This window comes from Elephas maximus, chromosome 7 (genome assembly GCF_024166365.1).
Source record: "Elephas maximus indicus isolate mEleMax1 chromosome 7, mEleMax1 primary haplotype, whole genome shotgun sequence".
Taxonomy (NCBI): domain Eukaryota; kingdom Metazoa; phylum Chordata; class Mammalia; order Proboscidea; family Elephantidae; genus Elephas; species Elephas maximus.
Genome location: NC_064825.1, coordinates 56,477,607 through 56,549,695, shown reverse-complemented (window position 1 = coordinate 56,549,695; position 72,089 = coordinate 56,477,607). Strand labels below are relative to the sequence as shown.

The 72,089-nt window shown below is 36.8% G+C and overlaps 5 protein-coding genes and 1 pseudogene across 5 annotated transcripts; all 6 read right to left on the bottom strand.

The window, feature by feature from the left end:
- Window positions 1-5,610: 5,610 nt before the first annotated feature.
- LOC126079985 (olfactory receptor 51G2-like) lies at window positions 5,611-6,570 on the bottom strand. Its single transcript, XM_049891320.1, has one exon. It carries the CDS (start codon window positions 6,568-6,570, stop codon window positions 5,611-5,613), a length of 960 nt encoding a protein of 319 aa, XP_049747277.1.
- An 8,100-nt stretch (window positions 6,571-14,670) lies between these two features.
- LOC126079984 (olfactory receptor 51G2-like) lies at window positions 14,671-15,597 on the bottom strand. The gene has a single exon (XM_049891319.1). The coding sequence runs from the start codon at window positions 15,595-15,597 to the stop codon at window positions 14,671-14,673; it is 927 nt and encodes a 308-aa protein (XP_049747276.1).
- Window positions 15,598-24,296: 8,699 nt separating this feature from the next.
- Window positions 24,297-25,250, bottom strand: LOC126079983 (olfactory receptor 51G2-like; annotated as a pseudogene).
- Window positions 25,251-32,862: 7,612 nt separating this feature from the next.
- Window positions 32,863-41,230, bottom strand: LOC126079982 (olfactory receptor 51G2-like). Its single transcript, XM_049891318.1, has 3 exons — window positions 41,176-41,230; window positions 39,485-39,558; window positions 32,863-33,876 (listed from the first exon to the last, which is right to left on the bottom strand). The coding sequence occupies exons 1-3, from the start codon at window positions 41,228-41,230 to the stop codon at window positions 32,863-32,865; spliced, it is 1,143 nt and encodes a 380-aa protein (XP_049747275.1).
- A 9,072-nt stretch (window positions 41,231-50,302) lies between these two features.
- On the bottom strand, window positions 50,303-51,250 carry LOC126079981 (olfactory receptor 51G2-like). The gene has a single exon (XM_049891317.1). It carries the CDS (start codon window positions 51,248-51,250, stop codon window positions 50,303-50,305), a length of 948 nt encoding a protein of 315 aa, XP_049747274.1.
- Window positions 51,251-59,108: 7,858 nt separating this feature from the next.
- On the bottom strand, window positions 59,109-60,062 carry LOC126079980 (olfactory receptor 51G2-like). The gene has a single exon (XM_049891315.1). The coding sequence runs from the start codon at window positions 60,060-60,062 to the stop codon at window positions 59,109-59,111; it is 954 nt and encodes a 317-aa protein (XP_049747272.1).
- Between the last annotated feature and the right edge of the window lie 12,027 nt (window positions 60,063-72,089).

Genomic DNA, 72,089 nt, shown 5'->3' with positions numbered 1-72,089 from the left:
ACGTGTGGTTTTACATATTTTCAAGAATTTATTGGAAGATAGAGGAAGTATGGAAAATAATTTACATAAGTTGAAAGAAAGGTTGGGGACTTCATCTGATGAGGAAGCTGCTTTCCAAATAAAAATCTGAAACCTCAGTATCTGTGAATTTTCTGTCCCAAAACTTTCACCTCTGCACAATTTCTTACACTTTTAAAAACTCTTTTAGGATTTTTCTAACTATTTAAACAAACCTGTACAAACTTGATATGTGAAGACACAAACACAGGGAATGTCCTTGGGATGAGCAAAATAAAATCAGCAATATTACTTTCATTGTCCTAACTAGGACAAAAAAACAAGCTTTATAAAACAAAGATTTGATATCCACAGATACATGGAACATGTCACATTTATTTTCCTATTTGTGAAATTTATCCAAGCACCCAGCATGGTGCATGTTTAAAGGACTTTTTGTTATAAAAATAAATTCAGCTTTTAGAAGCATATTACTGCAGGCAAAAGCAAGAGATATGTTTTTGATCCTAGCTTCACAAGAAACTCACTGAATAAACATGATCAAACCTCATATTTCCTTTGGAACCTGTATATTGGAATAAAGCAATACACTCCCTGCTTACCTGATAGTGTCATTTGAAGTTTCCTAGAAATTATTCAGTGCAATATATGTTGTGAAGTATATAATCCAATCTTAGGGTAATTGTCATCATTATTTTATCTGCTGAGGACGATGGAACATTTCTTATCTATAACTGAGAAAAGGAGTGAGCAGAAGCTCATTGGCCACAGATTATGAGAATGGACTCTAAACTAATTGCTTAAAAGAGTTCTTCCTGTTCACTGGTAGGTAGATGTTAAAAGAGCTCTAAGCCTGTGGCATGACAGGAAAAACAAAGTGGGAAGCAGGACTGTACTTTCCCTCAAATCAATATCTATTCTTTCTTCAAACACATTAGAATTTACACCAAAAGCTCACTAAGACTCATACTCTGTCATGATAATCAAAAACTAAAGGTTCTTATTTCCCCAAAGAAATCTCTCAACACTATATACATACAGACCATATAAAGGTGGTATGCATAAACTTGAGGAATTTTTAAATTCTTAAAATTTAAAGCTTCAAACTCTATCTTCAAAGATGACAAATCAATTTTTTAGAAAAAAATATTACATCATATCAATAACTGTGAGCTTATGGATTCAGGCTATACTTTTTCACATTTTTCCCCCAAAAGGAGATTTATATTCTAGTCTTCTCCCCACCCCATTCTCTTCCACCAACCTTTCTTAATCTTAGTTTGACTGTATTGAGGGGGAGCGATTAAATCTGCCCGTAGATTCAGATAGATCTACAACAAGATTTATTTAAGAAGAGAAGATTTTCCAGCAGATTTCTAGCCTCTCTCTTAATTATGCCTTCTATTGGTGATCTCTTTTGCAATAGCACATTGCGGGGAGATCTTTAAGGAAATGATAGCTTACAATATCTTCTAGAAGATACCTTAGCGTGTGGGTCTTGTTTTGTCTGCCTATTACTCTAATGTGCTCTTATTCAGTTGTTCCTCATAAAATTTATTGTTACCATCCACAATTACATGGGTCTGTCTTTCCTCTCAAAGCCCGATAATGTTTACTTGCCCTTAAAGACTCCAAAGCTGGGAATATTTTTTTTTTCAGTTAGATTTCAATGGTAAGGAACTCTTAATGGGTGGTAGTTTTACAGCAACCTGGCCAATACCCTGGACATCCTGTCCTTGGGGAACACAACAGGTACTCAAGGGTTGAGGACAGTCATTTACTATGTGCTGTAGAGAGACTCCATGACTGGGAAATCCTTGGGCCCTGTCTAAATCTGAATTTTTCAGTTTCTCGCTGTTCTATTCCAGGTTGATACAAATCTAAAGGATAAGCATGGAGGAAAGAGTAGCTCCTTTAAGGGGTCCTCTCATCCTGGTCTATGGTGCTGGCCCTCTAAGCAGAGCTCACACTGAGGCAAAAGTATGACCTGTGTGTTAGAACAAAGATGTGGGGCTGAGAAGGACATTGCAGAATGAGCATCAAGATAAACTGAAGCACAACTGTAGAGACACTTATGTGTACATGAACTGCTACAAGACTCCAAGTGTCTTCCTGTATCTGGAAAGCAAAGTCTAAGCTGGAAAAAGTAGATATATGAGAGAAGAAATCTTAGTAAACCAGGAAAAGTACATATATGAGAGAATAAAATTTTGTATGCCATGCTAAGAAACTTTAACCTCCAAACTAAACTCAAATGATATTTATGTAATGAAAAGTCTCTTGAAACCATCTAAAAAATTAAGGCTGATATTAGTGGCCCATCCCCATTTTCCCATGTGATCAGCTGGAGATATATAATTTTTATTTTTTTTTTTAATTTTTTTCAGTTCATAAAGTTTGACTTCTTTTTCTATCCACCGTCTGTATAGCTTGCCTTGGAATTTGTGATCTGAATTTGATTAACTTGGGTGAACTTTTTGCACCTAAAAACTACTATTACTCTTCTAATGGAAGAATTGAGTAAGAGAATAATTCTAGGAGATAGTGCTGTCATGTACACGTACATTACTGCTCATAGCAGATTTCTTCTAATTCAAACGGCTGTTCAATCACAATTGTGCACGAGTAAGTATCCAGGTACACATGACTGTATTTAAGTACCCACACTTATGGAAATATTTAACATCAAACTTATGGTAGCAGTATTTGAGTTTTCATTCAAGGCCATGGATTTCCCTTCCTTGATGTTTAGCCTACCTGTATGTATGCTGCAACTCTTGTTCAAATTGACTGGAATGTGAGTAACTCTTGATTCGAACTCTAGTTACCCAATTGTGTTCCATGAGATGATGGGATTAGAGTTGAGAAACTAGGCTCAGCCAAGTCTGGAGTCTTGAACCAAATAAATATTTGTGAAAATTAGAAGATAAGTTCATTCCATTCATCTTAAGAGAGTAAAACACAGACATGCAGCTAGATAACTCCATGGCAGTTAGAGAAAAGAGGAAGGGTGAACATTTTGCAAAGTAAATACTGCATTTATTATACAGACACCCCGTGGTATGCCAGGCTGCAGAGAGGCAAGTGTGACCTCCCCATACAGCTCCTTCCTACTCTGCTTTCTTGCAGAGTTTACTATGTTATGGCTATTCCAGGGACATGTCAGATAATCTCAGTTACCTCTTACACCTTTATTTTGGACTCTCTTTTTTTTGTGTCTCAGGTCTGTTTCTTTCATCCTCTACTGAAAATATATGCTCATCCTAATCCACCTGAGGGAAAATGACTGCCAACTTTTTGCAGAAGAGTATCTGAGATAAAATCTAAATATCTTCCGCCTCCATGCCTTTGCTGTTCTGGAACAAAATAATGTTTTGTTTACTCTCTGACCTAAATAACAGAATTACTATAATTATGCTGTCTCTTCATTAAAAAAAAATAATAATAAATAAATAAAACCTGAAACTCATATAAATCTCATTTCTCTGCCAGACACTTTCCACTCCAATCATGACTAACAGCCAGAAATCAACAGTCTATTACAAGGAGGTTCACTTTGGTATTAGATGATTTGCAGTAATAATAGTACCAATTTGAATAATTGTTATTTTTCCTAAGCTTTCCCCACTCTTCAGGTCTCCAGCTGCATAATACAAGTTTCCGGAAATCTTTTTGTCCACTATTGAGAGGACACTCACCTATTGGACTAGTTATGAAATCCTAAAGACAGCAACAGCCAAATCTATGGACAGGATTCTATGGTTTTCAAGACAGTATAATGGAGGATAAAGTGTCCATGGGAACTTTTACCACCACTACCACTACTTCTACATTTGAAATACTTCAGCCAATCCCACTGGCTCTAAACTATCTGTCACAAGGCTTCTGGAAAAGCAATCTTTCCACTATCTTATAAAAACAACAACAAATCCATTGCCATTGAGTCTATTTTGACTCATAGAAACCTTATATGACAGAGTAGAACTACCCCAAAATGATTAAGAGTGTAAATCAGTTGTACTGTTTTTGTACAAATTTGTTTAATTCCCTGCATGAATCTCATATTAAACATGTACAGAATTGTTGTGGATTGAATCATGTCCCCCCCAAAATGTGTGTATTAATTTGATTAGGCCATGATTCCCAGTATTTTGTGATTGTCTTCCATTTCATGATTGTAATTTTATGTTAAAGAGTATTAGGGTGGAATGTAATACCCTTGCTCAGGCCACATCCCTGATCCAATGTAAAGGGAATTTCCCTGGGGTGTTGCCTGAACCACCTTTAATCTCTCAATAGATAAAAAGGAAAGGGAAGCAAGCAGAGAGTTGGAGACCTCATACACCAAGAAAACAGTGCCAGGAGCAGAGCACATCCTTTGGACCTGAGGTTCCTGTGCTGAGATGCTTCCAGAGCAAGGAAGACTAATGACAAGGAACTTCTTCCAGAACTGACAGAGAGAGAAATCCTTCCCCTGGAGCTGACACCTTGAATTTGGACTTGTAGCCTACTAGACAGTGAGAGAATCAATTTCTCTTTGGTAAAGCCATCCACTTGTGGTATTTCTGTTATAGCAGCACCAGATGACTAAGACAAGAATTGAACTTGTCATCTTATTATTTCTCTTTATTTACACTGCCAGTAAACTGTGCCTTCATCTACCCAATCTTTAATGTCAAGAAAAGGCTAACTGGTCTTTTTTCCAGCATAGGTAATATTGAGGGAAAAGGTATATTCGTCAAGTTTAACTGCTGCATTTATCAAGCACTATTTGTATGCTTATTTCTTTGAGGGGAGCATGTAGACATCTTTAACTAGGAAATCATTTTTATATTAAACATATTTTATGGATAAAATCAGAGAATATGTCGCTTAAAAACATGCCTTCTGTTTGGGCTTTTCATTAAGATATAGTTTCCTGATTATCAACTCAAATTAAAATATATGTTGGAGTATGCCTGCTAATATCCCTGAGATAACACTTGAGTAAATGATACGGAACTATTTAGTCATCACTCTGCTAATTTTTTTTTTAAACATAGGTTAGCTTTTAAAAAATTGTAAAATTGTTTTCCTGTACTGACTATTATAACATCCATCAACTTGCCTCTTCCATCCCATCCATGTCCCTCATCTATATTCACCTTGTAATATGCTATATGCGAAGAAGTCAACAATTTGTTTTATTAAGTGAATCAAAGAAATAGCTGCTGCACTCAGTATGAGAACTGCAGTAATAGAATTCACAAATTTATTTTCATAGCATCCATCACTTACATTTGAGTAACTCACTGTATTCAAGACTAATGATTGAAAAATGTAAGCTGATAACTAAAAGAAAATTGTATTGTTGTGATTTTTTTTCTTTGCAAAATTTTTGATAACTCTGGTCAAAGACATTACAGGTTTTAGGATCTAGATAACCATTTTATCTTTTAGGTGGATTATTTCTTTCTATGAATGAGAGCACTTCATGTGGAAAAGGATAATGTTTTTTACACTGCATTCTTTTCTTGCTAGGTGACTTGTTGTGTGTTCAGAGTCACCATTATGGTTAGAGCCACTCCTGCCTTTTCTCACTTTGCCAGATACTTAATACCCATGGACATCTCTAATACCACTCCTACCAGGTTGGAATAGGCGTAGCATCCTCAGTCGGATCTCCTTGGTCTTGATAGTGTAAACAACAGGATTAAACACTGGAGGGGTGAGATAGTGCAGATAAGAGAGCAGCATAGGAGTAGAAGGTGATATTCTCTTCCCAAATCGGTGGATCATGGACATGGCAATAGGGGGAATGTAGAAAAGCAGCACAGCACAGATGTGGGAGACACATGTGTTGAGGGCTTTGAGGTTCTCACCCTTTGAGGCAATGGACAGCACTGTTTGGAAGATAAGCCCATAGGAGAGGACAATGAGCACTGAGTCCAACCCCAGTGTGGAGAGCACCACAAAGAGCCCATAGGCACTATTGATGTGAGTGTTAGCACAGGCCAGCTTCATGACATCAGGGTGTAAGCAGTAGGAGTGGGAAAGCAGGCGATTCTGGCAGTAAGGCAGCTTCTTCAGCATGATTGGGGCTGGAACGAGGAGACCAATACTGCTCACTACAATGGCTAAGCCCAAGGTGGCAACTCGGGTGTTTGTGAGGATGGTGCCATAGCGAAGAGGGCTTCTGATGGCCACAAAACGATCAAAGGCCATGGTTAGCAGCACAGAGGACTCCATGACGGAGAATGTGTGGATGAAGAAAATCTGTGCCAGACAAACATCCTTTGCCACCTGTCTGAAACCCAGCATGTAAATAGTGAGCACGGTGGGCAGCGTGGAGGCAGAGAGGCCCAGGTCAGTCAGTGCCAGCATGGACAGAAAGTAGTACATGGGCTGGTGCAGGGTGGGCTCTGACCTCACCACCCATAGGATCAGGCTGTTCCCTGCCAGGGATGCCACATACATGGCACACAGAGGAATGGAGACCCATGTGTGCACAGTCTCAAGGCCTGGGAAGCCTGTCAGGAAGAAGAATGTGTCATTGCTGTTGGAGTCTGACATGATGACCTGGAGAGGCAAAACCCCGGGCAGAAGAGCAATCACAGACCCTAGAATCTAATGAGTTGATGTATCAGAACATGTAGCTCAAATAAGAACTTTGCAAAAACTTTCTCTACAATACTCTTCTGAATACTCATACTCCAAGTATTTCCTTTTACATGAAAAGTGAGATAAAGCAAGGTACACAGTGTTTTCACTGACGAATGGTGATTATGTATGAGTAGAGAGTGTCAGAAGACACCAGTTAAACCTCCCAAAGAGATGGAGATTGAATGAAATAGTGGTCAGGAAGGGAACTGAGACTATCTTGACTCTATGCCTTCATTGTGCATATCCTGAAGGTAAAACCAAGCTCTTTTAACTAATTCATGTGTTAGAGTTTGATGTGGAATTCAAGTTATCTTCAATTTCTGTCATGTCCTGCTTTCCAACTTCACTATGTCAATTAAAAAAAAATTTTTTTTTTAGTAGGTATTTATTTCCATAGTAAAATAAATGTGAGAATTATACTAAGAGTTTGTTGTCAAATATTATAAAATGTTTTGCTAGCATAGCAATATGTTCATACTCCTCACACATATGTTTAAGAAATATTTTTAAAGAATGAAACCATGGATAAATAGTGTATTCTTCTAATTTTGTATTTTTTCCTCAAATTTCTGACTCTAAGTATACATATATACTGATAGATGGACCTAAGAGTATGAATTTAAACTGAAACTGAAGAATATTAGAATTAGAAAGAAGTTTATAGGCCTTCTGTTATTCTCCAGCATTGTATTGATGAAGGCTCAGTGGCTGTAAAAAGACAAAAAAATCATCAATAAATAACATCTCGTGTAGACCTCATTCCATACTACAGTTTGAGAGTAGAGCCTCTGTCCTCCATGTCTTTGCCTTGGATCTCAATGACATATGAGCTGCCAACCCAAGTATTTTCCAAAATAGATTCTTTCATTTCAGAAACTAGTAGAAGACAATTCTATTTTAAAGCATCCTCTAATGCCTCCTCAACATAAACCAAGTCAGGGGTTTTCTGGAACCCCATTTCTTTAATGTAGCCAATACAATCGACTGAATTTTGAGAAGTCTTAAAAAAAAATTCTACATTTTATTTTTCCAAGAAGGAAAACTTGAAGAATTAAGAGACATAGCTTGAAATCACTAGCCCTTAGGAGAACTCTGGAGGCTCCCAACAAGTGCTGAAGTTTGTAATGGTGATGGCAATCATGACCAGAAACACACCCAGACTGGTATGACCCAATGCTTTTTTCATAGTCATTAACCATAAACATAAAGAGGGGTGGCGATTATAACCACTAAAGAGATTGAGTTATTGGTGGTAATAATTTCAGAAATATTACCAAGTTGATGATCAGATAATCTATTTCTTAGGATAACCTGTGCTGCTGTGACCCAAACCATGGTATTTTCAATCACCTCATAAGCATGAGAAAGCTGGACAATAAATAAGGAAGACAAAAGAAGAACTGATGCCTTTGCATTAAGCTGTTGGCGAAGAATACTGAATATACCATGGAGTGCTAAAAGAACAAAAAAATCCGACTTGTAGAAAGTACAGCCAGATACTCCTTAGAAGTGAAGGCAGAGAGATGTCGTCTCAGGTACTTTGGACATGTTATTGGGGGACCAGTTCTTGGAGAAAGATATCGTGCTTGGTAAAGTAGAGGGTCAGTGAAAATGATGAAGATTATCAATGAGATGCATTGACATAGTGGCTACAGGAAACAGCAATGATTGTGAGAATGGCTCAGGCCCAGGCAGTGGTTTCTTCTGTTGTATATGGGGTCTCCTTGAGTGAGAACTGACTTCCGGGCACCTAATAATAACATCCCGCTGTGAGGAGCTGAAAATTTCTTTTACCTCTTTTACATGTGGCTTTGCATATTTTCAATAACTTATTGAAAGACAGAGGAAGTATGCAAATAATATAAATAAGTCGAAGGAATGTTTGGGTTTTCATCTGAAGAGGAAGCTGATTTCCAGGCAATGGTTTGAATCCTCAGTATCTAGGAATTTTCCATAACAAAACTTTCACAATTTCTTGCACTTCTAAGACCTGCTTTATGATTTTTCTAACTCATTAAACAATCCCCCTGTATATTTGATATGTGAAGACACAAAAACAGGAAACATCATCCTTGGGATGAGCAAAATCAAATCAGCAATATTACTTTCATTGTCCTAAATAAAACAATGAAATAAACATTATAAAACAAAGATTGGGTATGTACAGATATATAGAACATGTCTCATGTGTTTTTCTATTTCTCATATTTATCCATGCACCTGACATTGGACATGTTTAAGAGAATATTTGTTATAAAAATAAATTCAGTGATTAAAAATGTATTACTGCAGGGAAAAAAAATTTTTTTTTTTTTAAAGTAAGAGACATGCTTTTTGATCCTGGATTCACAAGAAATCACTGAATAAACTTGATCCATCTTCATATTCCCTTTGGTGTCCTGTAAATTTGAATATAGCAATACTCTCCCTGCTTACCTGATTGTGTCATTTGAAGTTTCCTAGAAATTATTCACTGCAATACATGTTGTGAAATACATAATTCAATATTATGGTAATTGTCATCATTATCTTATCTATTACGGACCTTGGAACATTTCTTATCTGTAACAGAAGAAAAGAGGGAGCAGAAGCTCATTGGCCACAGATTATGAGAATGGACTATAAACTAATTGCTCAAAGGAGTTCTTCCTGCTCTCTGGTAGGTAGACTTTAAAAGAGCTCTAAACTTGTGGCATGACAGGAAAAGCAAAATGGGAAGCAGTGCTGCACTTTCCCTCGAATCAATCTGTATTTTTTCTGCATCCACATGAGAATATTCACCAAAAGCTTATTGAGACTCACCTTATGTAATGATAATCAAAAAACGAAGGTTCTTATTTTCCCAGAGAAATCTTTCACTGCTCATACATACAGATCGTATCAAAGTGGTATACATCAAAAGTGAGGAATTTTTAATAACAAAGTTGAGTCAAATATACATATATTTTTTAATTTAGGCTGCCATTTGATTATTCTTAAAATTCTTATAATTTAAAGCTTCAAGATCTGTCTTCGAAGATGACAAATCAATTATTTAGAAAAAAAAATTACTTCATATCCAAAACTATAAGCTTCTTGAGTCAAACTATATTTCTTTCATTTTTTTTTTCCCCAAGAGGGAAAAGACTTACATTCTAGCCTTCTCCCATCCCATTCTTTTCCACCAAGCTTTCTCAGTCTTAGTTTGGCTTTTTGAGGGGTAATAATTAAATCTGTCTATAGATTCAGATACATCTATATCAATATTTATTTAAGAAGAGAAGATTATCCAGTAGGTTTCTAGCACCTCAATCACACGTTCTATTGGTGATGTCTTTTGCAACAGCACTTGTGGGGGAGATCTTTAAGGAAACTATAGTTCACAATATCTTCTAGAAGATACCTTAGCATGTTGATGTTTTGTCTGTATAGTCCTCTAATGTGCTGTCATTCAGTTGTTCACTATAAAGCTTATTGTTACCATCCTCAAACACATCTTTAATTCCTTTCAAAGCCCCACAAGGGTAACTCACCGTTAAAGACACGAAAGCTGGGAATATTTCTTCCCTTGGTTAGATTTCAAAGGCAAGGAACTCTTAATAGTTGGTAATTTTACAGCAACCTGGCCAATGCCCTGGGCATCCTGTCCTTGGGGAACACAACGAGTACTCTAGGGTTGAGGACAATCTTTACCAAACATGTTTAATATATACTATAGAGAGACTGCATGACTGGGAAACCCTTGGGCCCTTTCTAAGTCTGAATTTTTTAGATTCTCGTTAATAAAGCCCAGGTTGAACGAGTATAAATCATAGGCATGGAGGAAAGAGGAGCCCCTTTAAGGGATCCTCTCATTCTGGTCTATGGTGCTGGCCATCTAAGTAGAGCTCACACTGAGACAAAAGTATGACCCATGTGTTAGAATAAAGGCATGGGGCTCTGAAGGGCACTGCAGGACAAGGGTCAAGAAAAACTAAAACACAAATGCTAGAAACAGCTATGTGTACATGAGGCACTACAAGACTCCAGGTGTCTTTTCTGTGTCTGGAATGCAAAGTCTAAATCTGAAAAAGTAGATATATGAGAGATGAGATCTTAATAAACCAGGAAAAGTACATATATGAATGAAGAAATTTTAGTATGTCATACTATTTTAACTTCAAACAACTCAAATGACATTTATATAATGAAAGGTCTCTTGAAATCATCTAAACAATTAGACTGACATTAGTGGCCCATGCCCATTTTCCAAAGTGATGAGCTGGAGATATATAATTTTTATTTTTTTTAATTTTTCTCAGTTCATAAAATTTGATTTCTTTTTCTATCCACTGTCAGTGTGGCCTGCCTTGGAGTTTGTTATCTGAATTCGATTAACTTGGATGAACTTATTCCATCTAAAAACTACTATTACCTTTCTAATGAAAGAATTGAGTAAGAGAATAATTCTAGGAGATAGTGCTGTCATGCAGAAGCACATTTTTGCTCAAAGCAGATTTCTTCTAATTCAAATGGGCTGTTCTATGACAACTGTGCACCACTAAGTATACATATTTATTTGACTATATTTAAGTGTTTCAGGTACCACACTTATAATAGAAATATTTAACATCAAACTTAAGGTAGCAGCATTTGAGTTATCATTCAAGGCCATGGATTTCCCTTCCTTGTTATTTAACCTACATGTACATATGCTGCAACTCTTTGTCAAATTGACTGGAATATTAATAACTCTTGATCCAAGCTCTAGCTACCCAATTCAGTTCCATGAGACCATGAGGTAGAGTTGAGAAACTAGACTCAGGCAGGTCTGGAGTCTTGAACCAAATAAATATTTGTAAAAATTGGAAGATAAATTCATTCTTAAGAGGGAGTAAAACGCAGACATCCAGTTGGATATTTCTCTGTAGCAGTTGGAGAAAAGAGAAAGGGTGAAAATTTTGCAAACCAAATATTGTATTTATTAGAAAGGTACCCAGTGGTACGCCTTCCTGCATAGAGAGATAAGTGTTACCTTCTCATATAGCTCCTTCCTACTATTCTTCCTTGCACAGTTTACCGTCATGGCTTTTCCAGGGATAACTCAGATAATCTTAGCTATCTGCTACACTTTTATGTTGGACGGCTCTTTTATTGTGTCTCACATCCTCTTTGTTTCTTTCATCCTCTACAGAAGATACATGCTCATCCTAATCCACCTGGGGGAAACTAACTGCCAACTTTTTGCAGAAGAACGTCTGAGACAAAATCTAAATATCTCCCACCTCCATACCTCTGCTATTCTTGTTACATAGATTTTGGAACAGAATGTTTTCTTTACTCTCTGACCTAAATTACAGAATCACTATCATTATGTTGTCTCTTCATTTAAAAAAAAAAAAAAACCTGAAACTGTAATATTCCTCACATAAATGTCACTTTTTGGATGGCACTGGGTTTTTTGGGCTTCTGCCTGACACTTTGCACTCCAATCATGACTAACAACCAGAAATCACAGAGTCTGTTACAAGGAGGTCCCCTTTGGTATTAGGTGATTTGCAGTAATAATAGTAGCAATGTGAATAATTGATACTGTTCCTATGGTCTCCCCACTCTCACGGTCTCCAGCTGCATAATAGAAGTCTCTGGGAATCTTTTTATCCACTGTCCAGAAGACACTCACTTACAGGACTAGTTATGAAATCCTAAAGACAACAATAGCCAACTCTATGGACAGGATTCTATGGTTTTCAAAATATTATAATGCAGGATAAAGTACCCATGGAACTTTACCACCACGACCACTACTATCACTGCTACTGCATTTGAAATACTTCAGCCAATCTCGCCTTCTCTGAACTGTTACAAGGCTTTTGGAGAAGCAATCTTTCCGCTATCTTATGTGGAAAAAACAAAAACAAGCAAACAAAAAAATATTGCCATTGAGTATATTCCGAATCATAGCAAACTTAAAGGGCAGAGTAGGACTACTCCAAAATGATTCCAAGTCTGTAAATCTTTATAGAAGCTATCTCACCTCTATACCACTGAGTGGTTGGTGAGTTCAAACTACGGACCTACTGTTTTGCAGCTGAGCTATTAGCCACTGAGGCACCAAGGCAACCTCTGCTCCCTTATACGTCTCTTCAATTCCATTTGAGGCTATATGTTTTTGTATCACCTCTTAATCACAAATTCCTTAGGGTATTATTTTTGAGCCCCTACGTGTTCTTTCCTTGAAATTTTTTGACAATAAATTCTGTGTTATTGTTTTAGCAATCATCTATATACTAATCATTAATAATCTGTGTTTGAAGCTCCAGTCTCTTCTCTGCATTTGAGTCTTATATATTTGGTAAGTCTTTATAGAAATTTGCTTAATGCTGTGTATGAATCTTGTATTAAACATGTACAGAATTGAACTTGTCATCTTATTATCTCTCTTCATTTACACTGCCAGTAAAGTGTGCCTTCATCTACCCAGTCATTAAAGCCAGGAAAAGACTAGCTGGTCTTTTTTTTTAGTGTAGGTAAGATTGTGGGAAAAGGCTTATTCAACAAGTAGCTGGTGCACTGATCTAGCACTGTTTGCATGGTTATTACATTTAGGAGAGCATGCGGGCATCTTTAATTAGCAAATCATTTTTATATTAAGCATATTTTATGGGTGCAATCAGAGAATATTTCACGTAAAAATATACCTTATGTTTTGGGCTTTTCATTAAAATATAATTTCCTGATTACCAGCTCAGAATATATGTTAGATTAGGCCTACTAATATCCATGGGATAACCCTTGAGGAAATAATATGAGACTATTTAGTCATCACTCTGCTAATTTTTTTTAATAGGTTAGCATTTTAAAACTTATATTGTTTTCCTGTACTATTATAACATCCATCAGCTTGCTTCTTCCATCCCACCCCTGTCCCTCATCTATGTTCTCCTTGCAATGTGCTATATGCAAGGAAGTCAACAATTTAAGTTTTTTTTTTAAGTGAATCAAAGAAATAGCTACTGCATTCAGTATGAGAACTGCAGTAATAAAATTCACAAATTTATTTTCATAGCATCTATCGCTTACATTTGAGCAACTCATTGTTCAAGACTAATGAGATTGAAAAATGTTGGCTGATAGCTGAAAGAATCATGACTAAAATTGTTCATATTCTTATGATTTTTTTTCTTTGCAAAATTTTTGATAACTCTGGTCAAAGACATTACAGGTTTCAGGAACTAGGTAACCATTTTACCTTTTAAAATTATATTGAGAAAGAGAAAAACAGAAACAAATATGGAGTGCTGTAAAAGTGGCAATCAAGAAATCCTCATAAGCATGACCCTGGCGTATCTAGAATTACTTTCTTGCTTTCATGCGTATTTTATCCATTTCAAAAGCCTTTCCTCAAAACATAACCAATTCATCCATTTATTCTTTCATCCAGGATATACAAACCGAGTATCTAGTAAGGCAAAGGATCACATTCAAGAGTAAGGATGCAATGCTGTACAGGAAAAAAGAATCGCTGTTCTCATGGGGATTCTATTTTAAAAGTGACTTTCCAAAGTGCATTTAATGTCACTAAATATCAAACCTGCCCACCACTTTATTTGCCAAAATTTCTTTCTTCTCAGCTCAAGGCAAAGCGCCATTTGTATATTTACATATTCATACAGTTCCTAAGTTATATTTTTAGGGTCTCATTTCCATTTGTAACACTAGTTCCCTTTCTGAGCCTCAGATAATATAAAGCTCCTTTAAAAAACAGATACTGTATCTAAGTAACTTTTTTTATTTGCAAAGTCTATAAGCTGTATTGAATATGAAATATGAAATAATTAATATTTCTTTTTATGAAAAAGTAAATAAATAGGTAGATTATTTCCTCTTATGAGAGGAATTAATAAGAGGACTTCATGTGGAAGAGGATAATGGTTTTACAGTACACTCTTTTCTTGCTATTGATTTGTTGTGTATTCAGAGTCGCTGTTATGAGTAAAGCCACTCCTGGCTTTTCTCTCTCCACCAGACACTTACTGACCACTGATGTCTCTAATACCGGAAGAGTTGCAGCATCATCCGGCAGATCTTCTTGGTCTTGACAGTGTAAACAGCTGGATTGAGCACTGGAGGGGTGAGAAAGTGCAAATAAGAGAGCAAAACAAGGATAGAAGGGAAAGTTCTCTTCCCAAATCGGTGGATCATGGACAGTCCAATGAGGGGAATGTAGAAAAGCAGCATAGCACAGAAGTGGGAGACACATGTGTTGAGGGCTTTGAGGCACTCGGCTTTTGAGGTGATGGACAGCACTGTTTGGAGAATCAGCCCATAGGAGAGGACAATGAGTACTGAATCCACCCCCACTGTGGAGAGCACCACAAAGAGCCTATAGGCGCTGTTGATGTGGGTGTCAGCACAGGCCAGCTTCATGACGTCAGGGTACAGACAGTAAGAGTGGGAAAGCAGGGGATTCTGGCAGTAAGGTAGCTTCTTCAGCATGATGGGGGCTGGAATAAGGAGACCAATACTGCGCACAACAATAGCCCATTCCAAACTGGCAACCTGGGTGTTTGTGAGGATGGTATCACAGCAAAGAGGGCTGCTGATGGCGACAAAACGGTCAAAGGCCATGGTCAGCAGCACAGAGGACTCCATGATGGAGAATGTGTGGATGAAGAAGAGCTGTGCCAGGCAAACACCCTTCGCCACCTGTCTGAGACCCAGCATGTAGATGATAATCATGGTGGGCAGCGTGGAGGCAGACAGGCCCAGGTCAGACACTGCCAACATGGACAGAAAGTAGTACATAGGCTGATCTAGGAGGGTCTCTGACCTAACCATCCAGAGGATCAGACTGTTTCCTGCCAGAGATGCCCCATACATGGCACACAGGGGAATGGAGAGCCAAGCGTGCACAACCTCAAGGCCTGGGAGGCCTGTTAGGAAGAAGAATCTGTCATTGCTGTTGGAGTCTGACATGATGACCTGGAGAGGCAAAACTCTAGGTGTAAGTGCAGTCAAAAACTCTAGAATCTAAACAGTTGATGAATCAAAACATATTACTCAAACTAGGACCTTGCAACAACTTTCTCTACAGTGTAGTTCTGAATACTCACATGTCAAATATTTCCTTTTAAATGCGAAGTAATCCAAAGCAAAGGACACAATTGTTTTCCCGACAGAAGGAGATTACACATGAGCTGTCTGAATCAGAAGACATCAAAATAAACCTCCCAAAGAAATGGAGATTGAATGAAAAACTGGTCAGGAAGGGACCTGAGACTATCTTGACTCCATCTGGTCATTGTGCATATTCTCAAAGTAAAACCAAGCTTTTTGAACTAATTCGTGTGTCAGAGTTGAATGTGAAATTCAAGGTATCCTCAATTTCTGATGTCCTGCTTTCATAACTTCAAACCGTCAGGTTAGTAAATATTTATTTCCATAATAAGATAAATGTGAGAATTACACTAAAAGCTTATTGTTGAATACTATAAAATGCTTTTCTGGCATGTCAAGGTGTTCATACTCCCCACACATATTTTTGGAAAATATTTTTAAAGGAATGAAATTGTTGAATAATAAATTATATATTCTTCTAATTTTGTATTTTTTTCTCAAATTTCTGACTCTAGGCATGTATGTGTGCTGATAGACGGATCTAAGAGTCTGAATGTGAACTGAAACTCAGGAATGTTAGAATTAGGAGGAAGTTTATAGGCCTTCTGACATCCCCCAGCATTGTATTGGTCAAGGTCCAGTGACTGAAAAAAGACAAAAAATCCATCAAAATAACATCTCATGCAGGCCTCATTTCACACTACAGTTTGTCCCCCAAGTCTTTGCCTTTGACCTCAGTAGACATCCGAGTTGCCCACACAGGTATCTTCCAAGATAGATTCCTTCGTATCAGAAACTAGTAGAAGAGAATTCTATTTTAAAGCACCCTGTAATGTCTCTTCAACATAAATCAAGCCTGAGGTTTTCTGGGAACCCATTTTATGAAAAATAGCCAATACACTCAACTGAATTTTCAGAAGTCTTATAAAATACCATATTTTTTTCCCCAAGAAGGCATTAGCTTTAGCCTTAATTACACACACTTTCAATTCATTTGTCTCCAGATATGTGCTTTAGTATGCAACTCCTTCTTAAAAAAATCCTGATTATGAACCCTGTAACTTTTCTGCAGGTAGCAATGTTCAGGTGTAATCTTTCTTATTTATATTTCACTTTACAGTACTGTAAAGTCATTTTTTCATCTATAATTTCAGATCTCCTTAACCCTCTACATTGGAAGTTGAAGATTTATTACGCTTTGTTTCCAGATAAGGAAATAGATCCTGCAAGAGAATAACTAAATAATACTCCCAAAGACTTATATTCAAAAATCTTTATTTGACAAAGGACTAGAACAAAATCCTGGCCAATTCCATTATTTTCCTTCTATATGTTATTTTATTTTAAAAGATAGAGGTAGCCGTCTGCTGTGTTTTGAGAATCAGAAGCCTGAATTGACTTTCAGCCATATATCTGGTAAGCTAAAATTTTCATGAAATCCTCATTTAAAAAAAAGTATAATAGCCACTTCAGATTTCACTATCTGCAGCCACATAGTCTATTATAAAGCCCAATTCATTTGACTAAATGTGTTTTTCAGTAAATATTGGCAAGCACTCGTGTTTTTACGTGCTGATATATCAGAGTGGATAAGACAGGTACAATTATTTATGTGATGATCATGAACAAGATGAACACAAATAGAGATAAGTATTGTTGCGGATATAAGACTCAAAAATGTGATCAATGTTACTGAATTGTACATGTAGAAACTGTCGAACTGGCATATGTTGTGTATATCCTCAACAACAACAAAGTAAATAAAATTATTTAAAAATGTTGTATCACTGCTAATTTCTTAGTTTTGCTGAAATCACTATGCTTATATAAGACATTAATACTAGAGGAAGTTGGGTAAGGGATACATGGGGATTCTCTGTACTAACTTTGCAGCTCTTCTGTAAATTCAAAATTATTTAAAAACAAAATATTGAAAGTAAATAAATAAATGTTCTTTACTCTCTAAAAAATAAAAAAGACTATAATGTGCCCTGGTGGAAGGGCTGCCCATGAGCACGTGAATTTTAGGTTAAGTGTTCTAGAATAACTCTCAAGGAGGAAGCTGTTGAAGTAAGCTTAGAACTGAAAGAAGGCAGCCATTTCAAGAAGTATGTGTACAAGTGTGACTGTGAGTGTGTGTGTCCACGTGTGTGTGTGTGTATGTGTGCCAGAGAAAGAGAGATATTTAGAAAAACATCAGGTAAAGGGAAAGAGCATGAATCTTTACTGTCTACTGTAGCTGATGCAATGGGTGGGTACCTGGAAGATAGAAATCTGTTCTAACTAGAGTGGGGATACTAGAAAGAGAGGTAGTAGACTGATATAATTTAGATTGCAATTTATCTCTGAGAAAAGCTATTCATTCATCTTATAAAAATGAACTCTGCAACTGTGCTTACTAGGTATACAATCTGATGGTCAAAGAGAATAACTCATTAAACAGTAAAATATATTATTGCTCTCCAAATGGCTATTAATGCAGACATGGGTGGAAAGGAAAAGGTTAATAATTAAAAGTCATAGCTTGAAACCCCTAGCCCTCAGTTGAACTACTGAAGATCCCAACACATACTAAGTTTGGTGATGGTGTTTGCAGTATCTGAGTGTTTTCCATAACAAAACTTTCACACTTTCTTACACTTTTAAGAACTATTCTAGGATTTTTCTGATTAATTATACAGTCCCCTGTAGATTTGACATGTGAAAACACAAGCACAGGAAACCTCCTTGGCTTGAGCAAAATCAAATCAGCAATATTACTTTCATTGTACCAACCAGGACAATGAAATGAGCATTAGAAAACAAAGATTTGCTATCTATAGATACATGGAACATGTCTCATGTGTTTTTCTAATTCTCATATTTATCCATACACCTGGTATTGGACATGTCTAAGAGACTATTTGTTGTAAGAATAAACTCAGTGATTAGAAAGTACTGCAAGACAAAAGCAAGAAACATGCTTTTTGATCCTAGCTTCACAACAAGCTCACTGAATAAACATGACCAAATCTCATATTCCCTTTGGGGCCCTATAAATTGGAATATAGCATACCCTCCCTGCTTACTGGATTGTGTCATTTGAAGTTCCTAGAAATTATTCAGTGCAACATATGTTGTGAAATATATAATTCAATATTATGGTAATTGCCATTATAATCTGCTGGGGACAATTGGAACATTTCTTATCTATAACCGAGTAGAGGAGTGAGCAGAAGTTCATTGGCCACAGATTATGAGAATGGACTCTAAACTAATTGCTTAAAGGATTTCTCCCTGCTCACTGGTAGGTAGACTTTAAAAGAGCTCCAAGCCTGTGGCATGGCAGGAAAAGCGAAGTGGGAAGCAGTACTGTACTTTCCCTCAAATCAATATGTAGTCTTTGTCCACCCACATGAGAATTTACATCGAAAGCTCACTGAAATTCATACTGTGTCATGATAATAAAAAAATAAAGGTACTTATTTCCCCAAAGAAATCTCTCAACACTATATGCATACAGACTGTATTAAGGATGTGTGCATCAAAAATGGGAAATTTTTAATAACAAAGTTGAGTCAAATGTATATATTTTTAATTTAGGCTGTCTTTTAATCTTAAAATTCTTACAATTTGAATCTTCAAAGTCTGTCTTCACAGTAGATAAATCAAGTATTTAGGAGAAAATACTTAATATCAATAGCTACAATCTTATTGATTCAGGCTATACCTCTGTCATTTTCTTTTTTTTTTTCCCTTCAAGGGGAAAGAGACATATTCTAGCCTTCTCCCGGTCCCATTCTCTTCCACCAACTTCTCTCAATCTTAGCTTAACTTTATTGAGGGACAGAAATAAAATCTTCCCATAAATTCAGATACATCTACATCAAGATTTATTTAAGAAAAGGAAGAGTTTCCAGTAGGCTTCTAGCCTTTCTCTTAATAACACATTCTACTGGTCATCTGTTTTGCAACAGCACATTTAGTGGAGATCTTTAAGGAAATTGTAGCTCACAATTTCTTCTGGAAGATACCTTTGCATGTCAGTTCTGTTTTGTCTGTCTAGTCCTCTGATGTGCTGTCATTCCATCATTTGCCATAAAGCCTATTGTTACCATCATCAAACATATGACTGTTTCTTTCCTTTCAAAGCACCACAATATTAATTCACCCTTAAAGACAGCAAAACTGGGTATATTTCTTCCCTTGGTTAGATTTCAGTGGCAAAGAACTTTTAATGGGTAGTAATGTTACAGCAGCCTGACCAATACTCCAGATATCTTGTCCTTCGGGAACACAACAGGTACCCTAGGGTTGAGGAAAGTCATTACCAAACATGTTTACTATGTGCTATAGAGAGCCTCCAGGACTGGGAAATCCTTGGGCCTTCTCTAAGTCTGAATTTTTCAGTTTCTCACTATCCCAGGTTGATGCAAGTCTAAAGCATAAGCATAGAAGAAAGAGGAGCTCCTTTAAGGGGTCCCATTATTGTGGTCTATGGTGCTGACCATCTAAGCAGAGTCTACACTAAGGCAAAAGTATGGAATGTGTGTTAGAATAAAGGCATGGGGTTGTGAACAGCATTGCAAGAAGAGGGTCAAGATAAACTGAAGAACAAAGGCTAGAAACAGCTATGTGTACATGAGGCACAACAAGACTCCAGGTATCTTTTCTATATCTGGAATGCAAAGTCTAAACCAGAAAAACTAGATATATGAGAGAAGAAATCTTAGTAAACTAGGAAATGTACATATATGAAAGAAGAAAACTTTGTATGCCATACTAAGGTATTTTAACCTCCAAACTCAACTCATATGACAGTTATGTAATGAAACGTCCCTTGAAATCATCTAAACAATTAAGGCTGACATTAGTGGTCAGTCCCCATTTTCCCACGTGATCAGCTGGAATTACACAATTTGTTTTTTTTTTTAATTTTTCTCAGTTCATGAAGTTGGATTTCTTTTTGTATCTACTGTCTGCGTGGTCTGCCTTGGAATTTGTTACCTGAATTCGATTAACTTGGATGAACTTATTCCACCTAAAAACTACTCTTACCTTTCTAATGGAAGAATTGAGTAAGAGAATTGTTCTAAGGGGTAGTGCTCTCATGTACACGTACACTTTTACTCAAAGCAGATTTCCTCTAAATCAAATGGGCTGCTCTATTACAACTGTGCACCAGTAAGTATCCAGGTGTATGTCACTATGTTTAAGTGTTTCTGGTACCACAGTTAGAATAGAAATATTTAGCATCAAACTTAGGGTATCAGTATTTATCATTCAAGGCCATGGATTTCCCTTCCTTGATGTTTAGCTTACATGTATGTATGCTGCAATTCTTGTTCAAATTAACTGGAATTTGGATAACTCTTGATCCAAACTCTAGCTACCCAATTCTGTTCAATGAGACCATGGGGTTAGAGTTGAGAAACTAGACTCAGGCAAGTCTGGAGTCTTAAACCAAAAAATTTTTGTAAAAATTGGACCATAAATTCATTCTGTGCATCTTAAAGATAGTAAAACACTGATATGCATCTGGATAACCTAATGGCAGTTGGAGAAAAGAGGAAGGGTGAACATCTTACAAAGCAAATATTTCATGTATTAGAAAGATATCCAGTGTTATGCCAGGCTACAGAGAGGTAAGTGTGACCTCCCCATATAGCTCCTTCCTACTCTGCTTTTTTGCAAAGTTTACTATGTCATGGCTTTTCCAGGGACAACTCAGAAAATGCTAGCTACCTCCTACACTTTTATTTTGGATGGTTCTTGTTATTTTGTCTCAGGTCCTCTTTGTTTCTTTCATCCTCTACTGAAGATATATGCCCATCCTAATCCACCTGGGGCAAACTGACTGCCAGCTTTTCGCAGAAGAATGTCTGAGACAAAATCTAAATATCTTCCACCTCCATACCTTTGCTATTCTTGTTGCATAGATTTTGGAACAGAAAAATGTTTTCTTACTCTCTGACCCAAATTACAGAAAAAAAAAAAATCACTATTATTACATTGTCTCATTAAAAAAAAAAAAAAAAACTGAAATTATTCTATTCCTCAAATAAATCTCACTTTTCTGCCTAACACTTTACACTCCAATCATGACTAACAGCCAGAAATCAAAGAGTCTGTTACAAGGAGGTCCACTTTGGTGTTAGATGATTTGCAGTAATAAGAGTGCCAATTTGAATAATTGATAATTTTCCTATGGTCTCCCCACTTTCCAGGTCTCCAGCTGCATAATAGAAGTTTCTGGGAATCTTTTGGTCCACTGTTGAGAGGACACTCACTTATAGGACTAGTTATGAAATCCTAAAGACAGCAATAGCCAATTCTGTGGACAGGATTCTATGGTTTTCAAAATATTATAATGCAGGATAAAGTGCCCATGAAACTTTTACCGCCATGACCACTACTATCACTGCTACTGCATTTGAAATACTTCAGCCAATCTCACCTTCTCTAAACTGTTACAAGGCTTTTGGAGAAGCAATCTTCCCACTATCTTATAAAAACAACAATAAACCCATTGCCGTCGAGTCTATTTTGACTCATAGCAACCTTACATGGCAGAGTAGAACTACCTCAAAGTGATTCCAAGGCTGTAAATCTTTACAGAAGCCGTCTCATCTCTATACTGCAGAGCAGTTGGTGGGTTCACACTGCCGACCTGTTGTTTAGTAGCTGATCTATTAACCACTGCTGCAACAGGGCAACCCCTGCTCCCTTATACATCTCTACAATTCTGTTTGAGGCTGTATGTTTGTGCATCACCTCTTAATCATTAATTCCTTAAGTTATAATTTTTGAGCCACTATGTGTTCTTTCCTTGAAATTTTTTGACAATAAAATCCATTTCATTGTTTTTGTGATCATTTATATACTAATCGTTAATAATCAGTGTTTGAAGCTCTAGTCTCTTCCCTGAGGTTGAGGCTTATGTCTTTAGTAACCTGTTGTACAAATATTTTTAATTCTGTGTATGAATTAAACGTGTGCAGAATTTAACTTTCTATCTTATTATCTCTATTTACACTGCCAGTAAAATGTGCCTTCATCTACCCAGTCACTAAAGTCAGGAAAAGGCCAACTGGTCTTTTTCCAGTATAGGTAAGACATATTCATCAAGTAACTGCTGCACTGATCTAGCACTATTTGTACAGTTGTTACATTTAGGGAAGGATGTAGACAACTTTAGCAAATCATTTTTATATTAGGCATATCATATGGATGCAGAAAATATATCACTTAAAAATACACCTTCTGTTTGGGCTTTTCATTAATATATAATTCCCTCCTTATCAAATCAAATTAAAATGGTAGTATATGCCTACTAATATCCCTGGGATAACCATTGAGTAAATAATATGAGACTCTTTAGTCACCACTCTGCTATTCTTTTTTTAATAGGTTAGCTTTTGTTTTTTGTTTTTTTTTTAATTATAATATTGTTTTCCTGTACTGTTATAACATCCATCAGTCTGCCTCTTCCATCCCACCTGTGTCCCTCATGGATGTTCAACTTGCAATATACTATGTGTGAGGAAGCCAACACTTTAAGTTTTATTAAGTGAATCAAAGAAATAGCTGCTGCACTCAGTATGAGAACTGCAGTAACAAAATTCACAACTTTATTTTCGTAGCACCCATCACTTACATTTGTGCAACTCAGTGTTAGAGACTAATGAGATTGAAAAATGCAGGTGATAGCTAAAAGTAAATTGTATTCTTGTGATTTTTTTCTTTGAAAAAATTTTTGATAGCTCTAGTTAAAGACATTACATGATTTAGGAACTAGATAACCATTTTATCTTTTAAAATTACATTAAGAAAGAGAGAAAAACAGAAAAAATTATAGGGTGCCCTGAAAGTTGCAAAGAAGAAGTCATCATAAGCATGACCCTCACATATCAAGAAATATATTCTAGCACTTATATTTTACCCATTTCAAAAGCCTTCTTAATAATGTAACCCATTCATCCATTTATCCTTTCATTCAGTATTTACAAACCAAGTAGCTAATAAATGCAAAGCACCACATTCAAGAGTAGAGATGCAATGGTGAACAGGAAACAGAATCCTGTCCTTATGGGTATTCTATTTTAATAGTGATTTTCCAAAATGCATCTAATGTCAGTGAATCCCAAACCTGCCCATCACTTTATTTTGCCAAAATGTCTTTCTTCTCAGCTCTACAGCAAAGCACTATGTGTATATTTATATAGTTACTAAGTTGCTTTTTTAGAGTCTCATTTCCTTTTATAATACTAGTTCCTTTTCTGAGCCTTAAATGACATGAATATTCCTAAAAAAAAACAGATGCTGTGTCTTAGTTATATATATTTTTTTATTTCCATGGTCTGTAAAATGTAATATTTATGATAGGTGCTTAATTATTATTTCTTTTTATGAAAGAGTAAGTAAATAATAGGTGGATCATTTCCTCCTACGAGTGAGAGGACTTTATGTGGAAAAGGATAATGTTTTTTACAGTGCATTCTTTTTTGCTATTGACTTATGTGTTCCGAGCAGCAGCTCTGACTAAAGTTGTTCCTGCCTTTTATCTCTCCACCAGATACTTAATGACCGTGGATGTCCCTAACACCCCTGCCACCAGCCCAGAAGAGGTGCAGCATCCTCAGCCAAGCCTCCTTGGTCTTGATAGCATAAACAACTGGATTGAGCCCTGGGGGGTGAGATAGTTTAGATAAGAGAGCAACACAGGGCTAGAAGGGGATGCTGTCTTCCCAAATCAGTGAATCATGAGCACAGCAATAAGGGGAATGTAGAAGAGTAGTACAACACAGATGTGGGAGACACATGCGTTGAGGGTTTGAGGTGCCCAGCCTTCGAGGCAATGAGCAGCACTGTTTGGAGGATCAGCCCATATGAGAGGACAATGAGCAATGAGTCTACCCCCAGCGTGGAGAGCACCACAAAGACCCCACAGGCACTGCTGATGTGGGTGTCAGCAAAGGCAAGCTTCATGACGTCCAGATGAAGGCAGTAAGAGTAGCAAAGCAGGTGATTTTGGCAGTAAGGCAGCTTCTTCAGCATGATGCGGGCCGAACTAAGGAGACCAACACTGCACATCACAATGGCCAAGCCCAAGCTTGCGATCCAGGTGTTTGCGAGGATGGTGCCATAGCGAAGAGGGCTTCTGATGGCCACAAAACAATGAAAGGCCATGGTCAGCAGCACAGAGGACTCCATGATGGAGAATGTGTGGATGAAGAAGAGCTGTGCCAGGCAAACATCCACCACCACCTCCCTGACACCCAGCATGTAGATGGTGAGCATGGTGGGCCTTGTGGAGGCAGAGAAGCCCAGGTCAGTCAGTGCCAGCATGGACAGAAAGTAGTACATGGGCTGGCGAAGGGTGGGCTCTGATCTCACCAGCCACAGGAAAAGGCGGTTCCCTTCCAGGGATGCCACATACATGGCACACAGGGGGATAGAGAGCCAGGTGTACACAGCCTCAAGGCCTGGAGGCTGGTTAGGAAGAAGGTGTCATTGTTGTTGGAGTCTGACATGATGATTTAGAGAGGCAACACTCCATGCAGAAGTGCAATCACAGACCCTAGAATCCAATGAGTTGATAGACAAGAACATGTACCTCAAACTAGGACCTTGCAAGAACATTCTCTACAACGTTGTTCTGAATACTCATAGTCCAAGTGTTTCCTTTTACCTAAAAAGTGAGACAAAGCAAATGTCACAGCATTTTCACTGACAGAAGGAGATTATGCATGAGTAGCCTGATTCAGCAGACACCAAAATAAACTTCCCAAAGAAACAAAGATTGATTGAAACACTGGTCAGGAAAGGGACTGAGACAATCTTGACTCCATCTCTTCATTGTGCATATCCTGAAAGTAAAACCAAACTGTTTCAACTAATTCATGTGTCAGAGTTGAATGCGGATTTCAAGGTACTCTCAATTTATGACACGTCCTGCTTTCATAACTTCACTATGTCAATTAGTCTACATCTATTTCCATAATGGAATAAATGTGAGAATCACACTGAGTTTGTTGAGGAACATTACAACGTCTTTTTCTGGAATGCCAATGTGTTCACGCTCTACACATATATTTTTAAGGAATGAAACCATGGAAAAATAAACTATATGTTTCTAATTTTATATTTTTTTCTCAAAGTTCTGAGTCTAGGTATGCATGTGTGGTGATAGGTAGATCTAAGAGTATGAATGTAAAATGAAACTCAAAAAAATTAGAATTAGAAGGAAGTTTAAAGGCTTTCTGACATTCCCCAGCATTGTATTGATGATGGTCCAGTGACTGTAAAAAGACAAAAAAATCATCAATAAATAACATCTCCTATAGACCTCATTGTATATTACAGTTTGGGGATAGAGCCCTTGTCCATAATGTGTATGCCTTAGAACTCAATGATACCTGAGCTGCCAAGCCACATATCTTCCAACATAGATTCTTTCATTTCAGAAACTAGTAGAGGAGAATTCTATTTTAATGCATCCTCAAAACCCTCCTCAACATAAACCTAGTCGGGAGTTTTCTGGCAACCCATTTTATTACCAATAGTCAATACAATCAACTGAGTTTTGAGGAGTCTTATAAAATTCTCTCTCTATATAATATATATTTTTTTCCAAAAAGACATTAAGTTTAGCCTTAATTACGAACATTTCAACTCATTTCTCTTGAAATGAGCACTTTAGTATGCAACTACTTTAAAAAAAATCTAGATTATGGATCCTGTAACTTTCCTGCAGGTGGTGATGTTCAGGTATAATTTTTCCTATTTGTATTTCACTTTACAGTACTTTAAAATCATTTTTGCATCTATAATTTCAGATCACCTTAATACTCTTCATTGTGAGTTGATATTTCATTATGCCTGGTTTTCAGATAAACAAATAGAGTCTACAAGACCATGACTAATAATGCTCACAAAGACTTATATTCTCAAACCCTGATTTGATGAAGGACTGGGACAAAATTGTGGCCAATTCCATTATTTTCCTTTGTACATTTCATTCTATCTTAAAAGACAGAGGTAGTCCTCTGTTTTCTTTAAGAATCAGAAGCCTGGGTTGACTTCCACCTACATGTCTGAGTAAGCTAAAAACTCTCATGAAATCCTGATTAAAAGAAAAAAAAAAGAATATATATATCTATACATATATATAAAATAGTCATGTCAGATTTCACTATTTGCAGTCACACATTAGTCATTTGACTAAATGTTTATTCAGGAAATAATGACTGGTAAGCACTCATGTTTTTAGGTGCTGGCATTATAATGGTGGATAAGAGGTGAAATTATTTCTACTATAAAGCATCATGAACAAGATGAACACAAATAGAGATAAATATTGTTAAGGATATAAAACAAAAAAATGTAATCAATGTCACTGAATTGTACCTGTAGAAACTGTTGAATTGGTATATGTTGAGTATATTCTCAACAACAAAATAAATAAAATTATTTAAAAATGTATCACTGCTAATTTCTTAGTTTTGCTAAAATCACTATGCTTATATAAACCCAGTGAAAACCCAGTGCCTTCGAGTTGATTCCGACTCATAGCGACCCTATAGAACAGAGTAGAACTGGCCCATAGAGTTTCCAGGAAGTGCCTGGTGGATTTGAACCACTGACCCTTTGTTTAGCAGCAGTAGCACTTAACTACTATGCCGCCAGGGTTTCCTAATGCTTATATAGACATTAATATTAGAGGAATTTGGGTAAAGGATACATGGTGATTCTCTGTACTATCTTTGCAATGCTTCTTTAAATTCCAAACTATTTAAAAACAAAACATTGAAATTAAGTAAATAAATGGTCTTTACTCTCTAAAAGAAAAAGACTATAATGTGGTCTGGTAGAAGGGCTGCATATGAACATGTGAATTTTACGTTAAGTGTTCTAGAATAACTCTCATGGAGGAAGCTGTTGGGGTAAGATTAGAATTGAAAGAAGACAGCCATTGAAGAAGTATGAGTATGACTGTGAGTGTGTGTGTATGAGAGACAAAGAAAGAGAGAAACTTACAGAGACATCAGGTAAAGAGAAAGACCATGAATTGTTTTTGTCTACTGTAGCTGTAGAAATGTGTTCTAACTAGAGTGGGGATATCACCAAGAGAGGTAATGGACTGACATAATTTAGAATGCAATTAATCTCCAAGAAAAGCTATTCATTCATATTAAAAAATTGAATTCTACAACTGTGCTTTACTAGGTATACAATCTGACACTCAAAGAGAATAACTCATTATAGAGTAAAATATATCATTGCTCTTCAAGTGGCTATTAATGTGTACAAGGGAGGAAAGGAAAAGGTTAAAAATTAAGAGGCATAGCTTGAAACCACCAGCCCTTAGGCAAACTGTGGAAGCTCCCAACAGGTGCTAAGTTTTGTGATGGTGATGGCAATCCTGACCAGAAATACACTCAGACTGGGATGGCACGATGCGTTTTTCATAGTCATTAAATATAAACGTAAAGAGGGGTGGCGATTATAATCACCAAAGACATTGTCTTATTGGTGGTAATTGTTTTAGGAATATTATCAAGTTGATGATCAGATCATCTATTTTTTAGGATAACTTATACTGCTGTGACCCAAGCCATGGTATTTTCAATCACCTCATATGCATGAGAAAGCTGGACAATGAATAAGGAGACAAAAGAAGAACTGATGCCTTTGAATTATGATGTTGGTGAAGAATATTGAACATACCATGGATTACTAGAAGTATGAACAAATCTGTCTTGGAAAGAAGTAGAGCCAGAATGTTCCTTAAAAACAAGGATGGCAAGACATCATGTCAAGTGCTTTGGACATATTATCAGGAAGGACCAGTCCCTGGAGAAGGATATCATGCTTGGTAAAGTAGAGGGTCAGAGAAAGAGAAAGACCCTCATCGAGATGGATTGACATAGTGGCTACACAAAACATAGCAATGATTGTGAGGATGGTGCAGGACCAGGCAGTGTTTTCCTTTGTTGTACATGGGGCCTCTGTGAGTGAGAACTGACTAGATGACACCTAACAATAGCAATAACATCCTGCTATGAGAAGTTGAAAAATTTCTTTTACCTCTTCTACATATGGTTTTATATATTTTCAATAATTTATTGAAAGATGGAAGAAATATGGAAAATAATATAAATAAGTTGAAAGAATGGTTAAGGACTTCATCTAAAGAGGAAGCTGCTTTCCAAGTAACAGTTTGAATTCTCAGTATCTGTGAATTTTTCATAACAGAACTGTCACAATTTCTTACACATTTATGAACTGTTCTAGGATTTTTCTAACTAATTAAACAATCCCCCTGCAGATTTGATACTTGAACACAAAAGCACAGGAAATGTCCTTGAGGTGAGCAAAATCAAATCAGCAATATTGCTTTCATTGACCTAACCAGGACAATGAAATGAGCATTATAAAAAAAAAAGGTTTGATAACTACAGATACATGGAGCATGACTCACTTATTTTTCTGTTTCTCATATTTATTCATGTACCTGTACTGGATATGTTTAAGGGACTATTTGTTGTAAGAATAAATTCAGTGATTAGAAAAATATGACTGCAGGGCTAAGCAAGAGGCATGCTTTTTGATCCTAGCTTCACAACAAACTCACTGAGTAAACATGATCAAACTCCATATTCCCCTTGAGGTTCTGTAATTAGACTATAGCAATGACCTCCCTGCTTACCTGACTGTGCCTTTTGAAGTTTTCTAGAAATTATTAAGTGCAATATATGTTGTGAAATATATAATTGAATATTAGGGTAATTTTCATCATTATTTCCTCTGCTGGGGAAGATGGAACATTTCGTTCCTTGTCTATAACTAAGGAGAGGAGTGAGCAGAAGCTCATTGACCACATATTATGAGAATGGACTATAAGCCAATTGCTTAAAGGAGTTCTTCCTGCTCACTGGTGGGTAGACTTTAAAAGAGCTCTATGCCTGTGGCTTAACAGGAAAAGAAAAGTGGGAAGCAGTACTGTACCTTCCCTGGAATCAATTTGTGTCATTTCTGCATACACATTAGAATTTACACCAAAATCTCATTGAGACTCATACTCAGTGTCACAATAATCAGAAAATGTAGGTTCTTATTTCCCCAAAGAAATCTCTCAACACTACGTACATATGGACCATATAAAGGTGGTATGCTTCAAAAATGAGGAATTTTTAATAACAAAGTTTTGTTTTGTTTTTTTCGATTTAGGCTATCTTTTACTTATTCTTAAAATTCTTATAATTTAAAGCTTCAAGGTCTGTCTTCAGAAATGATAAATCAATTATTTAGAAAAAAGTTACTTAATATCAGTACTTATGAGCTTATTGATTCAGACTACGCCTCTGTCACTTTTTTTTTTCCCCAAGAAGAAAGAGACTTATATTCTCGCCTTCTCACCATCCCATTCTCTTCCACCAAACTTTCTCAATCTTAGTTTGACTTTTTTGAGGGGCAGCAACTAAATCTGCCCATAGATTCAGATACATCTACATCAAGATTTATTTAAGAAAAGAAGATTTTCCAGTGGGTTTCTAGCCTCTCTTTATTACACATTCTATTGGTGAACTCTTTTGCAACAGCACATATGGAGGAGATCTTTAAGGAAACCGTAGCTCACAATATCTTCTAAAAGATATCTTAGAATGTGGGTCTTGTTTTTTCTGTCTAGTCCTCTAGCTTGCTGTCATTCAGTTGTTCACCATAAAGCTTAGTGTTGCCATCACTAACACATGCCCCTTTCTTTCCTTTCAAAGCTCCACTATATTAACTCACCCTTAAAGACACCAAAGCTGGGAATATTTCTTCCCTCCTTTAGATTTCAGTGCAAGGAACTCTTAGTGAGAGGTAATATTACAGCAACCTGGCCAATGCCCTGGATATCCTGTCCTTGGGGAACACAACAGGTACTGTAGGATTGAGTACAGTCATTACCAAACATGTTTACTATGTGCTATAGAGAGACTCCATGACTGGGAAATCCTTGGGCCCTGTCTAAATCTGAATGATTCAGATTGTCATTACTCAAGCCCAGGTTGATGCAAGTCTAAAGCATAAGCATGGAGAAAAGAGGAGCTCCCTTATATAATCTTCTCATTCTGGCCTAAAGTGCTGACCATCTAATCAGAGCTCACACTGAGGAAAAAGTATGGATTGTGTGTTCGAACAAAAGTGTATGGGTGTAAAGTGCAAGCCAGGAAGAGGGTCAAGAAAAATTAAAGCACAAATGCTCAAAACATCTAGGTGTACATGAAGCACTACAAGACCTCAGGTGTCTTTTCTGTATCTGAAATGCAAAGTCTAAACCAGGAAGAGTAGATATAGATGATAGAGATAGATGATATACATATAGATATAGACATAGACATAGGCATAGACAGAGACAGATATAGATGATGTAGATAAGACATAGGCATAGGCATAGGCATAGACATAGATATAGACAGATAGAGATAGACATATGAGAAAAGAAAATTTTGTATGTCATGCTGAGAAATTTTAACCTCCTAAACTCAGCTAAAATGGCATTGATACAATGAAAGCTTTCTTGTGATCATCTAAACAACTAAGGCTGGCATTCAGTGGCCCATCCCCATTTTCCCAAGTCATGAGTTCAAGATTTATAATTTCTATTTTTTTGTTTTTTAATTTTCTCATTTTAGAAAATTTGATTTCATCTTATACCCACTGTATGGCCAAATTTGGAATTAATTAGAGGATAAGTTATTAGATTTTGATTACCTTGGATGAATTCCACCTGAAAACTACTATAACCTTTCTAATGGAAGAATTGAGTGGGAGAGTTATTCTTTGAGCTACTAACCTTATGCACATGCACAGTTTTGCTCAAAGCAGACTTCTTTCAATCCAAATGTGCTGTTTCTTCACAATTGTGCATCAGTGAGTATGAATGCATTTGAGTGTTTCAGGTACCACACTTAGAAATCTTTAACACCAGACTTATGGTAGCAGTATTTGGGTTATAATTCAAGACCATGAATCTCCTTTCCTTGATATTTAGCCTGTGTATATGTATGCTGTAACTCTTATTCAAACTGAATGGAATATAAGTAACTCAGTCCAAGTCCTAGCTACCCAATTCTCTTCCATGAGACCACACTTTAAAGTTGAGATGCTAGCCTTGGGTAAATCCGGTGTCCTGAACCAAATAAATATTTCTAAAAGTTGGTAGATAAACTCATTCTGTGGATCTGAAGACATAGCAAAACAAAACAGACATGTGTATGACACCTGGAGAAAAGAAGTGTTGAAAATTTTGCAAAGCAAATATTGGATTTATTAGGAAGGTATCCAGTGAAATGTCAGACTGCAGAGACATACATGTTACCCTCTCATAGGTCTCCTTTCTATCCTCAATTTCTGCGTGCTTTCTTACAGAGTTGATTGTAGCCTGGCTTTCCCAGACACATCTCAGAAAATCTCAGCTATCTCTTATGCTTTTATGTTAGACAGCTCTTGTTAACGTGCCAATAAAATATTTAAAAAAATGTAGCTCAATAATCCATTCATTCTTTCATTCAGCAAATAAAATTGAAATGCCTAATATATGCAAAGCAGTACATTCAAGAGACTGGATACTTTGGTGAAAAGGGAAGAAAGAATTCATTCCCCATGAGGATTATATTATAGTAGAAATTTTCTGAAATGCATACAATGTCACTAAATCCCAAATCTGCCCGTCTTGTTTGCCAAAATTTCTTTCTTCTCAGCTGTTAGTCCAAACACTATATGTGTTTTTTTAAAATAAATTTGTTAAATTCCTATTTTTTAGAGTCTCATTTCCGTTTAGAATACCAGTTTCCTTAATGAGTCTTAAGGACTTAATGTGAAACTCTCCTACAAAACAAAAGCTGTATCATATATTTTTGGAGTCTATAATGGAAACTAGTGTATTGAACATAATAGGTTTTTAATTAATATCATACTTTTTTAATGGAAGACTAAGTAAATGAGAAGGTGGATTACTTCTTCCCATAAGTGAGAGGACTTCATGTAGAAGATGATGTCTCCTTTACTTTCTACTCCTTTCTATGTGACTCATTCTATGCTCAGAGCAACAACTATACTAGGACCTCTCCAGTGTTTACTTTCTACAGCAAAGATTTAATGAGCCTGGATGTCTCTGATGCCACCCCGACTAAACCTGAAGAGGTGCAGCATCTTCACTCGAACTTCCTTGGTCTTGATGGCGTAAACAACCGGATTGAGTACCGGCGGTGTGAGAAAATGAAGATAGGAGAGCAGCACACGGCAGGATGGGGAAGCCCGCTTCCCAAATCGGTGGATCATGGACAGGCCAATCATAGGTGTGTAGAAGAGTAGCACAGCACAGATGTGGGAGACGCATGTGTTGAGGGCTTTGAGGCGCTCGGTCTTTGAGGCGATGGACAGCACTGTATGGAAGATCAGCCCGTAGGAGAGGACAATGAGCGATGAGTCCACCCCCAGCGTGGAGAGCACCACAAAGAGCCCATAGGCGCTGTTGATGCGGGTGTCAGCACAGGCCAGCTTCATGACGTCAGGGTGCAGGCAGTAGGAATGGGAAAGCAGGTGATTTGGGCAGTAAGGCAGCTTCTTCAGCATGATGGGGGCCGGAATATGGAGACTGATACCGCGTACCACAACGGCCAAGCCCAAGATGGCAACCCGGGTGTTTGTGAGGATGGTGCCATAGCGAAGAGGGCTTCTGATGGCCACAAAACGGTCAAAGGCCATGGTCAGCAGCACAGAGGATTCCATGATGGAGAATGTGTGGATGAAGAAGAGCTGCACCAGGCACACGTCCACAGCCACCTCCCTGGCACCCAGCATGTAGATGGTGAGCACAGTGGGCAGCGTGGAGGCAGAGAGGCCCAGGTCAGTCAGTGCCAGCATGGACAGAAAGTAGTACATGGGCCGGTGAAGGGTGGGCTCTGACCATACCACCCAGAGGATCAGGCTGTTCCCTACCAGGGAAGCCACATACATGGCACACAGGGGAATGGAGAGCCAGGTGTACACAGCCTCAAGGCCTGGGAGGCCTGTTAAGGAGAAGAAAGTGTCATTGTAGTTGGAGTCTGACAGGATGACTTGGAGAGGCAGAACTCCAGGTAGAAGTGCAATCACAGGCCCTAGAATCTAATGAGTTGATGAGTCAGAATATGTATCGTAAATCAAGGCCTTGCAAAGATTACCCACAATGTTCTTTTGACAACCCGCAACCTTATAATTTGCCCAAGTATTTCCTCCAGTCCATAGATAAGAGGTCATTCAATGTAAGGTGAGCTCAGACTATTAGAATGAATTCTGCCTAAATGGTAAGCCTGACTTAGGAGCTTTACAGCAAAATATACTTCCAAATCAGAGTTTGAAATATGGTTCTGGAAAGTGACTGAGGCAATCTCAGTTGGTCCTCCATATTGGAAAATGAACTCTAGATTCCAATATAGTTAGTGTGTTAGATCTCGACCCAAAATCCAAGTGTTCTTACTTCCTGTTCAGTCTCTTTTCTTCACTTTATACTGCCTTTCAATAGGCATTTCTACAACATAGTGAATATGAGAATTTAGCAGAGAAATCATCTGTCTATAATTAAAAAAAAAAAATCCTCCAGAACATGGCAGCACACCAATGTGAGCACGCAAACACAACCTACAAACACACACCATGTAAAATGACAAACTACTGCAAATATTTTAGACATTTATATAAATACGATTCCTTATCTAAGTGTAGTTATGTATGTGGTATACTAATTAAATAGAATAAATCTTAACTCATTACATACTAGAATGGATGCCTTAAGGTAAATCTGGATCTATTCCGCATTATTCTAATTAGAATACACAAACTAGGAAAAAAGGCATTGACTTGCCAATGAATCAATATTTAGATCTACTTGTAAATTAATTTCCAGAGAAATATCAAATCTGGAAATAGATCTCTGTTTTCTGCCTTGAACTTTGGGCACTGTTTTATATCCTGCGTGTCAGCTACCTCCCTATATTTAATCCAGTATAGGTTTCCTCTTCCAAGAAGACAGTGAAAGGTAACTTAGTTTGGAAGTGTTTTCACTTCCCTCCTAATTACAAAGGAAGGAAACTTTTTGGAGTTCTCCAGAAATGCAAAACATTAAAGAACAATAACTGGCAAAGATGAATTAATTTGAGGGGTCTAATTTATTCTCATATTCAGAATTTTTTTTGTGTGTGTGTGACATCGTTTTTCCCTTTAATTTATCTCCTTCTAATTTGTCTTAGGGTATGCAACCTAACATTCCTTTCATTTTGAAAACTAAGTCTACCAACTGAATTATACCACCTTTTTCTTCTTCGGATAACAGTATACAGATGCAATCTATTACATTTGTATTTCATATAATTTACAAAGCATTTTTATATATACCATTTTGAAGTACCTCAACTCATAGAACTTGGCAGATTAGTTTTTTCATGCCTGGTTTCCAGAATAGGAAACTTAATCTTTAAGAACTCAAGTATGTAACTTTCCCAAGCCACACATGTCCTTAAAGGAGGAATTTTTATATCAGGACTGAAACTAATCCTGGCTGACTTAGTGGTTTGCACTCTGAATATTGTCACCTGTAGCTGAAGACAAATGTCAGTTCTTAATAAACAGACCCAGAATACTCACAGGTATCCGTATATCAAAGTAACCTAAATACTCATAAGTTAATAATCATTTTTTTTAATTTCTTGTATGATGGATTCTTCTGGTTTATCCTGTTGTAATCAACTTTATTATATCAGATTAGATGCTTGCATTTTCATTCAGTAGCTAACAACTGTTCTAGGTATTGATTTAGATGATGTAAATAGAGCTATGAAAAGCAAGTCTCAGTAACGAAAGAAACATTGAAGATTATATGCAAAGAAAATAAAAATGTGGAAAGAGAAACATATATTTTAAATTAAGAGTTTAGGGAATAGCTCTCTAAGGAGATGGTATTTGAACTAAGAAGATAGCAAGAAGTAGCAAGACAATCAGATATTGGTGCGTGCATGTATGAGTGTGATTTTGAGTGGGAGGGGATATGTAGAGGAGTATCATGAAAAACCTCAAATTCTTAGAGCTCCAGTTAACTAAGAGACAGGAATTTACTCTAGCTGGATTTGAGATAGCAATAAGACAGATAAGGAGCCCTGGCGGCAAAATGGTTAAGTGCTCAGCTACTGACCGATAGGTTGGTGGTCCAACCCACCAGCTGCTCCACAGGAGAAAGAGAAAAGACCTGGAAATCTACCCTCATAAAGATTACAGCCTAGGAAAACCTATGGGGCCATATAGGGTGGAGTGAGTTAGAATTAACTCCAGGGCACACGACAAGAATAATAAGATAACAGAGAGTACAAGAACCAATGCTATTCCTCGAGAAAAGTGAATTTCACCTAGAAAGAAAGAAAAGCAAACAATTCTCTGAATATATATATATAGAGTGGCTCTGAAAGTTTGGACCCCAGACTAGTGGTATGAGCAATATGTAGGAACTTCTAAGAAATGTAAATTAATCAGGCCCCACCCAAGACCTATTGCATGAAGATTTCTTGAGTTGAAGCCTGGCATTTGGTGTTTCAACTATCCCCCCAGGTGATGCTGATGCACACCAAAGTTTGAGAACTATTACCATGCATCATCAGGTATAGTATTACTTCTTAAAAATTTGAGTGCAGTGTTCTTGAAGGCTCACTAAAACACAGGTGGGAGGAGAATCAAAGGTTATGAATTAGAAGGAAAAGTACATCTTTAGACAAAGAAAGAAACCTCATTCCTCTTTGCTAAACTCCGAGATGGTGCCCGCAAGCATGCACAGGCACGAACACTAATTCTTTGATTGAGATGCCCCGAAGGATTTTACCACATATCATTAAAATCCAAACAGCATATGGTAATTGTAATAAACAAAACCATTATTTTGTTCCTTATAGTTTATTGAGAAGAGTACCAAATTGTTAATAAGGTAATCTGTATTTTGGCTACCCTCTGCTGCTGTAAAAATTTGAGCAAGCTGTTTTATCCCTTCTACATATATCATTATGAATTTCTAGGCAGTTATTGACAGAGCTAATGTGAAATAAGATGAAAAAAATGGTGAAAGACATTGGCTAGAAAGAAGTGTACATTTGAATTAACTTTTTAAATAGTTTCTATCTGGGAAACCCAACTTACATTCACTCTTCACTGTTTCTTTAAGTTCAGAGAAAATCTTTAACATGCCTTTAACAAACTAAAAGGTCCTTTGTTTCACCCATACATCTCAGTGTAGGCAAAATCAGGACTCTTGATTTCATTGCACTTAGCCTTCAATTAAAAGGACGTTATGAAAAAGTTATTGAGATTCTCATGTATGTGGGGTAGACTATATTTGTATATTTCATGTTCATCTCACTGCCTAGAAGATGACTATTTCTTAAAGTTTCTGTGTATAGTGTGTGTATGTGTGTGATTCATTTTTTGTGTGTGCATTTTAATTTTTAAGAAATACCTGTTGAAAGAAAGGCTTTAGCAAGAGCGTTGTTAAAAAAGCAGCACACTTTTTTCTGGCCTAGGTTTGCAAATAAATAAGTGAAACAAAATTGGGGCAAATATCTTAATAACTTAGAGGTTCTATAAAAGTAGGATATAGCATGCATGCATACACACAATGCATACACACAATCACCCGAGGATTGGATTATTTTCATTTTCTTAAAATTTAATGAATGCTTTCTAAAATTTAAATACATATACATACATAGTTTTTTCAGTGTTAATTTGTATGGTCTATAGGTTTTTTTTTTTTTTTTATAGAGTCTGTTAGGGATGATGAAACATGACTGAAGGGAGGGTTAAGTATGAGCTATTTCTCCAAAAATTTAAGAATGTACTATGAGCTCTTTGTTAACAGGAACTGTTCTTTCTGGCTGGTAAGCAGGTTTACAATCAGCTGTAGGCTGTGGCTTCATGGAGCAGACAAAATAGGAAGTCGTGTTGGTTTCCAAAGTCAACGCCTATTTCTGCAACCATATTAGGATTTAGAGCAACAGTATTAAAAGCTCATGTTCTGCCAAGATAGTAATAAGAAGATGGGTTCGTGTTCACAATAGATTCTTCTTTCACACTCTATACATAGACTCACATATCCCATATTGATTTCAGTTTTTCAATTTTCTAAAAAGGTGAATGAGAGAATTGTACTACTTCTTGTATCATACCAGTGTCATAGGTTTACCTGAAGATAAAATAAGATAGTGGATGGAAGAGTTCCTAGTATTATGTAAAGTGCTTAGAAACTAAATAATAGTTTTTAATGTTTGTTCTCTCATTATTTCTTACCATTATTACTTACCATGCTCAAAATGTGAGGAGGTTTTTCAAGGATGATTCTTCATAGATTTAGAAAGAATTACAGTTTATCTTGATCACCTTAGATTTTTTGATTTACATCATTTCCCTTTCATCTTTCATCTTGCAAGAAGACATAGACAGTCTTTTCAGACTGCATAACCCAGCAGTCCCCCACGACATTCTGTTCCTTAAACTTTCCTTCATCATAGCTTGCCTCTGTTGAGAGTCAAATAATCAATCTGCCTAGAGATTCAGGTACACACAAACAAGGCTATACTTAAGACAAGGGAGACTTTTGCCAGTGAGTTACCAGTCCATCTTTTAATTGCACATTTAATTGATTTCCTCTACAACAGCACATTTGAGGAAGTCTTCAGGCAACTTATACAATAGCTCCTAGGTTGTACCTGAAGTGACCGTACCATTTCTCTCTCTGAATCTTTTATATACTATCCTTCTTCAGAATCTTACCTCAAAACATATTAACATTATTAGTAAAAGAACACTAGCAAGAACCTTAGGAGATGGTCTTTCCCCTTTTTTCTTCAAAACATATTTTTGACTCACCCGTAAGGAGGCAGGAGCTGAAAACACTCCTTCTCCTTGGGAGTCCAATGGCATTGAATCTTCAATGAAGAGTAATTTTACAGCAAGCCAATCAGTGTCTGGGACTCATTCCCTCAGGAACACAGCAAACACCATTGGCTTTGCAGCAGCAGCTGACTTTAACCATGTCATTGCCAGACAAGTTTTTCAATGGGATATAAAGAGACCCCTGTGTGATTGGAAAATCTTTGGACCCCTCTCCAAGTTGAATGTTTCAGTTGGTGATTCCTCTTATATGTGGTTAAAATAAATAAATGAATGAATGAATAAAAAAATAAATAGATAAATAAATAAGAAACACTCTAGATTGTAGTCATTTTTGTTTATGGGAATAAGAAAGATAGCACTGAGTGTGGGTAGAGAATGCACAGCTTGACTAACATAGCTGATGCCACTAAGTTTCACATGAGAAAACGATGTATTGATAAATGTCATGTTCCATATAATTTTGAAAAAACAATGACAACTATATATAAAAAAAAATATATATATATAAAATAAAACAAAAGGGACAACAGATGTTAATACTTTTTTGACATAGTCAATCATCTCATAGGATTAGTTTTCTTGGTTTGAAGTCTTGTGGGAAATTCTGTCAATTGGCATAATACAGTTCATAAAGTTTATGTTCTACATACTGGTTTGGTGAGTAGCATCTAAGGTTTAACAACCTTGAGAGACACCACCTAAGATACAATTATTAGTCCCTATTCGTCTGGAGCAGAAGAGAAAGAAGGAAACCCAAGAATCAAAGGAACTGATCTATGGGACTAATAGTCTCCTCGAAAGTCTTTACCTTGAGACCAGAAGAACTAGATGGAGTCCAGTTATCAGTATCAACCTTCCTGATCAGGATCACACAGATGGATCCTATAGAAAGGGAGAAAAATGTGGAACGAAACTTCAAATTCGCAAAGAACTAAGAATTCTGGACCCTATGAGATTGAAGGAATCCCTGAGGCTATTGGCCTGAGACACTCTTTAAACCTTGAGCCAAAACTATCCCCTGAAGTCAACTTTTAACTAAATAGCATGTAAGCTCAAAAAGTAAAGAATGTCACCCTTGAATACAGTGCTTTTTAAAAAAATTAAATATATGAAACAAAATGGACAACAGTTACTCTAAAGCATAGATGAGAAGGTTGGAAGGAAGTGAGACAAAATTCATGGCAGTAGAACAACTAGAACATTTTCTTGGTACCAAATTCTTAGTCATCTAGTGCTGCTATAGCAGAAATACCTCAAGTGGATGGCTTTAATAAAAAGAAATCTATGCACTCACAGCCCAGTAGGCTATGCATTCAAATTCAAGGCATCAGCTCCAGGGGTAAGTTTTCTCTCTGTGTGGGCTCTAGAGGAAGGCCTTGGTTATCAATCTTCCCCTGGTCTAGTAGCTTATCAGGTGCAGGGACCCCAGGTCCAAAGGATACGCTCTGTCTCGGTGCTGCTTTATTAGTGGTATCAGGTCCCTACTCTCTGCTTGTTTCCCTTTCCTTTTTTCTCTGGTACGATAAGAGGTAGTCCAGGCCACACTCCAGGGAAACTCCCTTTACATTGGATCAGGGATGTGAACTTAGTTAAGGGTGTTACGATCTCACCCTAATCCTCTTTAACACAAAACTATTACAAACACAAAATGAAAACCACACAATACTGGCAATCATGACCTAATCAAGTTGACATATATTTTTGGGAGACACAATTCAATCCATGACAACCCTCTACAAGATGGGTTGACACAGTGGCTGCAACAATGGGCTCAAACATAACAATGAATGTGAGGATGGCACAGAATGGGCAGTGTTTTTGTCCTGTTGTACATAGCGTTGTTATGGTCAGAACTGACTCGAGGGCACCTAACAACAACCACCACCAACCCTGGTAACCACTAATGAACTTTGGTCTCTACACATTTGTCTGTTCTTGTCTTTTTGTATAAGTCATACAATGTTTGTCTTTTTGTGATTAACTTGTTTCACTCAGTATAATATCTTCAAGCTTCATTCATGCTGTCTCACGTAACAAGAGTTCATTTCTCCTTCTGGCTGAATAATATTCCATTGTATGTATGTACCATATTTTGTTTATTCATTCTTCTGTTGATGAACATTTAGGTTGTTTCCACCTTTTTGCTATTGTGAATAATGCTGCAATGAACACTGGTGTACCTATGTCTGTTTGTGTCACTGGTTTCAAAACCCTTGAGTATATTCCTAGCAAAATAGTTGCTGGGGCATATGGTAGTTCTATTTTTAGTTTTTTGTTCTATTTTTATTCTTAGTTTTCCACAATGGTTGTACCATTTTGCATTCCCATTAGCAATGGATAAGGATTACAATTTTCCCACATCTTCACCAGTATTTATTATTTATTTATTTGTTTTATCTTAGCTATCCTACTGGGAGCGAAATAGTATCTCATTGCGGATTTAATTTTCATCTTTACAACAACAACAAAAAAAAGGGACCAGCTCCAGAGACTACTTACGTACAACCAAACAATTCACTGGTTTTGGCTTCTTGGTTTGGAGGTTTAGGGTCATGGTTTCATGGGACTTCCAAGTTAAATAGCCAAATACCATGTTTAGTACTTCTTTCCTATCTCTAAGTTTATTGAGTAGTGTCTAGGGTCTTAAAAGCTTGCAAACCATCATCTAAGGTACAACAATTGGTCTCTATTCACCTGGAACAACAGAGAAAGGAGCATCAGCAATATGAGAAAGAAATGGAATGTGTGGCTATCGCCTCCATGAATAACTGTTTCCTTTGCTGGGAGATCAGAACTGAATGGTGCCTCACTATCATTACTGAACATTTTGATCAAAGATTCTATGGAAGAATCTTCATTCAAAGGGGGAAAATATAGAACATAATTTAAAATTCCCATGGAATCCAGACATTCTGGAGCCACGGAAGCTGGATTAACCCCCAAAACTATTGCCTTGAGTTAATCTTTTTTTTTTTTTAATGATTTCTCCTCTTTTTTTAAAAAATTGTGCTTTAAGTGAAAGTTTACAATCCAAGTCAGTTTCTCATACAAAAACTAATACACACATTGTGATGTGACCCATACTCCTCCTCTCCACCCTGTATTTCCTGTGTCCATTCAACCAGCTCCTGTGCCCCTCTTCCTTCTCATCTCGCCAACAGAGAGGAGCTACCCACATAGTCTCACGTGTCTACTTGAGCTAAGAATCACACTCCTCACCAGTATCATTTTATGTCTTACAGTACAGTCTAACATTTTTCTGAATAGTTGGCTTTGGGTTTAGTTTTGGGGTAAGAGAGAGTCCAGGAGCCATGTTCTCTGGGGTGCTCCAGTCTCAGTCAGACCATTAAGTCTGGTCTTTTTACTAGAATTTGAGTTCCACATCCCGCTTTTCTTCTGCTTCTTAAGAGATTCTCTATTGTGTTCCCTGTCGGAGCAGTCACTGGTGGTAGTTGGACACCATCAAGTTCTTCTGTCTCAGGCTGATGGAGTCATCCTGAGATAAACTTGAAACCATGAACCAAAAGGATCCTCAAAGACTGTTTTTTTTTTTTTTAGTAATATTTTACTGTGTTTTGGGTGAAGTTACATAGCAAGTTAGGGTCCTCTTTGATAATATCCACACAAATTCATCTACACATTAGTTCCATTTTTCACATTGTGCCAACATTCTCATTAATTGTGTTCTGCTTGTTCCGTTTTCACTATAGTCATGCACTGCATAACATCAGTTAGGGCAACGTCCCACCTTGTTTATATCTGTGGTCCCATAAGGTTATAATAGAGTTCAGAAATCTCAACTGGAGAACAGGACTTAGCAAACATAACAGCTTCCTACGTGCAACACTTGTGTCTCACATCTCTTGCATAAAAAGTGATTGAGCTGACAGGCATATAATGGTACAGTACATATATAACTTATAATACATAAGTCTTGATTGTCATAATAAAGGCCTATCTTACTGCCTAATGTATGTACTGTACTGTACTTTCTGTCTAAACAGTTTACCTTGTAACAGTGTATGTTTTGACTGATAGGCAGCAACATTCAATCTAGTGTATCAGAGAGTTATCTGTCTGTTTAATTTTCTTTAGAAAATATTACTGTGAAGTGCATCATGGCTCCTGAATACAGCAAAACCAGTGCTAGTGATACAGCAGCAAGAGGCAAAGGAGAAGTATCGATTTGGAAGTGAAAACAAGACGAAAGTGGAAAATCAGTGAATGCTATTACTCGTGGTTTAGGCATGTCACAGTTGCTAATTATGACAATCATCAAAAACAAAGAGAAAATTATCCAAATTGTTAAAGGATCAGCTCCACTGAAAGCTAGAAGGCTAATGAAAATGTAAGAGGTACCTATATCAGACATGGAGAAATTGCTAATGATGTAGATTGAGGACTAAATATAAAAGCAAATCCCTCTCAGCACATTAAGGATCACTGCTAAGGCACGGAGCTTGTTCAAAATTTAAAGAAAAAGCAGCACCAGACTACGATATGGTACTCACACAATGTCCAAATCAAATAACGTCCCATTTCAGAGAATGTGTCATGGACATTAAGAGACACATAATGTCACCAGTTTAATTTCTTAATTTGGTTGTTTGCCTCTTCTGCTTCCTTTCTTGTCATTCTAGCCAGTAGTTTATCTATTTCGTCAGTCCTTTCAAAGAGCCAACTTCTTCTGGTTTTGTTCATTCTTTCTACTCTTTTTCTGTTTTCTTTTTCATTAATTTCTACCATAGTCTTTATTATTTTCTTTTTTTTTATTGACAGATTTTGGCTTCTTTTGCTCTTCCTCTTCTATTTGTTCAAATTCTTAGTTTAAGTTATTGGTTTTAGATTTTCCTTCTTTTTAATGTAAATATTTATTGCTATGACTTTCTCTCTGATTACTGCTATTGTGTCCCAAAGGTCTTGATGTGTTGTGTTTTCATTTTCATTTGATTCTAAGAATCTTTTTAGTTTCACTTTGATTTCATCTATGACCTGATAGTTTTGTAGTAGTGTATTATTTAGCTTTCATGTTCAGGTAGACCCTGACTTACAACATATTCGAGTTACGATGAACCATACTTAGGACCATCTTTTTTTTTTTTTTTTTTGTAAATCTTGTTGTTATATGTACTACATACAATGCTGCAATACATAATTTGCTGACATTATTATTCTCAGGTGTTCACATTCAGATGTTCAGTATTATCATTAAGAGAGATACTGATAATAAAAGGCAATAATAATGAAAATAATATCAAATAAGGTATTCAGTTTATGTCAGAACTGACTTATAATGGAGTTGTCAGAGTGGAACCCCACATAGTAAGTGGGGGAATACTCATATTCATCTTTTTTACCTTATTTTTCCTGCTGTTGATTTCTAGCTTCATACCATTATGGTCTGAGAAAATGCTTTGTATGATTTCAGCCTTTTTAAATTTGTTGAGACTTTGTATCCTAGCATATGGGCTATTCTGAAAAATGATCCATGTGCTCTAGAGAAAAATGTGCATTGTTGAAGTCTTCTTAAAACCAAAAAATAGTTTAGCTTAACTAGTAATGAATGTCTGCCTTGAGCACTGTGTTCTTTTAAGAACTATCTATATGAGGTCAAATTGACAACAGCAACTCAAAAGATTAGATAGGAAATGTCAGGGGTAGTGAGTTTATAATTTAGAGAAGAACAATTTGGAAAAGAAGGGTGAGAATGATTGCACACCTTGAAGAATGTAATCAATGTCTCTGAATTGTACATGTAGAAACTGTGTATGTTCTGCTGTGTGTATTCTCAACAACAAAACATAAAATGAATTACAAAAAAACAAAAACTAGAGAACAATTATAAGAATGAACTTTGTATTTTCATTAGAAAAAAGTACAAGCCAGAGAAGAATAGAATGCTTTTTTTTTCTTTTATTACTGTTTTTAAACTTTTTTTTGAAAGAATTTTATATTTACAGAAAAGTTGTACTGATAGTATAGAAAGTTCCCATATACCTTTTGGTGAGATTCCCCTAATGTTAACACTTTACATCCCATGATACATTTATCTAGTATAAGAAATATACACTGACAAAATACTATTAACTAAACTACAGACTTTACTAAGATCTCCATAAAACCAAACCAAACCCAGTGCCATTGAGTTGATTCCAACTCATAGTGACCATATAGGACAGAGTAGAACTGCCCCATAGAGTTTCCAAGGACCGCCTGGCGGATTCGAACTGCCGACTCTTTGATTAGCAGCCGTAGCACTTAACCACTATGCCACCAGAGTTTCCAATAGGTTTCTACTAATGTACCTTTTACTTCCAGGATCCAACCACGGATGCTGTTGCTGTTTATAGGTACCATCAAGCCAATTCTAACTCGTAGTAACCCGATGTATTAGAGAACAAAATGTTGCCTGGTCCTGAACCATCCTCACAATAGTAGGTATATTTGAGCCCATTGTTGTAGCCACTGTGTCAATCCTCTTTTTGCTGACTTTCCATTTTATCAAACAAGATGTCCTTTTTCAGGGATTGGTCCAAAGTAAACAAGACAAAGTCTCACCTTTCTCACTCCTAAAGAACTTTCTGGCTATACTTTCTCCAAGACAGATTTGTTCTTCTGACAGTCCATGGAATATTCACTATTCTTCCCTAACAGCATAATTCAAATATATCAGTTATTTTGTGATCTTCCTTTATCATTGTCCAGCTTTCCCATGCATATGAGGTGATTGAAAACACCATGGCTTGGGTCATGTGCACCTTAGTCACTGACAATCTTGTATTCTGTCATCATGTCTTTTCAGTCTCCTTTAACCTGTGACAGTTTCTTGTTTTTTTCTAAAGTTATAGATTTGGGGGATGAACACCAAAGAGTTGATGTGACGTTCACACTGCATCATATTAGCAAATAAATGATGTAGAAATGACTTAATACTTGTGGTGTTAAAGTTGATTAGATAGTATAATTAGAGTGTAACAGATTTTTTTCACTCTAAAGTTACTATTTTCCCTTTTTCAGTCTCTTTTTTGTTAGCAGTGAGTCATTGAGTCCAGCCTATACTTAAAAGTCATTGCTGTCAAGTTGATTCTGACTCATTGCAACCCTGTAGGACAGAGTAGAACTGCCGCGCAAGGTTACCAAGGCTATAATCTTTACAGAAGTAGATTGTCACATCTTTCTCCCTTGGAGTAGCTGATGGGTTTGAGCCACCAACTTTCAGATAGCAGCCAAGATCTTTAACCACTGTGCTGCCATGGTTCCTTAGAGGACTTAAAAAAGCAAAACAAAATTTGTTGCCATGGAGTCTATTCTGAGGCATAGCAATCCTTTGTAGAGCTGTCCCATAGGGTTTCCAAGGAATGGCTGGTGGTTAGCAGCCAAGGCTTGACCATTACACCACTACACCACTGGGGCTACTCATAACCACTAGGGGAGGAAGATTAAGCCCCACTTTTTTTTTTTCTGGGATAGCTAATAATTTGTGAACATATGTTAAAATTTTAACATTCAACAGAAGATCTTGTTTATAGCAATCGTTGCTCTGGTGTGGGAATGGCAATTTTTTATTTCCCTCATTTCCTCTACATTGATGTTTGGAATTTTTCTGCAAGGCAGAACTGTTTCTTCTCCCCATTTATGTATATGTTTGTTTATATACATAAGCGTGGGCTAATGGATATTTATTTTTCTGTTGGTTATAATCAAGTAATAATATTACTTATTTTGGTCCTAAAATTTTTCCACCTTTGGGTATTGAGAGCTTTTCGGGTTGGCTATTGTGTCACTTTGACATGTCCTTATTTTTTTCATTTTGTTTGCATTTGCTTTCTAACACAACACGATTCAAGATCAAATCACAGTTTCCCTGTCATTTTCTAGGGAGGCACAGTTTTTCTTTTATTGTATAATGAATTAAGATACCAAGATCTTGGTGCTGGGTGTACACATTACTACTGGCTATCATTGCTCCAGGCCCTCACAGCAGACAACTAAGAAATATATGTAGAAACTCTTAGTAGTGTTTTACACACACATACATACACATGCAATCTCGGTTATATACCTTTATCTTTATGTGTGATTATCCATTTGTGTGTGTGTTTGAAAACATTTATATATGTGTGTGTGTGTTTACATATATATATATATATATCACTATAAGTTAGAATTCACTCAACAGCAACGGGTAAATGTTATTCTATACTAATATCTCCATCTGTAATCAAGCACCATAGGGTTCATTCTAGTTTTCCCCTCTTGATTATTTAAACATAATTTAACACTTTGTCAAAATCCATAGAGCTGAAGACCACCAAGGGCAAATTTTGCTGTATGTAAATTTTATAAGAAAAGAAACAAAATGTTGGATAAAAGATTCCAACCGTATTACAAATATATGATGTAATCTCAGTGAGAAATGTGGGGGAAAAAAAAAAGGACCTAGTCTAAGTAACTTGAAAACATGGTTTTTGACTTAGCACTATAAGGTTAAAGATGAAAATAATTGTACATAATCATTGATCTCTAGTTGGCAAATTTGTTTCCCACAGGAGTATGTACTAATAATTTTGAAATTACTACATATGGTAATAGGGAAGAACCAATCAAAAAAATAATAAACTGTAGAAAATGGAATCCAGATTCCTCACTGTCAGAGAGGAATTACAAATAAGGAAAAATATATATTTAAAGTTCTATAGAAAAAAAATTAGACAAAACAAAAAACTTCCAAACTATAGTTTTAATCTAGAAAAAAAAAAATCTTCTTACTTAAAGAGAAAATAAAGCTAATTTCAAATGAACAAGAATTGTATTTAAAAAATCATAAAGTAACTTTTTAAGGCTGAAAGAAAACTACAGTAGTTGTAAACTTTTAGGAAAAAACCCTGGTGGTACAGTTGTTAAGCACTTGGCTGCTAATTGAAAGATTGGTGGTTCAAAACCACCAGCAACTCCATGGAAGAAAGATATGGCAGTCTGCTTCTGTAACGTTTACAGCCTAGGAAACATTATGGGACAGTTCTGCTCTGTCCTATATAGTCTCTATGAGTAGGAAGTGACTCGATGGCAATGTGTTTCGTTTTTGGTTACACTTAGAGAATACAGATTATCTCATATGGTAACTAAAAAGTAAGTATAATTCTCTCATTTTTTAATTTATTAGCATGAAAATTGACTATATAGTGTAAATTGTTGTATGCCCAGACAGTGCAATATTATTCAGAAATTAAAAAAAGGAATAATACATAAACCACACGGATGAATCTCAATATAATCATGATGAGTGAAATCAGTCACCCCCCCCCAAAAAAAAGAGTATATACTTTAATGCATTTATTTATATACTGGCCTAGAAAGATGCCAAATAATCTATAGTAACAAAAAGAATCTCAGTGATTCAGACAAAGTGTGGTGGTTAAAGATGTCAGGGAAGGATTACAAAATGATAACAAGAAACTTGGAGTGATGGCTATGGTCATTACCTTAACTGTGGCGGTGATTTCATGGGTGTGTACATATGTCAAATTTATCAAAATATTCACTGTAAATAGGTGCAATTTATTAAAACCAATTATATGTCGATAAAGCTGTTAAAATGTTAGTAAAATAGACATTCATGAAATATTATGAAAGGCTGAAGGAGGGTCACCTAACACAACAAGCAGTGTGATAGGAGGGTGACGAAAGGTATGTTCAGTGCGGTGATGCTATATGCATACGCATGTGGGGGCAGGAGAGGGGAGGGATGTCAAAGGAAGAAGACTATTAGGCATTGCAGGCAGAATTACAGGATGAACTACTAGTCAGACACCAGAAATTGCAATTGTTGATGCGGCACTTAAATATTCAAACAAAAATGTGTTTCAGGAATGAAAAAACCTAAGGCAAGGTCTGTTAAGAGATAAGGTCAGATCAAGGAGGAATTTATTGCCATGTTTAAATATTTCATCTAGTTAAGTGCTTAACTACTAAGTGAAAGGATGGCTGTTCAAACACACCGAGCGAGAGGCACCTCAGAAGGAAGACCTGGCAAGCAATCTACTTCCAAAATATCACAGCCTTGAAAATTCTATAGAGGACAACACGTGGGGTCACCATGAGTTGGAACTGACTTGATGAAAACTGCTTTGGTTAGATTTTATTCGTTTACTCTCCACTTAAAACACATCGCTTCAATTAAGTGTCTCTTGAAATCTCACATTTAAATGGACCAACCCACCCTCTTTGGTGTCCTTCTTCTAAGCCACGCTGTCTGCTGTCAAAGCAACTCTGACATGCTGGAAAATTACAAATGTACATACCTCCTTCCCTGAATTGATTTAACCTCTTTACACCAAGGAAGCACTATTCTGTATTCTTTATACTTTCAATAGGAGATGACTCAGGACAGTTGAATAAATATATCTTTCATAAATGACTATGTAGAAAAAAAAAATGCAGGGGAGACATAAAATACTGACAATATGTTCATTTTCTCCTTCACATGCCAACATTGTAAATGCTGTTGAGTCGATTCCGAACTCATAGCAACCCTACAGGACAGAGTAGAACTGCCCCGTAGAGTTTCCAAGGAGCAACTGGTGGATTTGAACTGCCAACTTTTTGGTTAGCAGCCGTAGCACTTACCCACTACGCCACCAGGGTTTACAATACTATGTGACTCAAATTATTAGCACTTAATTGTCTTACTTGACCTACTTCTGGTTATGTTTAATAAAGTAAATCTGTCAGAGAAGTTAACCGTCAATTCAGTCCAGTAAGAGACCATGACAAAGTATGGAAATCAAGTTCTCCAGCTTTGACATGGTTCATGAGAGCCTAGTCATTTCTTGTAAAACAGCCACATTGAGGGAAAATTGAGTTGAACATGGAGTCTGTCACTCAAAATCATGGTAGTGTAACAGAGCACAAAATTTTCCATGTATTTATTAGGAGGAGAGGACCTGTGTTTTAATTTTTATTTAATGGCAAGAGAATATTGGGGGTTCTACCCACCTCTCATACCTCTCATATGTCATGGAGGCTGAAAAAATACTGAACTGCATAAAAAGTATGTCATAACACATTCTACTAGAGTTATTAAGAGCTTTATTTTTTCAAATTCATTTCAAAATTCTGATGTGTTTTTTATTTGGTTCATATTTTCCAGTGGAATAACACCTATATTTATTGTGCAAATCAAAATAAAATCATATTATTGATTTCACGTATTTGCAAAATTGCCAAAAGTACACTTAAATGAGACATCTGTACCTTACTTTTGAAGGATTCTAGGTTTTTAGCTAGAAGAGATCTTAGATGCCATTGAATCTTACTCTTAAAATCTGCTTGTATTTACAGGTAAATAATATTCTTTTCAAGAGGCTATCACTTTTCCCCATAATGGCCTTAGTTTTTCACGGGCTGAGATTAACTTTTGCAGAATGAGAAACATATTTTTTCCCCTGTTGAACCGGGATTGTTCTGATGAGAGGGACAACACCACAAAGCACTTCAATCAGTGATTTTGAATAATAAATTAACTGATAAGTTAAATGCGAACTGCACTCTACTTCTCCTCTGGGATGTCTTCAGGCAGCCTTTCTGTAGGTCTGAGATATCACCACCACTATTTTATCTCAGTGGCTCAGAGCTTTTTGTGGTAGACCATCCTCAGAATGCGCACTCGAATCTCTTTGGTTTTGACACTGTAGACAACTGGGTTGAGCATTGGAGGTACAAGAAAGTGCAAATAGGAGAGAAGCATATATACCTGTGCTGGTAGGTTCTTCTTCCCAAAACGATGGATCATGGACAGGCTGACTAATGGAGTATAAAATAGTAGTACAGCACAGATATGGGAAATGCAGGTGTTGAAGGCCTTAAGCCTCTCAGCATTGGAAGCGATTCTGAACACTGTCTTTAAGATCAGCACATAGGGCAGGATAATGAGCACAGCATCTAGTCCCAGAGAGGAGAGCATTACAAAGAGTCCGAAGCCACTGCTCACTTGAGTACTGAATCTGGCCAGTCTTAGAACATCAGGGTGAACACAATAGGAATGAGCCAGAGCACTCACAGGCTGGAATTGCAGTTGTCTGAGGAGCACAGGCAGGGGCAAATGGAGGGCAATGCTACGGGTCACAATGACTAGCCCAATAGCCCCAATACGCTTGGTTGTGAGAATGGTGGCATAGCGTAAAGGCTCTCGGATAGCCACACAGCGATCAAAAGCCATAGTCAACAACACAGCTGACTCAATGACTGAGAAAGTATGAATAAAGAAAAGTTGCACAAAGCAAGTTACAGCTTCCACCTTCCTCTGGCCCAGGAGAAAGACAGCTGCCATGGAAGGCAATGTGGAAGCTGAGAGGCCTAGGTCAGCCATTGAGAGCATGGAAAGGAATAGGTACATGGGTGTGCGGAGACTGGGCACAGACTTGACAACGTACATGACGGTGATGTTGCCCAGCACAGAGAGAACATAGATAGAACAGATAGGAATAGCTGTCCAGCAATGAGCACTCTCCAGCCCAGGGAGATCCATCAGTATGAAAAGGAAGCTGCTGGCATTACTGTTGTTAAGAATTGCCATAGTAATCTGGGAAGGGCTTGTCCTGGACAAATTGTAAACAAAAAAAAGGGAGTTATTTTTTTTCCTATCATCTCACCCCACCAGGCATCCACGGCCCTTGCCTGACAAGTAATATTGTTCTTCTACTCCCCTTACATTAATCAGTCTCATTCGTCTGGAGCTTTCCACTAGAGAATGATCCTGATCCCCTTTGTGATGATTTCCCCTACGTTTCAGCAGTATATTTGGGTCATTTAGAGAAAATTTATTCTTCATCTTGTAGATGATGCAAGGTTTAAAAACAGAAATGACAGCTCCATGCTGAGAGCATAAGGACCAGCTGCATAAACTAGATTATCTTCACTATCAGGATATGCGGTTCTAAAAATTCTGGATAAAAATAATTTTATTAAATGGGTGGGGAATTAGAATGTAATAATAGTAACACAATGCTGGCTATGAACTCCTGATATTACCAGATTTTTTTTTTTTATTTAAGAAAAGTCTCAGGATATCAGAAGTAAAAACCGTGTCAGGGAGACATCAGGAGTGGTTTGGGCTTGATGTGTACATTTAAGATTTAAAGTCATTTATCAATCCTTGCTACAAGGCGCTATCAGTTGTTTTGGGATATCTGGTAGAGATACGTGAGAGGAAGAAGATGAAGGCTGCACAACATTTTCATCTTCAAACACAATATTATATTATCAATGACATCACAGTTATGCCAATTTTCTTCTATGTATTCAGTGTTAGCAATACAATGACAGACAATATATAGCTTCTGCCTTTGAACGACTAGTAACTCACTAGTTAAAATAGGAGACGTGCGTAAACTAGTTTAAGAGAGCATCGACAAAGGGGCAAATAAAATGTCCCAGCTGTAAATTTACATTCTATTCTTAGCAACTCACCATTTCTAAGAATGATCCTGGGTATCTTCAATGACATTTATTAGAGAAAGGAATAAAGTGTGAAATCTGAGTGTATGAAATTGTTACATTTGCAAATCAGATGCAACACTTTGTCATATATCTAAAGTTCACATTAAATGGTTGGAGCCTCTTTACAATATCTTAAGAAAATTCTTTTAATGATGGAATCCTCAGTATCTTCCTGGGCAGTCCATTATGGGCAGATGTGACCCATACAACAATCTTCATTATTTCTAATTCTTTTGACTCCACCTCCTTGGTATGTCAGAAAAGATAAACTGCTAGCCTCAGACTATTTAGCTTAGACACAGCATAGAGATGTACCTCATATACCTCTAGCTGCCCAAAGATAGGTATTGCTCTGTATAGGCCCTAATCACAACAGAAATGCAAACTACTGTCTCCCCAATAGAAAGAGGCCCACAAAATAAGAGACTGAGTGGGCAGAAGCAGAGGCACTAGGTATGTGGGGCAATACCTGAAACAGGAACACAGAAAAAGAAAAATAGCAATGACCACTACATTTTGTGAATGACGAAAACTAATTTTTTCAACATAATTCAATATCCAGTAGGTGCCAGGCACACTGCTGGACTCTGGTGAAAAATAACGGAGCAAAACCAAATTCTGATAAAAAAATTCTGATAGACTGTAGTTATTAGAAGAATAGGGTTTCACCAGTGTTAGCTGTAGGGTGGGGAGAGAGAGAGGTATCCATAAAAGACTAGGGTGCCGATTGTTTAAGGACATAATAAATCAAGCAAATGTTGGAAGCGTATTTTTGCCAAATGACTCCTTTTGATGCTTCCCACCATTAAAAGAAAGCAGACGGGGAATTATTCTCCCACATGAACTTTAGACAAGACATTTTCAGACACAAACGAGAAGGGTTGGGGGTGGCAGGGTGGAGGGAGAACCTATCTCCTTTCTTTCAACATTCCCAGAGAAAATTCATAGAAACAAACTTTGACAATTTTCAAGGTCATCTTGTTCAACTCCTGCTGAAATGATTCTACGACATTCCTGAAAAGAATGCAAAATTCAGTGTCTGAGAAAGCAGCTCATCCTATTGTGATATTTTCATAACGAATTAAGAAAATCTACCTTTCTGCAATGCCTTTTGTGCATGCGTTGCATGTTGGACAATTGTCCTATGCCCACACTTAATAAATGAGTGCCTGGAGATTTAGCAGTGTTAAAACACTCCAGCCTACGTTCTTTTCTGATAAAACAAGCCATCTGGAGATTTCCTCTATTCTCATGGTCTTAAAATGATTTGGCGTGTTTAATCTTACAGGGAGCATTTTTGGTTCAGTGGTAGAATTCTCATCTACCATGTGGAAGGCCCAAGTTAGATTTGAGGCCAATGTACCTCATGTATATCCACCACCCATCTGTGAGTGGAGGCTTGTATGTTGCAATGATGCTGAACAGGTTTCAGCAAAGCTTCTAGACTAAGATGGACCAGGAAGAAAACCCTGGTGAACTACATCGAAAATCAGCTGATGAATCACAATGATCTAATCTGTAACCAGTCATGGGAATGGCACAGGACCAGACACCATCTGAGGTCACCATGATTCAGAGGGTAACCTGATGACATTTAATAACAACAATATGTAATAAGGAGTAGTTATACATTTTGGATTGCATCTACAAGGAACAGAGATCCACACTATAAAATGTCTGGATTTGTCCACACAGAAATTCTAAAAATAAAATGACTAGAGTTATCAAGGAACAAAATGACAAAGCCCAGTGTTTGCATTCAAGTTGATTCATTCTTCTCCCCTGTGATGGTTTCTTCCCTGGCTCCTCATCATCATAAGCTCTAGGTATGTGTCCCAATATCAATGCCTGATATGTGTAGAATATTGTATAACATTTATGAATTCTAGGAGTCTTTTTTTTCAAAAATGTACAAATTTTTGATACTTAAGTTGCTATATTGGCTTGGGCTGGGAAGTTGCTATGTTGCCCATATCTTAGGTGGCTCTTTGGCTATACAGATCTTTTAATGTTCTGATGCTACTTCAAATCACGAAAGCTACAAAAATGGTATCTTGTAGTAACATGAACTCTCCTGAAAAGCACTACACAAACTAAGATGTATCAGTTCTTTAGAGACTAACTACAGAGATATGTTGCTTTTTTATCACTCCTATCGACTTGACAGCACTAGGTATTGCCTATACTAAATATTATCAGTGCCTCAAGCTATTCCTTTCAAGACAAAAACTCCATATAAATCTTCATCCTGGAGGATGATTTGTAAATATGTGGTGTTAGCTCTATTACAATGTTGTATGAGAATAAGAAATCACATTTCCAGTTATCATTCTTTTTTTTCTCTCTCTCCCTCTTCCTTTCTTCTTTCCTTCCTTATGATTTCTTCCTTTTACCTATTTTTCCTTCAATCTCTATCCACCATTCTTTCTTTCTTCCTTTCTTCTATACCTCTATTTTTCTTACTTTCTTCCCTTCCTTATATCATTTCATCCTGCCTTTCTGTTCTTTCCTACACTAATTAGTTATCAATATTTGATATGAGTCATACATAAATGTAGTTTGACTTGCAGTTGATCTTAACCTCTAAGGGAAAGAATTGAGTGATTGTTGAGTGAGGAAAGAGGGATTGTTTTCCAAAGGTATAAATATATTATACACAATGAAACCCGTGAGAGCCGGGACTCAGCTGTACTGTCTTCTTTTTATGTGCCTTCCAAGTTTTCTGCTTTTGGCAGGGTGATTATTAGCACTTTAAATTACTTCTTATTAAAAATCCTACCTTGCTGTAGTTTTTGAGTTTTCCTTCACTGACAGGTTTCCACCTTACACAGTGTCTGACTTCCACAGGTTTTACTCTTTGAGAAGTAAATGGAAAAAAAAAAAAAAAAACACTGCCATCGAGTTGATTCTGACTCATAGTGACCTGTAGGACAGAGTGGAACTGCCCTGTAGGGTTTCCAAGGATGTAAATCTTTATAGAAGCAAACGGCCACATCTTTCTCTCACAGACCGGCTGGTAGGTTCAAATCGTTCATCTTTGGGTTAGCAGCTGAGCACTTAAACATTGCACTACCTGGGTTCCATTTTCTTTGAGGAGTAGAGGTAATTTGTACCTCCACCAAGTGTCTTTGCAACCTCAGAGATCCTCATACAGAGTCTGAAACCATACTTGAGATGGCCCATGACTTCTCTTGCCCTTTGGCCCAGGTTTACAACCCAAAAGAACCATTAAAAATTCTCCCTAATTTGATGTAGCCTAGGCTAAGGCATTTCCATCACTTACCAGACCCCAGAACAAGGACACAAACTCTGTGGATGGTGGTGCAGCTGGAGCCTTATGAGGCTCCCTGTCTTGAACACAATGCCAAGAGAGTAGGTTTATAAAGCCCTGGTCCTGGTGGTCCCAGGAGGCCACGCCAGGTCTCTGTGGTATAGGCTTGTAGAGCAGCATTAAGTCAAATGTGCATTGGCCCAAAAGAGCTGGTTGTTGCCAATTGTTATTGGTCTTTGCCAGCTGTCCAGAAGAACACATGGTAGAGACTTAGAACACAAAGCCGTATCTTCTGTTGTATTCTGTTCTTAGCTCTTTAGATATTTAAGTCACCCCACAGACATTAGAAATCTGGGCACAAGAAACAACTTGAACCGCTTTTAGATCTTCAGGGTGTACAATCCTTTATTTCCTTCAAGCAAAGCCTGTCCACCAAATTGACCAGTTTTCTTAGGTTGTAAATATGTTGGGGATGGGAGTGAAATATATATGGTCTATGATTCATTGATATATGTGATAAAATTTTGCCCTTATTGGAGCCTTATTTTTCTTTAAAAATTCTCACTCAAGTGTAGCAAAATATTATAATTATACTCAAAAGTAGAAAAATGTGTAGGTGCTTGTTGTTTTATATTCTGCATTTTGGAGTGCTTGATATGTTTTATAATGAGCATAATAAGAAATATATAAACAAAAGAGAGAGAATAGGGTGGAGAACAAGATTGAAAGAGCTCCAAACAATATTAGAGGAAATTTATTCAAATGTGAAGATTAATTGCTCATCTTTGAATAAAGAAAATTTCAATATCTCTTTGAGATTGAAAGGAAGTATTTGATGGCAGATCTAGAGATAAATAACCTCTCGTCTGTGAGCAGGTAGTGAAGAGATGCTTTTTCTTATAACCACAACTTCTTTTTGGTTATTGTTATTGTTCCTTTGAACATGAAGATAGCAGAGTTCTATTCTTGAAGTGACAAAATTATAAAAATGACGAATGGATTAGAGGTTGCTAGATGTTAAGAGCTGGAGCCCTGGTGGCACAAGAGGTTAACCATTTGCCTGCTAGCCAAAAGGTCTATAGTTTTAATACATCAATTGCTCTTTGGAAATCCTATGGGAACAGTTCTACTCTGTCTAATAGGGCCGCTATAATTCAGAATTGACCCACCCTTGAAGGAATTTTTTTTTTTTTTAAGGGTTACGATGGGGTGGGGGTGCTGAAGGAAAGTAAGTATGGCTATAAAAGGACAGTATGAAGGATGCTTGTAGTGATGGAATGTTCTGGATCTTGACTATATCAATGTCAATATCCTGGTTGTGATTGTGTGCTACAGTTTTGTAAGATGTTACCTCTGGGGGAAACTGGGTAAAAAGTACACCGGATCTCTCTGCATTATTTCATACAACTGTATGTGGATTTACAATTACCTCAAAATTAAATCGAATTAAAAAAAAATAAAAAGCAGGCATAGTGGTATGGCTGACTTGAGGAGAGTTGTGAAAGTTTAAAATTACAACTTTGGATAACAGAATAAGCCATCAAGGATTTCAGCAATATTTCTTACACTCAAAGACTAAATGAGTAAGAGATTCTTAATTTGTGGTAATTTCAATTTGAGAAATCAAGTGCTGTCCTTAATTAGGACTAAAAAAAATACAGGTGTAAAAGCAGAAAAAACAAAGGTATTTAAATCAATTCCAAGATTAAGTTTAAACTTGAAAGGTTAAAAAGCACACACACAAGAATTGCAGTTCATGGTAATACGGAACACAATGAAATAATGATGACTGTCATAGATTTGGGGCCCTGTGGGTGCATTGGTTAAGAGTTTCAATGCTATGCTTAATATTCATTCAAATCATAAAATAGAAATTATTTTACAGTTCATGGAACCTAATACTCCATGTAATTCACTAGATCTAGTGGTCAGAGTCTTTGTGGACATTTGAGGATCGGGAACTCTTTGTTTCATGAAGTATTCTACTTCTTATTGTGATAGCCGTCATTGTGAAATTAAACCCTTTTTTAGGAAACTCATACATGAAAAAATCTTCAACATCAAAATCACTTATACTTTAGGCAACTATTCCCTATCTTCTGTATGGTACTCAGCGTTGAAAATATATCACGTAGGCATGATGATATTGGAGATAAAGTAGGTTTTATTAATTACAATGTTGATGGTAATGCTGAACATCATAAGATGATTAAAATGATCATAAAGATGATAAAGTTGATGACTGCAATGATAATTAAATGGGAAAGAGAAAGCCCTGCCAAAAGTTTCACCTAGAGTTTTCTTTGCCTATGATCTATATTGCATTGTAATCCAGAAATTTTGTTCTTTTTTTTTTGTTTGGGTGTTGCTGTTGTTTTCTCATTGCAACTAAAGTATTTTGGTCATTTACTCTCAAGTATACATAGTGGATAGATAACATATGGTTTCATTTTATGGTGGGGTAGTTTTTTTTTTTTTTAATAAGAAAGCCTCAGAGAAATGTTTGGCTTATAGTAAGTAACCTGCAATAAATTCCAATGCTAAACTGAAAACAGAATAATTACAATAAATACAAGAAAAATGGTAATGAAGACAGTAATATTAACTGTGGCACATGGGAAATCAAAAATGGGGAGATATACAGTATATTCAAAGATAATGTATGAATGGATGAAATATGGAGACAACTTCATATATTATGAAGGTATTTTAAACACAGAAATATATCATTGTATTAAATTCTGCCTAACACACTTGTGCTTTTTTTTACAGCGCCATGTGAGCCATCTGGTTTAAAAAGGATAGGACTTAACCTCAGCATGATTTCTATGTAACACATTAAAGAGGTCAGTTGTAGGATAAACAATTCAATAGTCTTCATTGATTTACATATATGTCAAATAGTTTTAAGTCCACAATTTTAAAATTTAAGGGACCCCTCTAAGAATAGATCAAAGATGCCATTGTTAGTTTCATCCAAGGATAGGAGAAGACTCAGCCTGGAAAACAAGTACTTGGCTTTATTAGCACCTTAGAAAATTATTTCTCTATAGTCTTAATCCTAGTGTAAGTCATAGAAAGAAGTATGCCATTAAAAAAAACAAAAACAAAAACAAAAAAAAAACAACCTTTTGTTAAGCATTCTCACCAGAATTAACTTTTTATTTCACACAAATGGACCATACCTAGCCTTGTCTCCTACACGCTATGGATAATCCAATAAATTTTAATCACTCTCAAACTTTCAGCATGAAGAACTGTGAAAAGACAATGACAATAGTACATTATACATGTATAGTCAATCTAAATAGTGGTGTAAGGAATGGACAGTTATTGAATAAAAATGGCACAAAGTCTAATGAAGGGCTTGTCTTCTGGAAAATGGAAGAACTGAACAAACCATGTTTTCTGAAAAATCTTCCAAAGCCTGTGCTAAAAACTAATTTTAAAAGGGAATTTACAAGATAAAATTAAGCAGTATCTATAACTGAAGCAGTAGATCATAGCCTGTGCAAGTTATGAAAATAAAATATACTAAGACTTTTACTTCTCAGTCTCCTAATGAAGAGAATTTTTTTTTTTTTTATTATTTCAGATGAAAATATTGGATTAATGCCCATCTGGTGTTATATCCGTTTATCGACATGTATGTTATAAATGAAATTCAGGATTCTCCAGGTCCTTCCTTGATGAAGAGTTTCAGAATTTTATCTCGTATCTGCTTGGTTTTCACCACATAGACAATGGGGTTCATCACAGGAGGAATGAGGAAGTGCATGTTAGCCACGAGCACATAGATGTGTGAGGGAAGCCTTGGGCCAAAGCGGTGTAACATCGACAGGCAGATCATGGGGGTGAAAAAGAGGACCACAGCACAGAGGTGGGAAATGCAAGTGTTGAGGGCCTTGAGGCGACCACCATGGGATGCAATGCTTAGCACGGTTTTTAGAATCAGCACATAAGAAAGGAGAATGAAGAGAAAATCAAGTCCCATAGTGGAAAGTACCACAAACAATCCCAAGATGCTATTGACCCTAGTGTCGGAACAGGAGAGCTTTATGATGTCAGGATGCAGGCAGTAGGAATGGGAAAGGACATTGGAGTAACAGAAGCACAGTCTCCTCAAGAGGATGGGAAAAGGCACCTGTACAGTCAAGGTTCGTACAAAAATGGCCAAACCTATCCTGGTAATTATGCTATTAGTGAGGATGGAGGAATAGTGCAATGGACGAGAAATGGCCACATAGCGGTCAAAGGCCATCGCCAGGATGACAGCTGACTCAGAAACCTGGAACAAGTGAATGAAGAACATTTGAGTAAAGCAAGCAGAGAGAGTCAGCTCTCGGGCATCCAGCCAGAAGATCCTTAGCATTGTGGGGAAAGTGAAGAGGGATAGACCTAGATCAGAGGCAGCCAGCATGGCCAGGAAGAGATACATAGGCACATGGAGGGTCTGCTCCCTCCATATAACCATTATGATGGTCACGTTGCCAACCAAGGAAATGAAGAACATGGCACAGAAGGGTATGGAGATCCAGATGTGACGAGCTTCCACTCCAGGAATGCCTGTCACCAGGAAGGTGGAGAAAATGGAGCTGGTGCTATTGACAGGAACCATGATACCAGAGCTGCATGTCTTGTCTAAAACGAGAAGTATTGTACCAAAACCAAAGGTTAAAAATTTGACGTTCTTTTTTTTTGTACCCTACGAGTGCATATACCTTGGAATTAAAGGATACCAGCCTCATGAAAATTCTCCTATTTAAACTGACCCTATATCTAATATGAGATTAAATAACTGTTTCCAGGAAACCCTGGTGACTTAGTGGTTAAATGCTATGGTTGCTGACCAAAAGTTGGGCAATTCACATCTACCAGGCACTCCTTGGAAACTCCTCAAGAGGAGGGGAAGGGGCTTCTTGTAAACGCCATTGGGCAGTTCTACTCTGTCCTGTAAGTGTCAGTATGAGTTAGAGTCAACTCAATGGCAATGGTTTTGGTTTACAACCTAAATCTCTAACTAGAAATAGTGCCTTGTCTATTGATCAAATTCTCTAGATATTTTAGCTAATTGAAAAAAAAAAAAAAACTGAGTTTTAACCTAAGTCATAAAGTTGATATAATAATATTTTAAAATATAAATTCCAAAACAAATAATTTTTTATAAAATTCTAAATAATGCAGATTTATTATCTTGCCCCATAAGTACAGCAGCACACTATTCCAGGAAATTTCTTTCTGCCTTGATGATGCATGTTAGACCAATGGCTCACAGCATGATTTGAGCTGCTATTTTTATCTTCAAAGAGTTGAGTACAAAAATTGAAAATAATCTTGTAGAAAATTTTGTATGAGCTTGGCATAATAATCCTATTTTTTCTTTAATAAAATGTCTAGTCTTGTATTTTGTATTCTTAATTATTTTTATTTTATTTGATACAAATTCATTTTTATAATATTTTAAGAACTAATGATATGTGTTGGATTAGAAAACTTTTTTAAATAGACTTTCACCATCACATGGCTTAAGAAGTAATCTATTATGTGAAAACTCATTCGGAATGTAAGCTTATGGTTTTTTTCCTTAAATTATACATGTAGGAAAACAAAAGATGATACTTCTATATAATTAACGAATACAAAAATAATTATTGATTAAAGATAATTTAAATAATGGTGTTTGTAGTCTCTAATTTTAGAGGGGCAATGTTTATAAATTTATTTTATACAAAAATTATTATTATATATTATAATATACAATATTATTATAATATATAATATTATATATATTAATATATAACACATAATAAAAACAACTAGTGGGCAGTTTTTTCTTATCAAGTAATAGAAAACTATTAAAATATGCTAACTTTATGAATTTAATTCAGTATTGGCCATTTTCTCTGATTATTCATTTAACCAAATATTTATTTAATCAAATATTTAATAAATAATATTTTTTCTGTGTGTCTGTCTCTGAAACAGGTTTTACAGTTGTGCCAAAGAAAAAACTGGCACAAATAATTTTTTTATTTAAAAATGACATCTTTCCAGTATTCAACTATAAGGTACAATATGTCAGAGATAAGGTCACTTTTATGGTCTATTTTACCAAAAGTTTTTTTATCCCAGATGAAATCAGCTGTGTACACACTTGAATCTCTTTCCCACAGGTTACAAAGCATACATTTTCTGAGCTCACCTCACATCATGTTCTGTGTTTATGAAACTAAACAGACATAACATATACACTCTTCTCATCCATATGTAGCCATCCCCACAACAAACATCACACGTACTTACATAAACTAAACATCTCAATTCCTAAACATCACTCATTCACTAATGCTGTTCTTTACATTTTTTCCTTTGTGGACATATGCACTTCAAAATCTTCAGCCCCTCCATGGAACAAATAGACCCTAAATGTGGTGGCCTAAGTATTTTCCATCTTCTTCAATTCACATGTCTCTTAAGTCCAATCCTTGATCAGGGAAGAGTCCCAGAAAAAACAAAAATAAATGACTCTTTCACATAGTCTTACCCACCTTGACCTGGTATTCACTATAAGAAGCATAAGGATCCTGTCCACTGATCTCAGCTTTCATTTGAAATGTTATTCGATATTTCAAACTCTCAATCGTGGTCAATATGGAAGAGACATTCAGAAGTCACAAGAAGTGACTATCTAGCATCCTACACACTATCTTAAAATAAATAAATAAATAAACAAAAAGAATATTGAAATTAGCCTCAGAAGCTTTACGAGCATTTTTTAATCTTAAATTTTTCTAGATCAGGGAATATGAAGGGGGATCTAAAAACTCGATCTCCATTTGATAAGAGCATACTCTCCTTAGTCCAAACATTGTGCCAACTGGCATCAGCTGCCAGCTTTCTTAAATCTCTTCCTGATTCACATATTCTTGGGCAATTTCAGGGTCTATACTCTAGTCTCAAGAGATATTAGTGTTCAGACACAAAACTGAACCTCATTGTCAGGGTCTCCATGAAACAAAAAAAAAAAAGAAAGAAAACCAAACCCAGCCCTCCCAAGTCAATGCTGACTCATAGCGACTTTATAAGACAGAGTAGAACTGCCCTACAGGGTTTCCAAGGAATAGCTTGTGGATTCAAACTGCCAACCTTTTGGTGTGAAGCCAAGTTCTTAACCACTGAGCCACCAGGGCTCCTGGTCACCATAAGCATGGATAATTCCCCATTCCTGCAGTCTAGGACTACTTCCATCACATCTTTCCTTTTGGTTCATCATCATTTTTCAAACATGTCAGTTGCTAGAGAAAAAGAAAGAAACAAACAAACAAAACAAAACAAACAAACTAAGGATATTTTATCAGGAAGGAAACACTTTCCTGGCCTGTGGGATTCCTTGTAAAACAACATAGAGTTTTCCTAAGAATTAATTTATACAAAGTTCTTTTGATCTTAGTTCTGTTTCCAAACTCAACTCAGGTAAACCTTGATTTCTCTCTCACCTGGCATCTCAGGGCAGTTTGGTTGATGAAACTTCACAAAGGCAGCTTTCTCTTCCACCCATGATCAAGAATGCCCATTACCTGTTTTGTTCTGCTTTATTATTCATGCAACTCTCCCCTAAGAATAGGAATCACCTGGGAACACCTCCTTTCTTGAGCTAAAGAGTTATTATTAACACCATTTACCTCCTAGGGATGCCCTAAGAAGCTTCCACTTCTTTGCATCGGGTGTGTTGAAAATCAAACCAATCAACATAGAGTTTCACATGGTAGATATTAATACAGTTATCTCATAATTCAATTAAAAGATGAATTGTCTATATTTTGGGATAATTCATATTATCTTTAATATAAATTTTGGGAAGTTCCAAAAGTTTATTTCCTCTAAACGTCCTTATTGAACTCTATTTTTTTAAGTATGTTAGGTTTTGGACATGTTACTCTATTAAGTATACGTAGAAATTCCCACAGTAATTTAAACTATGAACTATATATGTCACATCTTTCCTGTCCCATTCTCATCTGTCTCACATACCTACTAACCTTACACAAACAAATAAACATATGTCAGAGTACCTTTCTGACATGCAGTTTTAAATGAAAGGCCAAATGGTTTGCATATCAAACCCAAAAATCCAAGGGCATTTACCAAGAAATGATCCCATCGCTGTCAAGTAGAATCCGACTCATAGCAACCCTGTAGGACAGAGTAGGACTGCCCCATATGGTTTCCAAGGAGCGCCTGGGGGGTTCAAAATGCTGACATTTTGATTGGCAGCCATAGCTCTTAACCACTACACCTCCAGGGTTTACATGGGAATTTAGAGTGCTGGTCAAAATTCAACGAAAGTAAAAATTGTATAGAAGTACATTTACACAAATACACTCAAATGAGAGCAAATGCATTGGGAAAATCTAAATAAGGTAAATAAATTACATGTATTGCAATACCCTGATTGTATTATTATACTGTATTTTTGTACTATAAAAAAAAAGTTATTGTTGGGTGAACTGGGTGAAATATATGATGTAATTTCATTACCATTGCACAAGAATCTAAAATTACCACAATAAAATTTCAATAAAAAATAATGAAAGTGGTTAGATTATTGAGGCTGTATCAGTAGAGTTACCTTAAATTAATATGGACTAGGCAATTTTAAAATGAACTATGTCTTTTTTTTTTTTTTTTTTTAACTTGTACTCTTGTGTGATGGTTGAGATTGTGTGTCGATTCGGCTGGGCCATGATTCTCAGTGTTTATATGTGATCACTCTCATGATGGGATCTGCTATATGCAGCCAATCAGTGGAAAAGGAGTTTCCTTGGGGGCGTAGCCTGCATCCAAATACAAGCAGACATTATGGCTTTTTGCTCCTTCTGGGTCCTGTGGCTGCTTCCCATTTGTTTGACCTCCAGTTCTTGAGACTTGAGCTATCAGCTTGTCTGCCAATCTTGGAATTCGATGGTCTTCACAGCCTGTGGGCAGAGCGCTGTTCTCCGACCTGCCTATCTTGGGGTCACCCGTCCCTGTGGCTACGTGAATCAGGAGAAGCCTCTATCCTAATCCACGCACTTGGGACATTCCAGCCTCTGCAATAGTGTGAGCTGTTTCTTTGATATAACTCCCTATATATATTTATATGCTTTACTGGCTTTGCTTCTCTAGAGAACCCAGCCTAAGACATCTTGCATTTATAATTCCCAACGAACAAGCAAATCAGTTTTATCCTCATTTTATCTTTTGAAGAAACTGAGATAAAGACAGAAAGTTACTAACCCTTAGTAAAATACCAAACCTAAGTATGGAGGTAATCTGGGATTCAAAGGTGATTCTTATTCCAAAGTATATGCTCCGTCCAATTAAATAAATAGCAAAAATAGCATAAACATTACAATTTGTACCAGATCGTAAATGGATTGGCAAAATGTTTCTTCCCTAAAACTGTAGGTTTATTTTTACTGAAAGGACACAATTAAAAGAGCACTTGAATGCAAATGTAGGTAAACCATTATTTTGAAAACCTGGCATCTTCAAGAAGGTAAGTGCCTTGAAATCAGATCCCAATCCCCTCCTTCCAGGGTTTGTTGTTGTTCCAGTTTGTTATTGTTTTTATTTTTTGTAACCCTCCCCAAAAAAGTAAAGTCTGTATTATTCGTCTTCTGTGTCCATTGATGTTTCTGCTCAGTTTCCAGCTTATAAAAAAAAAAAATCCATTGCCTCTGAGTTGGTTCCCATTCGTGGTGACCCCATGTGTTACAGAATAGAACTTCTCCATAGGGGTTTCTTGGCTGTAAATTTTATGGAAACAGTTTGAAAGGCTTTTCTTCTGCAGAGTTGCTGAGTAGGATCAAACCTCGAACTTTTAGGTTAGGAGCCAATTGCAAACCCCTTGTGCCACCCAGGGTTTCCTTGTTCAACAATAGCCTTAAAAATATCAGACCAAATTTCCTTGGCTGCCTGGCAGCCATCAGAAGAGAGCACAATGGAGATGAGCTCTTTCAAAGACTCAAAATTGTCATAGTTTGCCTAGTTTCACAGTTCCATGGAAAAGTCCACTTACAAGGTAAAGTTAAGTGTACTAAGTGAAAAAAAAAAATTGGTGAGGGGGGAAGAAGAGTTATGGTATAAAAGATATTATTTACTGTTATGTACATTTACAGGCAAGTGTTTTAACTTTGTGTCTGCCAGAAGTGATAGATAACAATGTTGGTAAAACATGCTTGCTGAAAGTGAAGAGGACTTGCGGCACTTACTGACAAAGATCAAAGGCTACAACCTTTAGTACAGATTACACCTCTACATAAAGAAAACAAAAATCCTCACAACTGGAACAATAAGCAATATCACCATAAACAGAGAAATATGGATGCTGTAAAGGATTCCATGTTATTTGAATCCATAATCAACACCCATGGAAGCAGCAGTAAAGAAATCAAATGACATATTGCACTGGGCAAATATACTACAAAAGACCTCTTTATAGTGTTAAAAAGCAAAGATATCACTTTGAGGACTAAGGTGTGCCTGACCCAAACCATGGCGTTTTCAATCACTCATAAGCCTGTGAAAGCTGGACAATGAAGATGGAAAAATTGATGACTTCAAATTATGCTGTTGGCAAAGAATATTGAATATACCATGGACTGCCAGAAGAAGGAATAAATCTGTCTTGGAAAAAATACAGACAGAATGCCCCTTAGAAGCGAGGATGGAGAGACTTTCTCACACATACTTTTGGACATGTTCTAAGGAAGTACCAGTCCCTGGAGGACCACATCATGGTTGGTAAAGTAGAGGGTCAGCAAAAGGAGGAAGACTCTCAGTGCTATGGACTGACAAAATGGCTGCAACAATGGGCTAAAATAGTGATTGTAAAGATGATGCAAGACCAGGCAGTTTTCATTCTGTTGTACATAAAGCCACTATGAGTTGGAACTGACTAGAAGGTACCTAACAACAACAAAAAAATCAGTGAACCTTTTTAAATAAAAAAGAAATGAAATGGTTGCTTTTAATGCATGATAGTTACATGAATTAATCTCTGTGAAAATTCAATAAGACATACTGTAAGTTTTTTTTTTATAACCTATACATAAGTTGGAAACCCTAGTGGCATAGCAGTTAAGTGCTACAGCTGCTAACCAAAAGGTCAGCAGTTTGAATCCGCCAGGCGCTCCTTGGAAACTCTACGGGGCAGTTCTACTCTGTCCTACAGGGTCACTATGAGTAGATTTGACTCTATGGCAGTGGGTTTGCTTTCTTTTTATACATAAATTGTAAGTTTAGTCACAAAATTAATGAATGCATTATGATTGGGAAAGTTGATTAATTCTTAAACAACATCCCAAGTTATCTTAATTCCTAATCAATAAGTAAGTAATATTCCCTTCTTTGATATCCATTTGGTGTCTCCTTCCTTATTGCTGTAAAATATCCATTCAAAATCTTTCTTTTTGTTACAGCACTTGGAAGTTGGTTTTAGCCATCAATCTATCTTCAAAGCATAGTCCTAAGAAGCCCCACTAAAGTATTTTTTAATTTATTTTTTACTTTTTTTGTGGTAAGTATAGAAAATATTAATGAATTAAAAAAACATATGATAGCTATAAATTCAATTTTGAGAATTCATCCACTCCCATAGTCCCCAATTTCTTCAAATTTTCAATATTAACAATTTGTGTTTAAATTAACTAGTGACACTTCCATTATCAGACCTTAAAAACAATCATCATTCAGAATTAGTATAATCCTCCATGTCCTATCTTTTACCATGATCACTCTCTGACTTCATAGCACCAGATCTTTGACCTTGAGATCGCTAATCCCAACCCCTCAAATCCTCACATTTCTCTAAATCTATTTATAACTATTGTATCAGCTTCTCATGACTCTTGTAACAAGTAAGCACAAATTTAGTGGCCTAAAACAAGACAACTTTATTATCTTACAGTTCTGGATATCAAAAGTAGAAATTGTGCATTATGGAGGTGAAATCAAAGGCTATATTCCTTCTGGATGCAAAGCAGGAGAATTTGTTCTTTGTTTTCTCCAGCTTCTAGAGACTACCCACATCTCCTGAATGGTGTTTACACCACTCAAACCTCTACTTCCTTCATCACATCTTTAACTCTGACTCTGATCCTCTTACATCCCTCTTACAAGGATGCTCATGAACATATTTGTCCCACATAGATAATCCAGGATAATCTACAAAACCAATTTTTGCCATTTAGGATAACATATTCATAGTTTATGAGGATTAGAACATGAACAACTTCAGGGATCCATTATTCTACTCAACACAACCATCTGTACTTTGTTTTCTTCCATATTCACCATGAACCTAACAAGCACCATTGATATCCTTGCTTTTTATTATTTTTTTCCTTCTGTACTTTTTAACTCTAAACTCAATCTTGAAATTAAGTTGACTATCTTTATCTTTCTCCCCCATGTGTCTGTCAGTTTGTCATACTGTGGGGGCTTGGGTGTTGCTATGATTCTGGAAGCCATGCCACCAGTATTCAGATACCAGCAGGATCATTTACGGAAGACAGTTTCAGCTGAGCTTCCAGACTAAGACAGACCTGGAAGAAGGACCTGGCAGTCTACTTCTGAAAACCATTAGCCAGTGAAAACCTTACGAATAGCAGCAGAACATTTTCTGATATAGTGATGGAAAATGAGCTTCCCAGGTTGGAAGGCACACAAAAGATGATGGGGAAGAGCTGCCTCCTCAAAGTAGAGTTGACCTTAGTGATGTGGATGGAGTAAAGCTTTCAGGACCTCCATTCATTGATGTGGCACACCTCAAAATGAGAAGAAACAGCTGCAAACGTCCATAATAATCAGAACCTGTAATGTACTAAGTATAATCTAGGGAAATTGGAAATCGAAAAAAAAAAAAAAAGAATTGGAATGCATAAACATCAATATCCTAGGCATTAGTGAGCTGAAATGGACTGGTATTGGCTATTTTGAATCGTACAATCGTATAGTCTACTGTGCTGGGAATGACAACTTGGAGAGGAATGGTGTTGCATTCATCGTCAAAAAGAACGTTTCAAGATATATCCTGAAGTACAATGCTGTCAGTGATAAGATAATATCTATACATTTACAAGGAAGACCAGTTAATACAACTATTATTCAAATTTACGCACCAACCACTAGGGCCAAAGATGAAGAAACAGAAGATTTTTATCAGGTGCTGCTGTCTGTAATTGATCGAATATGTAATTGAGATGCATTGATAATTACTGACAATTGGAATGGGAATGTTGGAAACAAAGAAGAAGGATCAGTAGTTGGAAAATATGGCCTTGGTGATAGAAACAATGCCGGAGATCGAATGATAGAATTTTGCAAGATCAACGACTTCCTCCTTGCAAATACCTTCTTTCACCAACATTAACGGTGACTATATTTTTTTTTTATATACATGGGCCTCGCCAGATGGAACACACAGAAATCAAATTGACTACATCTGTGGAAAGGGATGATGGAAAAGCTCAATATCATCAGTCAGAACAAGGCCAGGGCCAACTGTGGAACAGACCATCAATTGCTCATATGCACGTTCAAGCTAAAACTGAAGAAAATCAGAGCAAGTCCACAGAGCCAAAATATGACCTTGAGTATATCCCACCTGAACTGAGAGACCATCTGAAGAATAGATTTGATGCATTGAACACTAGTGGCAGAAGACTAGATGAGTTGTGGAATGACGTCAAGGACATCATCCATGAAGAAAGCAAGAGGTCATTGAAAAGACAGGAAAGAAAGAAAAGAGCAAGATGGATGTCAGAGGAGACTCTAAAACTTGCTCTTGAACATCGACCAGCTAAAGCAAAAGGAAGAATTGATGAAGTAAAAGAACTGAACAGAAGATTTCAAAGGGCCTCTCGAGAAGACAAAGCAAAGTATCATAATGACATGTGCAAAGAGCTGGAGATGGAAAACCAAAAGGGAAGAACATGCCTGGTGTTTCTGAAGCTGAAAGAACTGAAGAAAAAATTCAAGCTTCGAGTTGCAATAGTGAAGGATTCTATGGGGAAAATATTAAACAATGCAGAAAGCATCACAAGAAGATGGAAGGAACACACAGTCATTATACCAAATAGAATTAGTTGACGTTCAACCATCTCAAGAGGTGGCAAATGATCAGGAACCGAGGGTATTGAAGGAAGAAGTCCAAGCTGTTCTGAAGGCATTGGCAAAAAACAAGGCTTCAGGAATTGGTGGAATATCAATTGAGATGTTTCAACAAACAGATGTAGCGCTGGAGGTGCTCACTCGTCCATGCCCAGAAATATGGAAGACAGCTTCCTAGCCAACTGACTGAAGGAGATCCATATTTATGCCTATTCCCAAGAAAGGTGATCCAACTGAATGTGGAAATTATAGAACAATGTCATTATATCACACACAAGCAAAATTTTGCTGAAGATCACTCAAAAACGGCTACAGCGGTATATCCACAGGGAACTGCCATAAATTCAGGCCGTCAAGAGGCAGTTGTTCAGATAGAACAAGGGGATACTGATTGGCTTAATATCAGGAAAGGTGTGAGTCAGGGCTGTATTCTTTCACCATACCTGTTCATCTGTATGATGAGCAAATAATACAAGAAGCTGGACTGTATGAAGAAGAACGGGGCATCAGGATTGGAGGAAGACTCATTAACAACCTGTGTTATGCAGATGACACAACCTTGCTTACTGAAAGTGAAGAGGACTTGAAGCACTTACTAATGAAGATCAAAGACCACAGCCTTAAGTATGGATTGCACATCAGCATAAAGAAAACAAAAATCCTCACAACTGGACCAATGAGCAACATCAGGATAAACAGAGAAAAGATTGAAGTTGTCAAGAATTTCATTTTACTTGGATCCACAATCAACAGCCATGGAAGCAGCAGTTAAGAAATCAAAAGACGCATTGCATTGGGTAAATCTGCTGCAAAGGACCTCTTTAAAGTGTTGAAGAGCAAAGATGTCACCTTGAAGACTAAGGTGTGCCTGACCCCAAGCCATGGTATTTTCAATCTCATCATATGCGTGTGAAAGTTGGACAACAATTAAGGAAGTCCAAAGAAGAATTGACGCCTTTGAATTGTGTGAATTGTGGTGTTGGCGAAGAATATTGAATATACCATGGACTGCCAAAAGAATGAACAAATCTGTCTTAGAAGTACAACCAGAATGCTCCTTAGAGGCAAGGATGGCGAAACTGTGTCTTACATACTTTGTACATGTTGTCAGGAGGGATCAGTCCCTGGAGAAGGACATCATGCTTGGCAGAGTACAGGGTCAGCGGAAAAGAGGAAGACCCTCAACAAGGTGGATTGACATAGTGGCTGCAACAGTGAGCTCAAGCTTAAGAACGATTGTAAGGATGGCTCAGGACTCAGGCAGTTTTTAGTTCTGTTGTGCATAGCGTTGCTGTGAGTCGGAACTGACTCAATGGCACCTAAGAACAGCATCTTTATCTTTCTACTCTACACCTAAGTTTTTTAATTCTTATTCAAAAAGCAGTAGCTTTTTTTTTTTTTTAGATTGAATGCTTTACAATTTAATGACATCCAACTCACCTCGTGTCTCAGTGCCAGCATTATATTGATAAAACCACTGGTGGCTATCTCTAATCCACAAGTACACTTTTAAACTTTCACGACTTCCCCCAGAGCCACGTATATAAATCATCATGCTGCCCCTTCATTAAAAAAAAAAAAAGTGATGACTGTAAGGAAAAGCACGGCTTCACTTCCTGTTCATATGCACAACAAAAATATATTTCTAGATATGTTATGAAATCCTTCCAATCACAAGGAGAGAACTATAATCTCCTTTATTAAAGAAGCTCTATCTCTACTTTGAATGAATGTCTTCAAATAGCATCTGAGACTTTTTCAATCTTCCTTCACCCAAATTTTTCCTTTTCTTTTATGTATTATTATTTCTAATAGAATAGTTCAAGCACTAATATCTCACTTGGCTGCCACCAAAAAGCTGGCAATTCAGGTCCACCAATAGCCTCCTTCAAAGAAAGGCTTGGTGATTACTTCCAAAAAATCAGCCATTGAAAACTCTATGGAGCACAGCTCTACCTTGACACATACAGGGTCACCATGAGTCAAAGTCAACTCGAAGGCAAGTGGTTTCTTTTTCTTTTTTTGGTTTTGAATCGGATGCAGAAAAGAAAACAACAAACATCTTTTTATTTAATACTTGTTTCTACTAAATGATGTTTTGTCAGACTTGATGTAAAACACAGTTTTTAACGTAAAACACCGTTTTTAATGTAAAACACATTACCATAAGGGTAAAGAGTGACCAGCAAAAACAGTGAAGAAAGGATCATTGAAAATTTGGTACTCCGTGAGAGTAGCAAAAACTTTTTCAAAAATTGCAACAATCAACTTTTTAAAAAATCTAGAACACAGACCATAGAGCATTTATTCAACAAAAACAGCTGAATTGTACTAAAAACTGTGGGCTTTAAGACGTTTTAATTTGTTGTATTTACAGAACTCACCTTCCAGCTTAGGAAAAAAAAAAAAACTCCTTGCCTTTGAGTCAATTTCAATTCATAGTGACCCCATGTGTTACAGAGCAGAACTTCCCCATAGAGTTTTCTTGTCT

Coding starts and splice junctions, on each gene's coding strand:
- LOC126079980 (XM_049891315.1), bottom strand. CDS start 60,062: ATGGTTCCTGTCAATAGCACCAGCTCCATTTTCTCCACCTTCCTGGTG.
- LOC126079985 (XM_049891320.1), bottom strand. CDS start 6,570: ATGTCAGACTCCAACAGCAATGACACATTCTTCTTCCTGACAGGCTTC.
- LOC126079984 (XM_049891319.1), bottom strand. CDS start 15,597: ATGTCAGACTCCAACAGCAATGACAGATTCTTCTTCCTAACAGGCCTC.
- LOC126079982 (XM_049891318.1), bottom strand. CDS start 41,230: ATGACCCTAAACCTCCAAACCAAGAAGCCAAAACCAGTGAATTGTTTG. Junction 39,559..41,175: donor AGTGAATTGTTTGGTTGTAC/GTAAGTAGTCTC, acceptor CCCTTTCTATAG/GATCCATCTGTGTGATCCTG. Junction 33,877..39,484: donor CTAGTTCTTCTGGTCTCAAG/GTAAAGACTTTC, acceptor TCAACTCATTAG/ATTCTAGGGCCTGTGATTGC.
- LOC126079981 (XM_049891317.1), bottom strand. CDS start 51,250: ATGGCAATTCTTAACAACAGTAATGCCAGCAGCTTCCTTTTCATACTG.